We start from the raw sequence: 69,157 nt of genomic DNA on the forward strand, positions 1-69,157 counted from the left end.
AAGGAGGTCTCCGTGACTGCTACAGGTGTCAATGGCAGAAGCTACATGTCACCCACTGTTCCCATTAGCAGCCACCAGCAGCCCCCCAAATCCAAAACCTGCCAGCCCAGCAGGTGTGGGGAAGTCAACGAAGGAGTTTCGTTGATGCAATGGAAGAGAACAAGTTTGGACAGCTAGCTCCTTTTACCTGAATCTACCCTGGATTAGGCTGACATTTGAAATGATTTTGGCTCCCATCCACATGGCGTAAAACCTCTACCAAGATTTCTTTCCTCCTGAAACATGAAAGCACAAACTTTTCTCAACTACAGACTTCCTTAATCATTTATGAAAATGTGTCAGCTGTCCCTGCCTCCTTGTTCTAGTGCCTCGTGCCCTCTGATCAGGGTGCTGGGAGCTGCCTGCCCTGAAGGAGTTGAAGAGAAAGGAGAGGCTTTGGCTTCCCTTATAATTAATTCATCACTTCCAAAGCCATCTGCTTTCCCTTCACACACATCCATCATCTCTATAAAAATATAAATACATATATTTAAAATTCAATTAAAAGGAGACTTGGTGTCACCAGCTCAATTAACAGAAAGAACAGAAAAAACAAATCCCATCAACGTCTAGCCCATAGACCCAGCTCTTAGCACCAGCATCGTCCCTGGAAAAAAAGTTATGTGACCTCTTTTTGAAGTTTTATAGCAGTAGCTTTTGTGATAAACCCCCATAAATAGAAAGGGAACCCAGAAGCACGTTAGTGACTGGGATATTTCTAGGAGTATATTAACCACCCGGGGAAGTATTGACCGGGAAGTCGGCAGGAATGTTATTGTAAAACTCAACCGAGTGCCCAAATTCTGTGCACACTGTCAATAGTCCGCAGAGCTGAACTGAAGAGGAAAGCATTTTATTGGATTGTTTGGGGTCCAGGGTTGTTGGTGCACATTGAATGGACTCAACAGGAAATCAGAGATGCAGGAATGTTAATTCAAGTATCAGGTGTAACACACAAGAAGCTCAGCAAATTGGAAATTAACTCTGGACATACCGTCTCTGAGTTTGGGTTTCCCTTTCCACTCACACTATTGCTATACGAGGGGGGTCTTGGTGTATGGGGTCTGCTGTGTATCATTTCTCAACAAATCATTTGTGACTTCTGAAAAAAAGACCCTGAGCCATAGAAGGAAAAGAATAAAAATACCCCACAGGTCACCAAAGCCTATGTCCCAGGGACCAGGGCACTGTTGTTGCCTAAAATACATCTTTCAGTGTTTGCTTGCCCTAGTTTTATTTTTTTAAAAAAGATTTTATTTATTTGAGAGAGAGAGAGCACAAGTGGGGGTGGGGGAAGAGTAGAGGGAGAGGGAGAAGCAGACTCCCCGCTGAGTCCCGCTGAGTAGGGAGCTCAATCCCAGGACTCCGGAATCAGGACCTGAGCCGAAGGCAGATGCCTAACCGACTGAGCCACCCAGGGGTCCCTGCTTACCTTAGTTTTAAATGTCATCACCATCAACTAGTATTTGTGCTCATGAGCCCAGTCACACACCTCTAGCTCCAGGAGGGCCACCTGGGAGGGGGAGCCACGGCTACCCCCAAGCCCCCGCTCCTGCACTTGAGACACTGCATTCTTTGCCTCTCCTTGGCCTTTGTTCAATGTCAGCAATGCACATTTAATTCTTACCAGCATTCTGGGCAAGCCAGTCTTTCGGAACCTTTCATTTTTCATTTTTATGCCTTAAGCTTTGGCACTCTCAGCAATCTCAGGGTGATTTTGACTCCTCTGAACTCAGTCTTCCCCTAGCCACCGTCCTCTGCCTCTTTGAGGGAGCCATCTGGAAAACAGGGCAATGTGTGCGCCGCCATGCTTCCCGCCCCCCCTCCCCAGGTCACCCCAGTTGTAGCTTTCCTTCTTTGCTGGCCTCTCCTCGCCATCCACATCCTCATCTCGTGTCCTCGGGGCCTTGATGACATATGTCCAGCAGCTCACCTGGCCTTTTCCAGCCTGTAGTCCTAACCTCCCAACGTCTTCTTGTATTAGGGCTCTGTCCTCTCTGATGTTTGCTACATCTCCCAATTTAGTATCATCTGCAAATTTAATTAAAATGCCGTTGCCTCCCTGTTCCAGGCCATTAATGAAGATGTTATGCAGTACCCAGCAAACAATACTTTCAAGGTCATGAGGAGAGGAGAGCTGAACTGCTAATACTTCTGCCCAACATGGGGGAAAGAGGCAATCAAGTGCCCACATGTGGTTTGAGTCGTTTCCTCTGAGTTTTGTGAACTTCCTTTCCCAGACATGGGTTAGGTTTTTGCCTCTCCTCTGCTCCAGCCACTGCACATCCGAGGCGATCCCCGTTCGGAAAAGGAAGAACATCAGGTTATGCCTTCCTTTTATTTTTGTCCAGTTTCTAGCAGGAGAAATAGCCACTAATTGAGCATTTGTAGGGAGAGATGGTGTACATGGTAAAGACAAAGTAGTCATTATATTAGGCTTGTTATCCACCCGTCTCTCCATTTCTGAAGCACTACGCCTGATAGGGGGAAATACACCTCTGAGGACCAAGGCACCTGACAGAGAGGAGGGAGAAGACATTCTCCTGGTGAGACGCTTCCTAACGGGCTGACCCTCGCGATCCACAGCCAAGAGGGGCACGAAGGAGAGGCCCCTTCCTCCTTGCAGCTTGTCACCCCAGAGCAGAGGCCACAGCAGAGCCCCCCACTAGTCCACATTCTCCTCTGTGTTATAAGGAGTAGCTCCCTGGGGACCCCGATTTGCCTTTCTTCCAGACCAAACTGCAAATATCACATTGTGCCACTGCAAATTGCTTGGATCAGAAGTACTGAATCAGAGGAGAGCTCCAGGATAATGCTATTCACGCCCAGAAAATTGATCCCGGATTATTTACTGTTTCCAGCACCTCCCTTTTCCCCATTTCTCATCGCGGGCCTGTCTCAGGTCCCCAGGTTCCTATCATTTCTCAGACAGAGTGTCTCTGGACCAGAGCCCGGACTGGCTCAGCAGAGGCAGGGCACTGGTCTCAGAGGGCTGGTGTAGAGGGATGTTGGGGAGAGGCTTTGAATTTCCCCTTGTGCGTGGCAGACGACATGGCCCACCACCCGCAGTCCTCCCCAGGTCCAGATCTGGCCTCTCCAAACCCGAGAACACACCAGAACAACCTGTGGTTATCGCAGCTGGTCCGTTCAGACTGGGTCATGCTCAGATACCTTGCGGGGGGCTGGCTTAGGAGAAAGTGGCAGGTTTGTAGAATTTCTACAGGGCACTATTAAGGGCCTTCCCCAGCTGGAAACATCCACGTGCTCACTCATCAAATATCAAGTGGCAAAAAAGCACAGTGGACTCTGAAGCCAGGCTTTGAATCCCGGCCCTGCCGTTTTAATAGCTGTGACCTTGGGCCCATTGTTTCACCTGTTTTCCCACCTGTAAAATGGAATAACATCTGCACCAGCCTCGGAGTGTTGTGCGATTTTAAAAAGCTGGTATGTAGGATGTCTGGCTGTTATTTTTTACATATCAAGCACCTTCCATGCTCCAGATGCCGTTGAGGCCAAGGGTAAGCAAACTTTTTCTAGAAGGCCCAAATAATAAATATTTTCAGCTTTGTGGGTCTAAATGCCTCTGTCCAACTATTCGACTCTCTTGTAGCCCCAAAGCAGCCACAGACAATAAACAAATGAATTTACGGGCGCAGGAATTTGAATTTCGTATAAATTCACATGTCATCCGTATTCTTCTTCTTCTGATTTTTTAAATTATTAAAAAATGGAAAAACTACTCTTAGCTCACAAGCTGGATTTGGCCCACAGGCCATAGTTGGCCTGCCGCTGGTCTATGTGTTAGAGATGCAGGTACCGGCCTGTCCCCGCCACCCTCCCCCCAATAGGAGTCCATGGTGCAGATGGAGCCTCCTGGAGCCTGGGAAGGCGGGGGGCTCCTTCACTGCCCTCATGCAACCTTGCCCCCACCAAGGTCTGTGACCACATCTTCAAAGCCGCTCTTGCATCCTGGGGTGGGGTGGACAGTGGCATCTCAGTTCCAAGCCCCGGCATTTCAAGTTCTAATTCCTCTGGGCTAAATCTCAAAGACTGCCGAGACCCAGGACACGTGCCTAACAACAGTTGGTGATCCCGCGATCCAGCGTGCTGGGGGAGGTCTGACCTGGCGCTGGAGTGGAATGCAGAGACCCTGCCGGCAGGAAGCCTCGCTTCCCCTGATTTAGAGGTTATGTGGGTTGGGTTTGAAGCATGGCAAACACTTGTTTCTTTCTGAAGGGAAAAGCCACAGCAGACTAAAGGACTGACGGGGGAGGGGTTCCTGGACCAGAAGCAATCCCCATCTGGATGTCTGGGGCAGCCTCTCTGGAAGATGCTCCTGGCCAGCAAGGTTCACCTGGGGAAATGGCCTCTGCTGGCCCAGACCCTCTGGACCTCACACTCAGCCTGCCCCCACCTCCCAGCCTCTCCTCTTCACCCTGCCCGGGTGACTGTCCCTCACCCCTCATGACTTTCCAGTATGAGGCGTTTGTCATAAAAGCCCCTTCAGGGCACCAGGAGGGCCCCAATTTCTCCCTCCATCAAATCCAAATCCTTCTGCTTGTTTGCTAAGGACCCCCCCACTCAGACCCTGGAATGAGCCTCTCCCAACCCGCACAGGGGACCTACTGTGACTCCCCCATCTCGCACCATCCTTTGCACACCTGTGTATGCCCTGCATCCCAGCAGCCCCCACTCCCGCCCACGGCCACATCTGGCCACGTCCAGCCTTGACCCTGGTATAAAGAGACCTTGGGGGCGCCTGGCTGGCTCAGTCAGTAGAGCATGTAACTCTTGATCTCAGAGTAGTGAGTTTGAGCCCCACGCTGGGGGTAGAGCTTGCTTAAGAAAAAAGAGAGAGAGACCTTGCAGTGGGTCACAGAGGAGCTATTTAATTGTGCCTTAGTTTCCTTATATGTAAAATGGGCGACATAAGAGCACCAACGTCATGGCATTGCCAAGGCTTAATTAGAACCTGCGCATCAAGCATTTCCCTGAGTGGTGTCAGAGGTGCCACTGTGTTTTCCAGAAATGGGAGCAGCAAACCCTGTCTGACTCCAGATTACATTCCCCTCTTCCCTCTTTAAATCTTTCAACTTACCATTTGAATGACACAATACCATGAACTGTTCCTGGGTAAGGCGTCTCATCACCCCATTTAGGCTACAAACCTATAAACCTTCTGTACCACATGCCTTACACAGTTCCTTGGCTCCCACGGAACCCCTGGTGCTCCACAGCCCGGGTCTGGACGCCAGTTTCTTTTCAGTAATCGATTGAAACTGCCACACACTGCTGAGCCCTTTCTTTCTTTTGTGAGGGGCTTCGGGGGGAAGGTTGAAGACAAGTTATCTTTCCAATACAGCGCTCTCTTTGGCGGGCCAGCAAGAATCTGATCGCTAAAGAGCTGGCCTGGAGACGCTCAACAACATCATATATTTAAGTACCAAAGAAGAAAGGGCTTTGGTTAAAATGAATCTCTGAGCGGCAGCTGAGTTCTTTTGTTTTGTTTTGTTTTGTTTTTAAGATTTTATTTATTTATTTGTCAGAGAGTGAGCACAAGCAGGGGTAGTGGGAGAGGGAGAGGGAGAAGCAGACTCCCCCATGAGCAGGGAGCCCAATGCGGGGCTCGATCCCAGGATCCCGGGATCATGACCCGAGCCGAAGGCAGACGCTTAACAACTGAGCCACCCAGACGTCCCCGGCAGCTGAGTTGTAAGTGGACCGGAGAGTGCCATCTGGGTGGGAGTTGGCCTCCACCAAATCCTGACTGTCGCCCGAGGCAAAGGCCTTCCAGGAAGGCCCCAGAAGTCCACACGTGGCAGGCCCTGCCAGCTGTTTCCATGAGCTTCAAGAATCCAGGCTCCCCACCCAGAGCCCCCAAGGTGTGGCCAAAGGTTAATGGGCTTCCAAGGGAGGGCCGGAGGGCCCATCAGACCAGCCGGATACCAGATATAAAGACCGGTCCGATCAGCCAGATACCAGAGGACAAGGAGAGACTGACTCCGTCCCACTCAGACCGTGCTGCTGTGAGTAGCCATAGAAGGGGGGGGGGGTGTTCCACATGAGCCCCAGGGCAGAACAATGGTGTGAGCAGAGCCAGCCCAGTCCAGAGATCTCGCCTGTGTCCCCCCTGCCACCTTCTAATATTTCGCTAGGCTTCGGACTGAAAGCACTGAGCCGATTTCCAGAGTAGCGGGTTAAAGCCACACACAGTGTGAGCAAAAGCAGGACTGCCCCGAGGTACGGGAGCTGGAGGGAGGAGAGGGTGGGTACGATTCCTGGCAAAAGAGAGGCTGTCTGGGGTGCGTGGTGCCCTTGACTGCAGGCCAGAAACCCAAGCCAGAGCTCAGCGTGGACACAGGACCCCACGTGGCACGGAGGCTTCGCTCTGGAAAGTTAACGGTAAAGCTGGTCCCTAGGGAGATTGCGTGACGAGGCCAGACTCACCAGGGCCGGGGCTACTGTGGGAGGGGAGGGAGGAGATAGGCACCCCCTCATCCAGAGCTGATGGCTTGAAGGCTGGAGCCCCATCCCTGGAGATGGAAAAGGCAAGTCAGTATCTCATCACACAGTGAAAAGCTCTCCCACTCCGAGCTCCCAGGAACACAAATGAATGTAGGTGACATGCCAACTGCCAGTTGGATCAAGAAAATGAGCAGCAATTGGATTTTGCCTTTTTTTATTTAAAGTTTTTATTGATTCTTACGGAGGGAATTAAATGAGAACACCAGAATGAAAAGGGCTCTGTAGCATCTCCGTGAAGGAAATGGGACGCCATAAATGTGACACATCCTCTCCACTGGGAGGAAAGTTGGGGCCCCACAGACTCCATAGGGAAAGGATAGGAACAGAGAGGGAAAATAGTGATTGGGAGCCCTCCATCCCCACCCATCCTCTGGTCTGCTCCAGATGCTCCCGCGGTCCCGGACAGGGACTCGGCTTCCCCAGAGGTGGCCTTCAGTGGGTGGGCGGTCTTCTGACCCTACTAGGAATTTGCTGGCATGTAGCTGGCATGGGAGGCTTTGGCTGTGTGGGCTCTCACATTCTTTCTCATAGAGTGTTAGCCAGATGGAGAGAGAAAGTAGGATGGGGACAGGAGGATCAAAAGAAGGCAGAGGGAGTGTCCAGCTTAGTAGAGGTGGCTTCAGATGACTGAGGAGAAGGGTCCTGGAGGAGAGGCAGGATGCAAGCCCACAGCCTTGAACAACTCTCTCCAGAGGGGTAATTGGGGTAGGACCTGCAGAGAAGCTTGGAGGCCAGTCCAGGGCAGGACCCTCTCCTGCCAACAGAATCCAGGCTGCCCTAGGGCTGTGGGAGTCCCGAGCTGACTCCCCGAAGCTCTTTATCTACAATCCTATAATCACCCCCACACCCCCTGCCCCAGAGGCTGCCCCTGATCTCCTCTCCTTGCTCTGGGGCCTGGCCCCTGCTCTCAGCAGTCCACTCAACACAGGAATGTTGGGGCCCAGATAGCATTCTGCAGGCTGCCCCCTGCCATGCCCTTCTCCACCTTCTGTGGGCACGGGGCCAAGCAGCAGGTCTCAGAAGCCAGCCTTCCAGCCTCCACCACCTTTGAATGAGTCTCCTCACCTGTCTAGGTCTCCTCCCCTCCCCAGATTGCACCTGCTCCCAGGTGAGTGTGCAGATCGTGTGGGAGAGGGCTTGGAAGGGGGCACCGTGCACCAGGGTAAGGAATCAACTGAGGCTGGCGCCCTCCCCCAACCCCTGCCACAGGACCACGCGGACCCAGCCCAGAGTCTGCCCAACTGAGCCCATTTCTTAAGCCTTCGCTCTCCTGGGGGCACCACGCCCACCTGTTTCCTGGCAGGTGTCTGCGGCCCCCCTTCCTGCCACCAATCCAGACACACCCACTTCCTGGGACCCAGGAGGCACCACGCATGCAAGCAGGCACCCCCAGCATTCACGGCATTCTGCGGGGAGGGGGGGGTTGCAGGGAACGGATGTGCTCCCTGTTGTTTCTAGACGACCAACAGGCAGCTAACTGGAGCTCAGGAGAGTCTCGTTCCAGAGTTCTAGAGCCAGTGCTGGCCCCCAGAGGGGTGGAAACCCCACTCCCGGCTCTTGGATGCTGTTCCCTGCTGAAATTCTCCATTTAGCTCTGCCTCCTTCTGGGCAGAGAGTTCCAGCCCCTTCCTCTCCAGACCCAGGGTCTTTGCCTGGTGCTCTCAGGGAGAGCCGGGGTCATCTGGGCCTTGGCCCATCCCTTTTGTCATCCTCATCAGCTCAGGGAGGAGGGAGGGCTCAACGGGGGCGCAATTCTGTTGATAATCTAGTCTTTCTTCTGAGACATGGGGTCTTCCCCACTTCATAAGCCCCGCTGGCCCTGGAAGACCTCAGCTGTAACAAAGAGGGGGGCTCACATGTGGAATGCTTCTCCCCCAGCGTGTGGCAGGGGCTGGGCCGCCTCTCCCAACTGCTCGCTCACCACCCCCCACCCCTGGCCCTGCGACAGAGAAGGGGCTCTGAGCTCCTCTGGTCAAGCCCCCACCCGGCCCATGTCAGGAGAGGCTAAGCGGCTTGCTCAAGGTCATAGCTACAGGCAGGGTGTGCACCCTAAACCTGACGACGAGAGCTTCTTGTCGCTGTCCAGCTCCAGGATGGTGTCCCGGAAGGCTGTGGCGGTTCTGCTGGTGGTGCACGTGGCTGCCATGCTGGCCTCCCAGACAGAAGCCTTCGTTCCCATCTTCACCCACAGCGAGCTCCAGAAGATTCGGGTAGGAACCCCCCCCGGCTGCCCGCCTCGCCCGTGTGGCCCAACTGACGCAGAGCCCTGCTCAGCACTCAGGTGGCCCTCGTCTCTCTAAGGCACAAGTGTCCCTTTGGTGAGCCCACGTTTAATCAGCTATGCCAGCCCCACTGAGGGCAGCACGAAGGACCGGGACCCAAGCTAACCCCAGACTCCAGGTGTCTCCCTGCCACCTTCACTCCTCCCTAGCACCACTCAAAAGTCCCTTTTCCCGCCCCTGCCTGTCCTTCAGAGGAGATTTTCAATTAACAAGCCAATAAATATTTGCTGAGCATCTCTGCAGTACAAAGGGCCACCCTGGGTGAGAGGCCAGGCATATAAGGAGATCTAAGAACCTCCACCTTTAAGGAGCTGGCTCAGGAGCCAAGATACAAACACATGAAAAATTCACTAACAATAGAAAACAAGGGCGCTCTCAGAGGCAGGACATGATTAATTGCCCAGCAAGTGATGCTGATGGTAAGTGCTAAGTTCAGAGGAGGGAGAGGTCTCCGCGGGCTGGTGCATGTCGGCAGCCAACAGGGAAAGGGTGAGAGCAGAGCTGGGGGTCTTCAGAGAGAAGGAGGGGAACTCGGTGGGCCCAGAGTGGGAAAGAAGATGCTGCCCCATGGAGTGCTGGCCAGAGCCTCCTCCTCTTGAGAACCCAGAAGAAAACCAGTCAGTCTTTTTTTTTTTTTAAATCTTTTTTTTTTTTAACGATTTTTTATTTATTTGACAGAGAAAGACACAGCGAGAGAGGGAACACAAGCAGGGGGAGAGGGAGAAGCAGGCTCCCTGCAGAGCAGGGAGCCCGATGTGGGGCTTGATCCCAGGACCCTGGGATCATGACCTGAGCCAAAGGCAGACGCTTAACAACTGAGCCACCCAGGTGCCCCGAAAACCAGTCAGTCTTAACAGAACTCAGGCGGCGGGGCCTCCAGAAAAGTGGACTGCCAGACCTGGTTCCCCTGCCTTCTACTTTAGATGTCAAGGGGTTCTGAGTATCTTGTGCAGATAGTTGATTCTCTCTAACCTGAGGTGATGAAGAGACGGGACTTTAGCGTCCCACCTGTCTGAGACCAAGGCTCCACTAGGGACAAATCCACGAATCAGTTCTCTGGGAGGTTGCGTGGCCCCTGGACCTACATGCTCTCCGGGGCAGGCTGCCACAGACCCAGTGAGCAGAGGCAAGTCTGGCCCCAGCCCCCCTTCATGGAAATGTGGAGGGGATGAGGCAGGCTCCCTAAACACACTTCCTCCACCACCAGCTTCCTCCCCAGAGGAGACAGCCCATTGTTCTAGAATCACCACGTCTCAGGCAAGGCCCAGAGCTGAATCCCAACGGTGCCATTAGAGAAACCAAAGGAATGAGGTGCGTCTGATCTCAGTGCCCTGGGACCCGGCAAACAGGACACCACGTAAGATTTGGGGCAGAAAGAGTCAAACTCAGTAGAACATAAACTAGCAAAATGGCAACCAAAGGACACTTTGCATTAATCCACTCAGTGGTTTTGCTCCTCATAATTGCCAGGCACCAGGATTTTTATGAAGAAGCTGCAATCTCCTTCCTCCATAATTCATCTCCTTGTCTCGCCTCTTATAAATCATCTCCCAGGGACTCCTGTTTCTGGGCCACCCTATGGTGCCCTCGCAGGCTAGGCTGTCTTGCCACCCTTTTTATGGGCTCTCTGCTAAGAAAAACACATTTTCACACTTAATATGCATGAAGGGCAGCCATTATTTTCAGCATTTTAACTTAATTAACAGTAACAACCTGGGTGCGGTGTTGGAACGACAAAGGAATGGATTCTTCTGCAAGTTAACCTGTTGGTGGACAACTCGGAAGCCTTTCGTGGCCATCGCATTTCCGGGACTCCTTGTTGTAGAGGGACCAGGGGAGAAGGAATTCTTTTGGCCTGTGGGAAGCTCAGGCCACTTAGCACCCTGGACAGAGACAGGCAAGTGGCATCTGGCCAGTTGAGAAACCGGGGTTTTGTTCGATTTTGTGCTCTGCCCTTAGGAAAAGGAGCGCAATAGAGGTCAAAAGAAGTCCCTGGTTTTACAGAAGAGGTCTGAGGAAGTGGGGCCTCTGGACCCTTTGGAGCCCACAGAGGAAGAAGAAAACCAAGTTATCAAGGTGAGCAGACAGGGTGACAATACAGAGAAACCTAGTCGGGGGGCGGCGAGAGGCTCCCCCAGCCACAGATTGTGCTAGGATACAGCAGCGAACCAGATATTCAGGCAACAAGCCCCATCCCAGGAGAAAGGGAGACAGACACCAACAATGAGACAATAAACCATTTCAGGCACCAAATAAGGAGGGAGGATAGAGAATGATGGGGGCACTGCTTTGGCTGGAGGAGGGCTCAGGGAAGGCCTCTCAGAGGAGGCAACATTTATTTGATTTGAAACCAGAATGATGAGAAGGAGCCTCTCATGCGAAGAGCTAGAGCGAGAACATTCCAGAAGGAAAAGTAAGTGCAAAGGCCTTGCTCAGGAAGCACATGGTAGGTGTGAGGCCCTCAAGGCCAGGGCGCACCGGGAGAGGACAAGAGGTTGGCAGGGCCTGGTGGTCCAGGCAAGATGTCTAGAAGGTCACTGGGGGTTCAAAGCAGGGAAGTGACCTGATCCGACTTAGGAAGATCTGAGCAGCACAAGTGGAGGCAGGAGACCAGTCCGGAGGCAGCTGCAGTCTCAGGGGGCAGGTGATGAGGGTGCCGGTTCCTCCCCCAGCAAGGACAACCACAGTGTCAAAACCCCCAGGTCAATGCTGGGTGAGGATGTGCAGACGTCGTGGCGGGAGCCAGCCTTGAGCTTATCCAGGGCAGCTCTTTAATTTCACAGACTCATTTATCCAGGCAGTAAGTACTTACTGAGCCCTAAGTGTGGAGCACGGTTCTGGGCCCTGGGGATAGAGTGGTGAACAAAACAGATAAATCCTCTGAGCTCATGGAGCTCACACTCCAGCGGGGAGCCAGTAATGAGATACCAGAAGGACCAGCAACAGACTACAAATAGGATGAATAAACAACCTTCATAGTGTGGCCAGTAGTGACAGGTGCCATGGAGGAAAATAAGACAGAGAGTGGAGATGGATGAGTTGCAATTTAAATAGAGTGGTCAGAGCAGGCTTCATGAGTACATGGTATTAGCACAGAGACCTGGAGACAGTGAGGCACTGAACCACAAAGATGTCTGGGGAAAGAGCATTCCAAACAGCAGGAGACGTCAGTGCAAAGGCCCTGAGGCGGGAGTAGACCTGGTGCATTCTGGGAACAGTGAGGAGGCTGGAGTGGTTGGGGCAGAGGGAGTCAGAGAGAAAGTGGGAGGTGAGCCCAGACCGTGGACTCTGTAGGCTATTGTTTGGACTCTGCTTCCACTCTGCTGAGATGGGAGCCACTGGGGGCTTTGGAGCAGAGGAGGGACATGATCAGATTTACATTTTAAAAGAGTCTCCCCAGGGGCGCCTGGGTGGCTCAGTCCGTTAAGCATCTGACTCTTGATCTCAGCTCAGGTCTTGATCTCAGGGTCATGAGTTCAAGCCCCATGTTCAGGCCAGAGGACCTAGAAGGATAGGTTCGCCACTCATGGAGATGCTGAAGCCTCTGGTTGGCTGTAGGATGGCAGGAGGAAGGTCAGGAGGTCAGACAGGACCTGTGAACCGTAAGATGCCTGGTGGGCGATCAGATGGAGGTGTTGCCCAGGCGGGCAGATATAGATGACTGGCCTTCAGGAGAGCTTAGGGCTGGAGGCATCCATGTGGGAAGCATCAGCGATTAGCTGGAATTTCAAGCCAGGACCGGGTGAGATCCTGGACGGGGTGCGTGTGGATGGAGAAGAAAGGGGGTCCCGGGACCGAGCGGGGGACACTCCCCTGGGAAGGGGAGTGGGGGGGAGGAGACTGATAGGTAGAGAGGGTGAGGGCCTTGCCAGGGTGATACAGCAGTCTGAGCAACACTGAGCTGGACTCCAGGCCTCCCGCCTCCGCTGGACACCTGCCACGGTTCCTCCCACCCCCTCGGGTGGCCGCAGCACGCTGTCCAGAGACAGGGAGCTCAGTCATGGCCCAGAGAGGGACCTCGGGGTTAGGGGAGTGTGCCTTCCCTTCCCACTCCTTGGGCTCCCCAGGAGGAGCTGGGAGTGACTGGTTCAGCTGGCAAAGGGGAGCTTGCCCGGAACTGCCCACTACCTGCACCCCGGGCAGTGTAAGGCACGTGTTGCAGCCTGTGGAACATCTCAGGGAGGCTGTTCCTTCTCCCTAGAACAGGCTATACGGGTCAGGAGGTCCTTTCCAGATCATTCCCTCCAGCCTCTTCATTTTAAGGCGAGGACACTGATGCGTAGAGAAAGGCATAGCACAAGCAAGGGGATGGCGAGGGCGGGGCTGGAGGCCGGAACCCACAGCAACCAGACCCGACCGGGGCCCTTCAGGCAGCCCCAGTCCATTTCCCAGCCAGGGAGCCCCTGGGACTCCTCCATCACAGCTCTCCAGACAGGCAGGGAGTCTCGGCTGGCATGTGAACCAAGACCACTGAACCAGGGAGCTCTGGGGGTGACGGCAAGATCAGTCAGTACCTCCACCCCACCCCCCCGCCGGCTCAGCCACAACAACCTCTCTTGGTGACGAACCTCCAGATGGCTCCTCTGGGGTCTTGCCTGTGTTCCCACAGTACCAGAGAAAGTCTCGTCTGGTGGCACAGACCTTGGGAGTCAGGCCCCCTGGGTGTCACACCTTCTCCCTCTACTACTTAGTACCTGTGTGGCTTTGAGCAAGTTACTCTACCTCCTTGTCCTCAGGTTCCTCATCTGCAAAATGGGCACACCACTAGTCTCTACCTCATAGGGTTATTAAGAGGCTTCATACACATAAAGCGTTTGGAATGATGCCCCGCTCTAAGGCTCCAGGTGCCAGCTAGCCTTATTCAGGAGGAGGGGGAGGGAGAGTTTCCTGCCACAGGAAAAGCCGGGGGTTTCCTGCTGACCCCTCCCCTCCTGTCGCAGCTTCCCCACCAGGGGAGGTTTGTTGATTCTCCTCCCAGCAAGTCTTGGGTGATTTCCAGGATCCAGCCCCCTGGCTTGAGTTGGGGGGGGGAGCTGCCAGAATTCCCTGGCCGGCCCTGGAAGGCCAGAGGCTCCCGGAGGACTGATCGGGAAGACTGGGGCCGCCGCAGAGCTGTGTGGCTCCTGGCAGTCCCTCCTGCCACCTATAAGGCACCCAGGGGTTAATGGCGCTCTCCGTGTCTTTTCCTTCTTGTTAACTCTGCCTTATTTCATAGCTGACTGCTCCTGTGGAAATTGGAATGAAGATGAACTCCAGGCAGCTGGAAAAGTACCAGGCCGCCCTGGAAGGGCTGCTGAGTGAGGCGCTGCTGTCCACCCAGAACGGTAAGGGGAGGCGGGCGCCTCTGCGGCTGGGGCCTGGCCTCATCCACCCCGTGTTCATATTACAGGAGCGCATCTGAGAGCCGTTTGCGGACGGCGATTTGTTTTGCCGCTTTGCACTTGAGAACATGAAGCTGTCTTCTCGGGAAAGGGTGCCCCTGTCTCTGAGGGGAGCCTCATCACAGAGGCTCTGACAGCTACTGGGGACCACAGAGGCCCAATTCCCCAGCCAGGGGCATCTCAAGGCCCTGCCCCGATGGCTCAGGCCCCTGTCCCGAACACCCTCCTGGCAGAAGAGGCCACAGCAACACACCCACCCCTCCCCCTGCTCCAGATACATTCATTCCCTCCCCAAACACCACCAGGCTGGGCGGTTCCTCTGAAGGGAACTCTGGAACCTTCTGGCCCCAAAAGTCTGCATTTTCTTCATCTGTTCTACAAATCCAAGTGCTGAGCTCCACTTGGCCTTGCCCGGTTCAAGGTCTGCCCAAGTAACTTGTGCAAAGCTAGGACTTGTCTGACAAACAGCCACTAATTACTTCTCATAGTCCCCAGGAGGAGAAGAGAGAGGCGGGGAGGAAGTGTTCGGGTTGGAAGAACCAGAGGTTAAATGACTCGCCCCAGGCTACAGAGAAAGCTAGAGGCAGAGCTTCCAGATGCCTGGCCAACCCTCCCCCTGGGGGTGCCCCCTCCTCCCTGCATCCACAGGCAGGTTTAGAAGTCCGTTTCATAAGTGGACCTGCTGATGTTCCTGAGCTGCAAAGTCCCTCTGCTTTTCCCCAGCAGATGAGTGACAGCCCGCTCCAGGTAGAAGGTGGACGAAAACCGGGAGCCCCCCTCCCACCCGAGGAAGGCCCTGAAATCTGCATGCCCCACAGCCGGGCTCTGAAGGAAAATGCTCTCTCCCAGGCAAGCCCCCCCTCCAGCAAATAAAGCAGGAAATCTACAGAAACGACTCTTTTATTTAATATTTTAATTTTTAAAGGTCAAACTCAGGTCATTCCATAAAGGGGGAAAAGAAATAAAGCTCAGAGGGAATTGGCCATAAATGGTGGTATGTACAGGAGCAAAACGTGTGCCTTTGATAAATTCCACGTTCAAATATGAAGTCAGACCCACGGAACTGGAAGATTTGTGCCACTGAGGAAAGATGGCACTTTCTGGCCACACACCAGTCAGTGGCAGAGCAAGGACTAGAATTCCGGTCTCCTGAAGCCCGGTCTACTTTCTGTTTATTGGCAAGCTCGAGGTCTAATGGGCCAGAGAGTTGTAAGACTTCCGCACTCACCCCCTTGCTGAGTAACTTCCAGCTAGCCCTTTCACCTCAATGAGCCTTTGCAAACACAAGGTGGTAATATGTACCTTGAGTTCGGGGGGGACAGGCACCAGCAAATCACTATTATTATTATCATCTTGTGACCACACGCTCCAGCATCTGCAGCAAAATTCCACAGCCAACCCACTTATTTCTGCCTTCTAACCAAAACTCGTTGGGAAATTTCATTCTAATTTAATTTTGCATTAATGAATGTTCATTTATTTATCAACCAGGGCCTTATAGGAACCACAGCTCCCTCTAGCCATAGGTTACCAGCAATTTGACATGCTGCCTCTTCGGCATTTCCACCCACCCCAACCATTGCGGGAGCTTAGCCACGGATTGTAGTTAGCGGAACAAGACGAGCCCAACCCTTAGAAAGGACGTTCCTTTGGGGTGCTCCGAGTGCTCCTGAGGGACACCCGAACCTTCCAAGGGACCCAGACCCTTCATGCCGCACAGTCACACAATTTCCCATGCACGTATTGATCAGCCCAAGCGCAGCTGCAGGTTCCCGGGAAATGCTGCCAAGACACCCTGTAATGAATGGAGAGAGGGCTGCACAGCAGGGGTGGAAAAGGAGGAAGAACAGCGGGAAAGTCTACAAAGCATGCGGTTGGGAAGAACTGGATCCAAGACCCCTCCTCGCCCTTTGGAGCTCCGCCATGCCATTCACGCCATTCCCCAGAACCCACTCCAAAAAGCAGACAAGCAAAATGCTCACTGTCTCTTTCTGGGCGGAAAACACAGCTTTTGTGTCTTTTCCTCACTCTCTGCTCAGATCTGTGGATACAGTGAGACTACCTTCCCCCATCACCAGAGGGGGGCGCTCACCTTACCCCCCCAAGGTCCCAGACTCCCCGCACCCCACCCCATGCCCACCACCCGGCTGGAGAATTTTCCTTAAGATCCTGGGGTTAGAGAGCAGCGTTGAAATAGGTACGAAGAAGGAAATGAGACCCCTAGGTGATTGTGCCCCAGGCAGTCTGCATTTCTGAAAATGGGAATTGGTTCCACAGCCACAGCACCTAGGTGGCAGGAGGGTGCTGGTCGTTCTGCAGAACAGCCCTGTTCAAAGCTCAGTGCTGCGCCCGGTTGTCCCTGACCCTCACCCAGTGGCCTCTGATGTGCTTCTCAGTAATGAGCCGCAACAGGGACCCAGCCGCCACCTGCATGTGTATGCACAGTGCCCCAGCCGCCTGGTTAGATGTGTCGGCTCCTTTCTTCTCTCCTTTTCCTCCTGCCGCTGTTCAATTTCTCACAATCGGCTCAAATAATTCTTTTTCTCCAACGAGTTCCTCCAGTTTCCAGGACAGCAGACTCGATTGCTTCTTACAAGACATGCAGAGCCCTGGAAGAAATTAAAACTGGGGGCGGGGGGCGGGGGGCGGATAGTGTGAGCTGAGCTGAGACAAAAATGACCATATTTTCACAAAAGAGAAGGAAAGAGAGATCCACTCTTGGTTAAAGGTATCCACGGCCAGGACCGGGACCCAGCCAGGATCGGAGAGGGAAAGTGCCCAGAGGAACCAGTCAGGTGAGGACAGCGAATCTTCCTCACATCTTACTGAGGTTTATCCAGCGAAATCGGCAAGAATCTGTCCAGAAAACTGGCAATTAGAGAGTTACAGATTACCCCTCTTCGTTTGGAATGTACTTTATACTTAACAGGACCGCGGGTAATTATTGGGCAACCTGAACCTTGCTTCACAAGATGGAGATGATGAGGTATTTTCTCGGTAACCACATCGGTATGATTTTATAATTACTGAGCTACGTGGATTTGCCATGAAATTGAATAGTTAAAAGCAAAGAGTAATTGCCTGATATCTGTACTCTGTAATTTAGTATAATCTAATCATGGACAAAGCCCAAAAGAAAATGTTCTGAAAGCATTACATTTTTCTTCATACACAATTCGTTATTGACATCAGGGAATGTATTCCGTGCCTCTAAAGGAACTCTTACCCACAGATATCAAAGTGTGGCCGAAAGAATGAGAGTTTTGTTACATTTTCAGCCGATTGTGAAAAGCAGACAACCTAACTGCCCATTATACCTGTTCTGGCATTTCTCTGTGACTCTATTTGTCCCCTCATTGACCTGGAGGGATGAAAGGTAGCTCTCCTGTTCCCCGGGGCACTGAGATAAGCCAGCCAGAAGCTGGGCCGTGCTAGGACCGTTCTAGTCAAAACCTGAGCCTAGATGGCAACCACTTTGTCCCCCACTTTTCAACCACACTCTCCCAGGGCCCCACCATCCCACAGCGTGACACCACCCACGATGTGGTTCCAAGGAAGCCCAGAGAGATGCACGAGGCTGGCGAGGGGGTGGATCAAGGACGAGGCCACAGTCCCCCAGCATCTCTAACGACCTGATAAATGTGTGCAGGGCTTTGTGCAGGAGGAGAAGGAGAATGGAACCCACTAAAAGATTTATGGTTGTTGTTATTATAAGGCTCTGCTGAGACAGAGGTCAGCAGGACGGCAGGCAGCGTGGCGGCCCTCTGGGAATCCAGAGCCTCCTTCTAGAGGCCCCTCACCTCTGCTAAATGTGTGGATGTGGTTACTAAGTAGATTTGGACACTGGAGCTTGTTTTTCCTCTTCTACCTTTAATAAATCAGCAAGACCACCCGCAGTCTAAGCTGCTCACCTTAAAAAAAAAAAACCTACAAGAAAGTGAGGAGAAAGCGGGCGGGGGGGGGGGGGAGGCACGCAGGGCAGCCACTGACTTTGCAATATTGCCCTTTGCTTTAAAATATGCGTTCCCATACTCGACACAGGAGGCAAACTCGGAGAATGCGAGGAGCCTCAGGGGCAGCTCCCAGCGTGAGGCAGTGTCACAGAGGGGCCCCATGGCTGAGCCCGCGGTGGGGAAGACACGAGGGGCAGGGAAAGTGGAGGGGTGCTCATGCGGAGGAACAGGAGCAGCAACAGGCAAGTAAAGGTGTCTTGGCAGACAGTGTGGATGGAGGGCCTTGGAGGAGTTATCAATCCACCGAAGGGGCACGACTGGAACAGACTGGAACAGGGAGCTCCGGAGGAAAATGCAAAGGCCCCAGACCTGAGAGGGACGATTGACTTGTGAGGGTTTTTCTGATTGACTTTTCTCAATCCGATGGGGAGGCTTCTTCCCAGGGGGAGCAGGCGTCACGGGGGAGCACTGACTGGCAAACACGCTTCAAGGGGTGGCGCATGAGCCCAAAGGCCCGCTGGACCCAGCGAGACGAATCCAACCACTGCTAGAAGCCCGTGGAGGCAGAGGGTGGACCACAGGGGGGCAGAAAGCCACAGCTGCCAGCACGATGGGTTCCAGGCTAGAGGGAAGACAACAGGCTTGGCGGGTGGGGCTCACTGGGCCCTAGGTAGATGTAACAGCACCAGCGGCCCCAAACACAGGCAGGCTGACAAAGCCCACGCTGGGGACCACTGCGGGGGGCGGCTCCAGTTCAGGACATATTTTTAAATCGCCCTGGGATCCATTGTGGTGAAACAGACCGTAACTCTGCGAAATGCCAGAACGTTCACTTTGTTTAAGCGTCAGATTCAAGCCCTCTTAGAATACACGGGGCCAGTATTGATGCCGAAAGGCTCATTCCTTATATATTGAACTGCACAGCTGCAAGGAGTTGCACAAATGTTACCAACTCATTTGTCATGCAAACAGTGCTTCAGAAAGAAATAAAATACTATTATGTGGTATATGTGTTAGGCAATCACTATATCAAATTCATGGCATTCCGCGCAAACACAGGCAGAGAAAAGGAAAACAACACTTGGTGAGAAAAATTGCACCACATGGGAACAGCTAAGCTGGGGGATATGGGGAGGCTAACAATGGAAGCCTGACTGAGCCGAGGCTCTCATTTTCCCAGCAATTGCGGCCAGGGTAGGAATACTCCGGTGGTACAGCCAGTGGCAAGGATGCAAACCACGGGCAGAGGGGCCTTGCCCACGACCCAGGGAAGGAATAGGGGCAGGCGAGGTGAGGGCTGGGCGATGGGCAGGGACGGGGAGAACTGAGTTAGAGGAGCAGAAGTGACAGAACCTAAGAGGCCCAGGGCAGCCGTAAGTGTTTGGGACAGGGAGTTGAAGAAGGATGTGGAAGGCTTACAAAGACGGGAGGAAGGCGGAAGGGAGACTGTGAGCCATTTGCCACCACTCCCCATGCTTCCCTCAGGGGCTTCTCAGCTAAGAGCCTTCCTATAACCAAATAGGGTGCCCTATGGGAGGTTCTACCTGCCGCTGTGCAGAGAGGGGTTAAGTATAAACACTTAGGAACGTATACCAGGCACTGTTTTGATCCCCTTATACAAATTACCTGTTCTAATCCTCATAGCAACCCTACCAACCGTACTGGCCAGCAGGCTAGAAACGATAATTGGATATGATCACACATCTGAGAGTGGCGCCGTTGGGATTTGGGAGTCGCCAACCTAAATCCGCAAGTGACACAAGACTGTGTCTCGGGGGTCTTCCCCTACCCATCTCCCGTGAAAAATCCCACCATCCAGACCTTTGGGCTCCTCCCAGAAGCCTGTACTGCCCACTCAAGCCCAAGGGCACTTGGCTCTTCTGCCCCCTCGATGCAAGTGGCATCAGCCTGGGGCACGGCCTACATCCCCTCCGAGCCCCACCTCAGAGTGAACTCCTAGGAAAACACAGAGGCCTGCCGCCCTCGACCCGAAGTCGGACGGGGTCTCAGAACATGCCCGGCGTCTAGCCCACGACCCAGAGCCCCTCCCCAAGCACAGACGGAGGCACAGGATCCCATCGCCCCATTCTCCGAAACGGCTTGTCTTTCACCGTTAAGCAATTCATCCACTAAATCAACACTTTACTGAATGCCTACCACGTGCCAGCGACCGCGCATGGGGCGGAATATTCGGAAAGAAACACGGGTGGTCTTACGGACGAGACGGACTGAGCACAGAGGGCAAAGGAAAAAGGAAGAAGGGAAAAAAAAAAAAAAAAAATCCTCGGACCTCCCCAACATGGCGGCCTAAGGGCCGAGTCTGACCCCCTCATCATGGCCGCCAATCAGGCAGGCGCTGACCTTCTCAACATGGCGGCACAGACAGACCTTCCCATCATGGCGCGGGGCCCCGCCCGCTCCGCCGCGGCCGCCGGCGGGAGCAGTTCCGGGTGCGGTGCGCGCCGGGGGCGGGCGGGGGGCGGCGTCCTGGCCATGGCCGGCCTGTCGGACCTGGAGCTGCGGCGGGAGCTGCAGGCCCTGGGCTTCCAGCCAGGACCCATCACCGACACCACCCGGGACGTCTACCGCAACAAGCTGCGCCGCCTGCGGGGCGAGGCCCGGCTGCGCGGCGAGGAGCGGCTGCGGGAGGAGGCCCGGCTGCGGGGCGAGGAGCGGCTGCGGGAGGAGGCCCGGCTGCGCGAGGAGGCGCCGCTGCGAGCCCGGCCCGCCGCGGCCTCCCTGCGAGCGGAGCCCTGGCTCTCCCCGTCGGGCTCGGGCTCGGCCTTCGCGACCTCTGGGGCCTTCGGCGATGTCGGGGCCTCCGCGGCTTCCTGGTCCGGGAGCCGCGGCCTCGCCTACCCCGCCCGCCCTGCGCCGCTCAGGCGCCGCGCCTCGGTCCGGGGCAGCTCCGAGGAGGACGAGGACGCCCGGCCGCTCGACAGGGCCGCGCCGGGCCACGGAGTCCGTCGCTGGTGGGCCTCGACCCCGGCCCCGGCCCCGGCACGGCCGCCCTCCGCCCTCCTCGGCGCCGACCCGCGCCCAGGCCTGCGGGCGACGCGAACTGGCCCGGCCGGCGCGGCGCGGGCCCGGCCCGAGGCGGGGCGGCGGCTGGAGCGCTACCTGTCCCGGCTCCTGTTCTGGGCCAGCCTGGGGCTGCTGCTCGTCTTCCTGGGCATCCTCTGGGTGAAGATGGGCAAGCCCTCGGCGCCGCAGGAGGCGGAGGACAACAGTACGTCCCGGGCCGGCGCAGGGGAGGGCCCCGGGCGCGCGAGTTTCCACCAGGACGGCCACCCGTTCCTCTCAGCGCACATCCCGGGCCTTGTCGGATGTCTCTGGCTGTCTTCTTACCTCCAGACCCCGACTCTCCTTCCTCCCGCTGTGGGAGGAGAGGGCTGGAGTTCCTGCAGTAATTTCTGTCTTCACTTTCTCCTGTTCTCATTTTCTGCCCTAGCCCTCCCTACCAATCTCCCTTTCAACCACGTGCTGGAAGCAGTCTTCGTTCCTAGTCACTTCCACCCCAACCTCTGGTTTTCCCTCTCTAGAGAAAACCACACCCCTCTCCAACAGACAGGTCCACCCCCATTCCTTTTCAGTTCTTTCTTAACTTGGATCTCTTGCTCATTCACACATTAGTGCCCATTTGAAGGCACCCCAGGTTTCACTGCCCACAGATCTGATCTGGTTGGGTTCCCAGCTTTGCAGCACCAGAAGAGTTTAAACTGATATAAATGGAGGCGTTTATCCTTGCTTGCATTATCCTCCTGGCGTGTGTGCTGAGAGGGTTCTGTGAGTCAAGGACATTCCCAGCCATTCTTCTGTCCACACTTTAGTGATCTGACATGCCAGTAAGAGGTCTGCAGGAAACAGTATGCTTCCTGAATAGTTGAGGATTGGTATGTTTCTTAGAAGGGAAATCTGCCTCTTGGGTAACTCTGAGCTTTATAATCTAACAGAAAACAACATAAAAATCATTTCTTTATAAATTTAAAGGGTAAAGTGTTTAAATTTATAAGTATAAAGTGACATTGTGAGTTCACCAACTTTTGATACTCTTTGCAAAGCATTTTGATTAGTACTGCTCCCAGCCTCAAGCCACGGCCACATCTTTCCATGCCTAGCAGGAACAGCCAAGATGCAGGGAGAAGCTAAATTGTGTCTTAGCTGTCGCAGCAGATGGGTGTTTGGGTATATGAACAAGTCTGTGGGCATGGGGATCCCAGACTCATGCACACACCCAAATAACTTCTTGGCTATGAGAGCAGTTTATCCACCTGCTAAAGAAATTAAACAGACCCGGAGTGTCGTGGGACTGTACTGGTTCCACAATAGTCAAACGGTATACTGCCATACTCACTGCTGAGATGCTTTAAGACCACAGCTCTTGGATACATACTGGGATTTACCTGGAGCGCCCCTCCCATGATGGTACTAATCCCTGTTCAACATATCACTGTTTGCAATTTACAAAACCATCACGTATGTTTGGCTTGTTGGAGGTTAACTCCCTGAGTTAAGCAGGGGAAGCTTTATCGATCCCATTTTACAATGAGGAAACGGAGGTTCAGAGTGGTTGAGTTACCCAAGAGCCTGTGGCTAATCATTTCCAGCTAGGACTTGGACCCAGCTGTCCTCGCCCTAGTTCCTAATCCAGGATTGGGAAACCTGTACATGTTACTGTCTGCATTTTAAAAGTGCCCCCATTTAGATGACATCTTCCTGATCCCCACCCTTATGTTGGTAATGTTGTACTTCCCCTGAATTTTGAGAGTGGTCCCTTTTTGCAATCTTTTCCTCAACCCACACTTTTAATTTCCTGTGTTTCTTTTCTTGGTCTCAGTGAAGTTATTGCCAGTGGACTGTGCGAGCAAAACAGATAAGGTGAGTCCGAGTTTCTCTAGCTTTTGTTTTTCATTTTGTATAACATCCCGAGGATGTTAGCCTCCGTCAGGAGGTAAACTGGCCCAGAAAAAGATCATAATAGGATCATTTTCAGGAGTGCTTCCTGTAATGTACCAGAATCACATCGTGTTCTGTGATGTTTGTGTCAGACTCAATTGTGGTAGGCGAAGGAGTACTTGAAACAGAGAGAATTGAACTCCCAAGATCCAACCCTGGGCTTGTTATGGAAGGTCTCCCCATCAATCACAGCTCTGGGGACTTTGATCTTCTGCCTAAGTCAATCTAGGGGGATGCAGTAAGTTGGAGCAGAAGGACCTCTCAAGCTCCCTGGCTTCCAGAGGAAGGGCTGACTGTTTTTAAGCACCCAGAGGCCGGGTTCTCAGGTCCGTGTTCCCTCTGGTAGTACGTCTGTGGCTGGCAGTGCTGTTCAGATTTGAAACATCATGGGGGGGGGGAGGTTGTTTTAAATATATCTGAAGTAGAATTAGCCCTCTTAGTCTATAGATTTGTTTTATGAAGCTTTAATGTTCCCTACAAATAATATTTGGGGAAGGCGAGCAGCCCCATCCATTTATGAGTCATGCCCGCAGCATTAGCCGGGAGCTGGGATGCTGGCACAGGTAATAGTCTGGGGAAGATAGGAGGCAGTAAATTTTCAGGTCATAAATCCTACCAGGAGGAGCCTTTTGCTGCCAGAGGGCATGACTTAGTAGTCTAATTATTAATTGTGCAATGCCAGGCCTCTCCCGAGGCCTCAGGCTCCATATCTGGCAGCCCGGGGGCTGGGAAAGAAACACATGGTCTCACATTCACTTTCTTACCCATGTTACCAAAGGGGTGGCCTGGTGCAAATAATAGGTTTTATCTTCTCTTTGGCTTCTGCTATATTATTTGGGGGTGTTTTATTACACTCATTTATTGCGTTCATCCAAGTATCTTTGCCTCTCAATTGTTTTGTGAAAACAGATTCATATTAAGTTTAAACTGCCTTGTGCCGTGAAAACCAGAGTTGATGATTATAGGAAGTAGCCCAGGAAAATAGGTAGTGGTCAGAGGGAAAACTAGAATTTTGAATCCTGAAAGCAAAAAACAGGAAACAAGTCTGTAAGACTTCTCTGGTTTCTATCTCTTGGTTCTTCGCCCCAGCTGAGTGAGCCCCAACAGGCACAATCCGGGGCCTTGCTAAAAATGTGCTCAATGAGCAGACTGGGGACTTGCAACCTCCGAGCATCAAAAGGCAGAGTCTGGGCATTGTTGGCAGGCTCCACTGAGCTGAGATTTCACAGGATGCTCTTGGCCTTCGTGAAGTGGCCTTCGTGAAGGGTGGACACGGGAACAGGCAGATTGGGAGATGCTTCTTGGCTTTGGTGAGGCTCTTGTGGAAAGTCTCATTCTTTGTGTGGCTCAGGCTCCCCCAGAACCCAGATGGGCATTGGAGTTTTAGATATACGTGTTCTTTCCCTTCTCAGCCAACTATGACACTTAGCGTTTTTCTTTCTGCCTTTGTGTTGCTGCAAACGTGTGGACAGGCTGGGAGTGGGTGTGCTGTCTCAGGCAGGCCGTCTCGTGGTCTGGTGCCTTCTATCCTTCTGTTCCCTTTAGGTGGTATCACCCTAAATGTCGTTGAGTTTGGAACAGCGTTCATTGTGACCACTTTTGTTGTTGTTGTTCTCTGGTTGTGACAGTAAGCGAATGTTTAGTGTAGCAAATTTGAAAAATGTGATAAAATCAGCCATGATTCTGCCACCAAGAGATAATCGCCATTGACATTTTGGGGGGGTTTCCTTCCCCTCCCATCTGTGTACGTATGTTTATAGAATTGGAATCTCCGTGTACATTCAGTTACATTTCTTACCATCAACATTTCCCATCTCATTCATCTTTAAAAGGTAGTTTGGGTACCCGATTCTACTTACAGACTTGGGAGTCGTTTCTGAACGTTAATGGTCATACGTGTAAATCTTGGTTATGCCATTTTTGTACCTTGTAAAGGCTTTTGGGTCTTTAGGCAACACGAGGGGACCTATCTTGGCCTCTGAGACTATGACAAACAAGTCCCACATGTTGCAGGTGAGGGCAACAAGCGAGCCCAAGAAGGAAGGGGACCGTGGTTCCTTCTGCAGTTGTCGCGAGCTAGGCCCCGAGCCCGGGCCCTCGGCGTCAGTCGGGTGTCCTGCGCAGTGACAGCCCAGAGCAGGTCTGAAGGGGGCGGGAGGCTTGGATTCGACCGGCTCCAGCGCTTGTTAGTTGTGGGATCTTGGGGTCTAGCAGGTCTCTAAACCATGAGCTCCTCATCTGAGAAGTTGGGGTGCGGTCAGGATTGTGGTGAGGATTCAGTGCAGACTCATGACAACCCACGGCCTGCCGTTCACTGTCGAGGAGAGCAGCCTTTCGTCCAGATGTTCTAAAGCTAGCGGCCTGGCGGCGTCAGTCCTGCTGCAGGTGCAGGAGAGCGAGGTGTGCCTCTATCCCTGTGCCTGCGTTCTCGTACAGATGACTTTCGCCCCCTGTCGTTTCCGGATGTCTAGAATCTGGATGTCTAAGGTGAAGCCTTTGCTGCAGCTCATCGACAGAGCAAACGATTTATGGGCAGAATGTAGACACCTGACTCTCCAAAAACAGACGGGAGTGGCCCGAGGGGAGACGAGACTGCAGTAGTACGGCATTTGCCTGGCCCGCCTCGGAGGCCCGACTGCATCTCCCTGCAGCCCCACCTCATGGCCTCTATTCCAGTGAGAGCCGCGGGACAGAGGCTGGGAGCCTCCAGGATGACTGACCCTTAGTGGCCGGGGCGGCTTTTAGCTCTGCCTCAGCTTTTCTGGTTAACCCGATACTTATCCATCCTGTCCCTGCGCCCACCTCTTTGCAGAATGTGGCTTCTGAAGGGCTCCTCGCTGCTTAGCACTTGACAGTGCAGCCGAGGAGTTCAAGCCAGATAGACGGAGCCCCCTGTCTCCCTTGCTGACTGCTTGTCCTGTGCCCTTCCAGTTCTGTCAGGCCAGGCAGAAGGCGGCCTTGCTGGAGCTGCTGCATGAGCTGTACAACTTCCTGGCCATCCAAGCCGGTGAGTGCATAGCTCGGGGCCTGAGATTCGAGGGTTGTGGGCTCTTACCCTTAGCGGCCAGGCGGGGGCTGGCTGGCAGGTGGCCGAGATGCTCTGTGGTGATGTCCCAGAGGACATACTCCGAAACCAAGTCTTGCCTTCCCCGCTTCTCCACTCAGACACATCTTTTTTAAGCCTACAGTTGGTTCTCACATCCCCTTGAAGGCTCCCAGGGGTCCTGGCCCATGCACAAGCCTTTCTGCTTTCTCTGGATGCCCACCACCTGATGCTCTAGGGGGTTCATGTTGCATTGGGAGGGGCCAGGCCCCAAGTCTCCTCAGTCTGGGTCTTCTCACCTGGAGGGCCTCCCCGTACCAGATGGTCGGCCAGGCCAGGAGGAGAGGCCTATGCAGGTGGCAGGGGTCTGAGTAGTGGGCTAGTCCCACAGGTCCATCCAGCTTGCCAGGGCCCCGGTGTCACCTCTGGTCCTGATCTCCCCATCTGGCTGCAGGACCTTGGACAAGTCCCTTATCCTCTCAGAAACTGTCTCCCTATCTAACCAAGTGGTCTTGGGTCGTTTTTTTTTCTTTTTTTACAAAGTGAAAAGCACTGTACTCTAGAGGAGGGCATTTTCAGCAGCGCCATGAAATACGCCCCTAAAAAGTCATCCATCCGGAAGGTTTCCCTACTGTTTTATTTAGAAAATTGTTCTTTGAGGCCAGAGATATCACCTCCCCACTTCTCTCAGAATCACTTGCTAAAGGCATAGCTGAATAACCAGAGCTCGTGCCCCAAGTTAAATATATCGGCCACCAGAACCAGACAGAGCTATTTAGTCTTATGAGATATTCAAGAGGTACCTCTGATCTGTGGGGCCTTGTCTGAAGTTGTTGCTAGGGAATCAAGGCTGGATGGGCCTGTACTGGGCCCTCAGCCCTCAGGGCCAGTCTTGTGGGCCTCAGCTCTCCCACTGCCTCCTGACTGGTGGGAGACTGGTGATGGTCAGGGAGGGGTCTGTGAGCTCGGAGGAGCAGTAGGAGTGGGGGCTCACAGCATCACAGGACTCCAGGGCCTTTCTCCCTGGCCCAGGAGCTCGGAATATAAATTCTGGCCTAAGAGGGTGTTCCAGACCTTAGTGACTCAGCTGTGGTCCAGGGACCAGCAGCATTAGGATCACCCGGGAGCTTATTGGAAATGCAGAATCTGAGGACCCATCCCAAACCTATGAATCAAAGTCTGCATTTTCAAAAGAGCCCTAGGGTATAAAGTAGAGAAGCTCTGTCTTAAACAGTGGATGCTGGTAGACATTTCTCCTCCATCCCGCCCTCCATATGTGGTCCCGGCTTATGCCATCAAGGAGCCTAGTGCCTCCTGTCCTCTGAGGCACTTAGTGAGGGTCTCACTGCAGGGGAATGAGGGCTCTACCAGGCCATACTCCCCCCCCAGCCCCCCCACCCCTGGAAGTCACCTGTAGGCAGAGCATTGTGCTGGCCTTTGCAGCCCACAGGCTGCTTCTGGTCTAGTAGAAGAGACAGGCCACCTATCTCCCTGACCACTGGCTGTTACGAGGTGTGATTGGATGAGAACCGAGAGGCCAGAAGTTCTAGGAGGCATGCTACCTTTTCACTGGAGCAGTCAGGAGAGCGGCACAGGGGAGGGTATCTGTGCCAGGCCCTGACGCCCAAGAGGGATTGATTCTGTGTATGTGGGGGGCAGGGCGGAGCCAGAGAGGCAGGAAATTACAGGGGCAGGGACGGAAGCAGTTGGCCTCACGGGGGAAGGAGAAACAGAAGGAATGGAGTTTGGAAAGGTCGCTTGGGCCCCACCGTGGATGGCTGTAGATGCCAGGCCACGGGGGCTTGATCACCGCAAGCAGTGAGCACCAGGGAGGCTTCTGAGCAGGGGAGCAATGTGCTGAGAGCCAGGAGCCAGGAGGACAAAGGTGATAGCAGCTTGAGTGTAGCAGTGCCATTTAAGCAGAATCATTTTAAACTTTTGTTGATCAAACATGGATGGGAGAGGGGAGAGGAGGAAACCAATCAGGAGACCATGGCCGTGGTCCAGACAAGCTTAAGCAGGCCAGGGCGATTGGGGCAGGGCAGGAGAAGCCAACTTGATCTCAGGGGTCCCATAAGGTCAAGATCAACTTCGACATAGGAGGGATAAGCTTTAGTTCATTCTCAAGATTTTTAAAGTTCATTCTCAGCCACTCCCTCCCCAGCACACAGACTGGCCATCGGTAGCCCCTAGGCTGTGCCAGGTTAAGAGCAGTCAGGCTCTGTGTGGGTTCAGGATCTGGTGCAGGCCCACCCCATGCTGTCCCTGCTCTCAGGAGTCTGGTGACCCACAGGAAGCAGCATGTGGTGGGTGGACCATAGCGGGCTGTCGAGAGCCAATGGTGTTGGCAGGCCCCCAAGTCCAGAGTGATTTGGTCCAACAAGACTCCCCTACAGGCCGGGGATTTTTCAGAGGAGGTGGCCCTGGGTAGGCTTCATCCTAGGTGGGAGCTGGTCACCCAGGGTGCTCAGGAGGGAACAGCCCCTTGGAGCACCACACTGAGGCCCCACTGCCCAGCACAGAGACGCCCTCTTTCTTTGTGGGGCATTTTGGACATCCCTCCCCAGAACCCCTCAAAACAGTGGGCCTGGAGTTCCAGGTCGCCTGCCTATGTCACGGTCAGATTCCCTGCAGTGCCTACGGCCTCCTTGCTTTTCTTTTTTCCCAGGTTGCGTTTATTTATAGTGCCATTCTGGTTCCTTCCAAAGCTATCTGTCTGATCCTTTTAGGGATCAATTGCAAACAGACCTTAGGATTGGGCAGCTTTTTAGTCATTTAATGCAAATCACCACACTGCTTTGCAGGTCAGGTTTTAATGATCTGGAATCGATCCAAGCTAAGTGGCTTTTGATCTTGCTGCAGAGTGAAGATACCCCACAGAAGCCGGAGCCGTGGGGCCACATGCTCCCCATCAGAGCGGATGGCTTGATTCGCACTGCATTTTTTTAGTCTGTTTCAGAGTAATTTTTTTCCACCTCTCCTTTGTGTTTGAATGTGTGTTTTTTCCTCCTAGGTAATTTTGAATGTGGAAATCCAGAGAAGCTAAAAAGCAAATGCATTCCTGTAATGGAAGCCCAGGAATACCTAGCAGTAAGTAGGCTGCGATGCTTACCCGTTCCCCAGAGGTCCTGGTGCTTTTGTACTGATCTTGTGAGCACTGCTTTTTTTTCCCCTTTTCGTTGTGTGTTTGCTTTTTGGCTTTTTTGTTTTCCCTTTTTTTTTTTTAAACTTAGTTGAGTGTTAGGCTACTTTCAGTTTTAGCCAGCAGTAGGGGCGACTGGTCCAAGGTGGGCTGTGAGCCAGAGCCTGGCCTGCCGCATGCGGGCTGGGGGGGGGGGGGGGCCTGCTGAGCAGCTGGTGTGGCCACTGCGGGCCGCCCCTTCTTTCAATGGCCCTGTTACTTGCTCCCCACTTTTCTCCTCTTCCCAGCAGCTTTACGGATCTACACTTTACCTGTCTGTTCTCTCCTTTATGTTCACTGTGCAGATTGCTCAGGGTCTATTTGACTATTGGCCTGGCCCCAGTTTGATAGAATTCTGGAACTTCAGAACTGGCAGAAACCTTAGGGGTCACCTAGCTCATTGTCATTTCCCAGATGAGGATACTGAGGCCCGGAGAGGGGCAGGGACTGGCCACCGGGCACCCACCTCCCTGCCCCTCCGCCCCCGCCATCCCCACGCTTTTTTTCATTTTCCCCAAGATGAGCTGCCAGCTCTCTGGCCTCACACTTTGGTCCTTGAGAAAGGTTTTGGTTTTGGTTTTGGCTACCTCAGACCTGCGTTGCTTTCTTGTGTGCTTCTGCATCGACTCTTCCCAATAGAGCTCTTTCTTGGCTCTCATCAGCCCAGATTTTCACCTGCCACTTTGTTGTGCATTTAGCAGAATGGGGCTTTGGGGCCTGCGGAGGACAGGGGAGAGGGCCTCCTTAATCCAGCAGGAGAATAATGTTCCAGCTGGTCCGCCCAGACACAGCACTAATTTCCCGCCCCCTCCCACAGAATGTGACCGGCAACTCCTCCACCAAGTTTGAAGCCGCACTGACCTGGATACTGAGCAGTAACAAGGACGTGGGCATCTGGTGAGTGTGGGCGAGGCCTCACAGGGTGGCAGCACCGCCATGGGCACCCGCGGCCGTGGTCCTCACCCATCGGCCCGCTGCCGTGCGCTCACAGATGTGTCTTGGGGCTGAAGTTAGAGGCAGGTGTCCCAGCTGAGTCCTTGCGGGCTAAGCCTGCAGCGGGCATTGGAAGGAAGAAGCATTCAGTGGGGCAGCGTAAGGAGCCATTTCAAGATAAGACACAAAATCCAGGTGTCAGGACGTGAGCCTAGTGTTCCAGCTAAGCATTTCAAGTAACTCACTCTGCGCCCTTTGAATTCACTGGTCCCACATGGGTTGCAGGGAAGGCATTTTTCTGAACTTCCTTTCATCCGGTGCTAGTTTTCATTACTAGATGAAATGTTTCTGTCTGTTGGTTTCACTCAGCATGGATGTTGCAAAAGGAAATACTGAATTTTATTCTCACTGGGCAGTTCGACCTCATTTCTATCGCTGGGGAGCACTGTTAGCAGAGATAGCAAGCCCCCTCACCCTCCTGAGAAGCCCCATCTGGCTGCTCAGCCCGTGGGGGAGGGGCACCCCAGCGTTGCTGCCCCCACCAGACCCCCCATCCCCCAGAGCTCTTCACGCTGGCACTCCCTCCCCTTTCCCAGGGTTTGTCGGGGACTCTGTTCAGGCCACAGCTCCTGATATTCAAATACACTCTAGGGTTTTGTTTCCTTCGTCTCTAATCCACCCAGACGACTAATTCCATCAGCCACGCCTCTACCAGAAGCCCCTCAGGCAGCTCAACCTAAAGCTTGATAACCAGATGCAGGGCACGATTAAAATTCATTGACTTAAAAAAAATAAAGCTTCCCTGAGTGGCTGAGCGATTTTCCTGTGTGTTAGGAACGGGGGAGGAGAATATGGATTTTAGCCTCGGCAGCACTCACCAAAGCTGCTAGCACAGAAGGATGGCATGCACCTTTTCACACTGGGGGAAGGCCGTCGGGAGGGTGGCCAAGCCCAGCTCAGAGGACCAGTACTCAAAGTGGGTTCGTGAGATATCGGGACACTTCAGATACTGGGCATTCCCGTGTGCTGTCCAGAGCCCAAGATGGTCACCTAGCCGGAAGAAGGTGCAAGCGTGGGCATCCTCACGAGTCCTGACACCGCCTCTCAGGGACCAGGGTGGAAGCGATGGGGCTGGGGCCTGGCCTCAGAGAGCCTGGTGGTTGTCCTTCCCCGAGCCTCATGGCACCCCGATCTTTACACTTAAACAGCTTATGTGCCTCCTTGTCACCGTCACCAAGGAAAAGCACACCCTCCCAGACTCTCTTAGTTCCTGTCATGCAGTGCAAAGCCAGCGATTCAGTAAACATTTCCATTTCTCTATGCTGGGAGGTGGGAATCCAATTTACAGTTTAATCTTCCACACGCTGAGAGGGGCTGTCAAAAGACCCGACAGAGGGGGATGTCACTTTAGCGGTAGGGGTTCAAGCCTGCTGCCGTCTTTAAAGCTTTATTCTTTCTAAGTAACCAACGTGGGAAATTTCTGGAAAGCATGCAACCAGGATACCAAGTCTATTTCATAAGCAAGTAGAGGCCTCGAAGCTCCTCCTTTTCTCTGTTTCTGCTTTAAAGTGGGGCTGATTCCGCGGCTCCTGGGAGCTTTTGAACGCCATTGCAGCCCTGTGTCCTGTTTCAGGTTGAAGGGGGAAGACCCATCGGAATTGGTGACGACTGTGGACAAAGTGGTCTGCCTGGAATCTGCCCGCCCCCGCATGGGTGTGGGCTGCCGCCTGAGCCGTGCCCTGTTCACCGCGGTCACCAACGTGCTCATCTTCTTCTGGTGTAAGTCCTTGGCTGCCCTTCTCCCCCCGACCCCGTCCTTGCCGTGGGGACTGCTAATACAGCACCTCCCGGGAGCCCAGCTCAGTGACACTCTCGGGCATGAGTGATACAGAAACCCAAGCCCAGAGAGTTCATTTCTGTCTAGTGAACCTGAGGTCTGTCTAATAAAACAGAGGAGATGAACAAGTCAGCCTCTGCCCTGGGTCATCTTACCTTTAGAGATTGGTGGCAGGAGCATGAGAGTAACTGGAAAATATCCTTGATCAGGGTCGGGGACGATCAGTGTCCCCGAGGGGGGAGCTTGGCCCTGGCTGGAGCCCAGCATCATTACCCCCCAGGGCCCCAGAGGGCAAGCCTCTCAAAGGAGGAGAAGGCGCAGCAGGACCTTGGCCTAATTTTACTTCCTGAACAATGTAAACATCTCCTCGGGAGATCTAGGTACCCGATGAAAGCAGGATGGACGCAGGGGGCTGAGCTGCAAAGCAGAGCATGGGTCTTGTCGCCTGACATCAGAGGCTGCCTTTGAGCAGAGAACTTGGGGTGTCTCTGAAGGTGAAAGGCCGAGTCATAGAAACTGCCCGCTCTGTAGACATGGCGGAGTTACAAATCACAGGCCATCTGGGCGTGCACACGGCTCCCTCACCCACGCCATCAGGCACACACATCATTATCGGCAGCAGCATCTCGGAATACAAAGGGCCCCGCATGTATATATGTATGAAACGCCGTGTTCCGGTGCGCGAGGGAGGAGATGAAAGGCCCGGAATGAGGTTGGGAGGAGCCGCAATCTGGACAGCTGGGGAGGTCTCTGTGGTGACAGCCAGCAGGAGGAAGATGATCACTTCACAGCCTGCCTCCCCTCTGCATCTTCACGTCCTGTGTCAGCGGCAGCCGGCCTGGGCCTGACACGTAGTAGGTAGTCAGGACACTCGTGCGGCCAGAAGCGATGTGGCGGATTCACGGGGCCTGTGTTCCCTCATAGGTTTGGCCTTTCTGTGGGGGCTCCTGATCCTCCTGAAATACCGGTGGCGGAAGCTGGAAGAAGAAGAACAAGCCATGTACGAGATGGTGAAGAAGATTATAGGTGTGTGGCCCCTGGGGAAAGGACCACTGGCACCCGCCAGAAGGTCCTTGCCCTAAACGGTGCCCTCTGTCCTACCCTGCAGACGTGGTCCAGGACCATTACGTGGACTGGGAGCAGGACATGGAGCGCTACCCGTACGTGGGCATCCTGCACGTGCGCGACACCCTGATCCCTCCGCAGAGCCGGTGAGTCCTGGGCTGAGCCCGCCAAGTGCCACGGAAGGCGGCCCAGAGCATCAGTTATGGGGGGGAGGGGGGCAGCTCAGCCCCGAGGAGCATGGGTGAGGGGGCCGTGCATGCCTCCTGCCACTGCTACAGTGCTCGGCTCTTGGGAGCGGAACGCACAGACAACGTAGGGCAGCAGGAGCCCACTCCTCTGTTAGCGTCCTTGCTGACCGGGGAGCTCTGGGTGGCAGGCGCTAGTGCCCTCCTCCCCGCAGTGGCTCAGGCTGCGTTGCTGTGAGTGCAAGTCCAGAGTCCTGTGGGCTCCAGGCACAGAATAGTCGGGTCTCTGGTTCCAGTTCTCTGTGATGCTTGTTGTCCCGGCCCCCGTGGATGTTGTGGGCTGGTTGGAGTTCCTCCTGGTCACAAGGTGGTAGCCCGCAGGAGTGGGGTCAGCGTCTGCCTTGTCACCGCCAGCAGGGGAGAGATGGGTCGCCCTCACGGGCAGGAGAAAACATTCCCAGAAGCTGCCACTGACCCACTCCTCGAGGCCCTGCTGGCCAGAACGGGTTACTTGTCTATTCTTGAATCAGTCACTAGCGAGGAGGAGATTGTTTTTCAAACATTTTTAACCATGACCCACGACACGTTACCTAAAATATCAGGGTTCGCTTCCCACGCGCTTAGGCCCATGTACACGTGTGTGCCTGTAGCTGAAGCAGAGATCCTCGGCAGTGGCTGGGGTCAGCTTCCAGGGCGCCCAGCTGCACAGGAAGGGGCAGCAGGCCGTGGGCATGCCTGGGCCGCGGATGCTGGATGGACCCCGACAAGACCCAGTGTGGGGTAGCTTTGGAGGATGGGGTCCCAGGGACCAGCCAGCAGGGCATGCCGTGGTGTCGGCCCAGACCGTGGGCCCCGCTCAGCAGCTCGCTGCGGTCTCGGGCCGGATGCCATCCTCTCAGAGGGTGCCGAGCGCTCGCTGTGAGCTGGCACTGCTCTGGGCCCTCCACGGACACAGCCCCACTCGCTCGGTCCTCACTGCGGCCCCAGGAGGTGAGAGAGCGAGTAGCCCATCTTACCGATAAGGGAACCAAGGCACGCGGAGGCCAAGGAACTTGCTCGAGGCCCACTGCTGGTGGTACTTCTGTGCAACCCAAGAGGAATTGGAAGAGTAAAACATTTAAGGCCCCTTTTAAAGGTGAAGATGCTTAAGAACTTCCACGCCCACCCTACTCCTTGGGAAGGTGCAGGCAGGAAGCTTAGGGAGAGCAGACGGATCACAGCATTGGCTGGTGCTGCTGTTGGTGCCCAGCGTGAGGCAGCCGCATGGCCCTCCAGGGGGAGGACACGGTGCATTCATGCTGCCACCGAATTCCTGGCTTGCCCGGAGTCGTTAATGGCCTCTCTGAGCCAGTTTCCTCATCCAAAACACAGAGGTAACACCACCGCCTTGCAGAGGGCTGCAGTGAAGCCCTCATTTACTCAACAAATGCTTACTGAGCACCTGCTGCGGGCCACACACTCCTGGGTCACCCGGGGAGACGGTGGGGAGCGGAAGAAGCCCAAATCCCCGTCCTGCTGGAGCATTGGTACTCAGGAGGAAGAGAAGTGAGAAAGGCAGAAGGAAACTGTGCTGTTGGGTAGCGACAAGTCCCAGGAAGAGGGGAGTGGGGCTGTCGAGAGATGGCCTCGCAGGTCTTAAGTCAGAGCCTAGCACTAGGGCGCTCATCCCAGGGCAGCCCTTACTGCTCGGCCTTCCGTTAGCACAGCCCACACATCGACCAAAGTACCAGCAAGAGCGCCATTGCCGCCTGTCTCTGGCCTGAGCCACCCGGCCTCCGCGCCCACGCGGCGGCCCACAGGGACTGAGCCCTGGCAGTGAACCCCAGGAGACTCACCCCCTGTTGGCTCTCAGCCTCTCAATTTATCTCCCAGGCCCCCCGGTCCGTGCAGCCAAGCCCTCAAGGCGTGAGGACACATTGCTGCTGTCGGCCCTGCGTGGGGCCCCCTCAGGTCTGCCCTGCAGAGGAGGGTCTGCCCGTGAGACTGAGGGAGGGCTGGGGAGCCTGGCTCGCGTGGGCTTGTTCAGTGCCTGTTCATGGGCACCTGGGAGGGAGGGCTGGGGCTGGACCAGCCAAGTGGGGACTGCTAAACAGGCTGAGGGGCCGTTGGCGACAGGACCTGACCTCTGAGGTGGAAAGCCCCGGCACCCCCACTCTGACTCCCAACCCACAGGCCACCTCAGGAGCTTCACTCCTTTGTCCTCCCACAGGCTGAACCTTTCCTGCTCCCACACGTTCACACCCACAGTCCCTCTCCACGTGAGGGGTCATGGGGAGGTAGTCTGCAGAGCTGACAAAAGACAGGAACTCATCAAAGAGAAGACGTCAAAGCAACCCTCTCTGACTGCCTTGGAATCTTCCTGTCTAGTCTGGAGGGGGAAGAGGTTATAGGGGGGTGTCCAAGGGGATGCAAGGCCCCGGGGACCCAGCAGAGAAGGGGTCCTGCCTGGTAGCTCTAGTTCCAGGAGCAGCTCCAGCTTCTTGGCCTCCCCAGTTGGATGCTGAGCTCATTCCCACGCTCCAAAGTACTGTCGAGTTTGGACTCAACAGCCCAGTGGCCACTCTGATTGGCCCACATGGGGCATTAAAATGCAGCCAGCACTGGTGGGAGGCCACCTGGCCAGGGCTGCTACAGGAACAGGCCCTTGGACACCGGGGGGTGCTCTGGACAGCTTCGGCTCCCTTCAGCTCCCTTTAATTGAATGCTTTTAGAGCAGAGAAGGTTGAGGAATCATTTCTCTGTGGCTCAAGAAATTTCTCTCCCCTGCAGGAGTTCTTTTTTTTTTTTTTTTTTTAAAGATTTTATTTATTTATTTGAGAGAGAGAGAGCACAAGAGGGAGGAGCGGGAGAGGGAGAAGCAGACTCCCTGCTGAGCAGGTAGCCCGATCCGGGACTCGATCCCGGGACTCCAGGATCATGACCTGAGCCAAAGGCAGTCGCTTAACCAACTGAACCACCCAGGCGCCCCTCCCCTGCAGGAGTTCTTAGTACCTGATGCCTTTTCCTCCCACAGATAAATTCTGCGTGGGCTCCCAGAGTTTTGTCCCCAGTTTGTACAAAGGGTGTGCACAGGCCAGCTCGCTTCTCTGGGCCGTGCCAGAAGAGCTTCTGGGGGCGCTGCTGGCCTGCTCAGCCTGGCCCCTCTCGTTGCAGGAGGCGCATGAAGCGGGTCTGGGACCGGGCTGTGGAGTTCCTGGCGTCCAACGAATCCCGGATCCAGACAGAGTCCCATCGTGTGGCTGGAGAAGATATGCTGGTGTGGAGATGGACTAAGCCCTCTTCCTTCTCCGACTCAGAGCGATAAATCCCGGGCGGGAGGGGCCTGTTCCCAGTTGGCCTGTCCCAGGCCAGTCCCCTCCAGGGGCGCGAGAAGGCCAACAGACCTGCCAGTGCTGAATTCACACTTGCCTTGACTTTCACCTTCCTCCCGACTCTGGTTCCAAAGGTCTCTCTGTAAGACTCTTCAGAGATTAGCTTGTAGGAAAGCATGGGCTTCCTTGAAGGGCCGGGGAGGGAGAGAGCCAGAGGCCAGGTGGGTAGCTTGTCCTTTGCATTGGTCCAATCCTCTCTGCCCCGATTGCTGGCAGAAAAGGGGAGAAGGGTTTGGTTTTGATGCATAGAAAAGATGAAAGAGCAGCAGCGGTGAGACCCTGCCGAGCAAGTGTGCAGTTAGGTGGGCTGGAGCTCTCCCACCGCTGGTGAGCACTGAGCAGGGTGGGCATCGTGCCTGTGGGAGGTGGGTCGGGACGGCAGGCTGGGGCGGCAGGGGTTGGGGAGCAGTTTGGTCCATGTGCCTTCAGAGGGTGTTACCTGGGAGCTCAAGGGTGAGGGGAGAAAGCCTGTCCTCTAGCTGGGTTGAGCCTCTTTTATCCTGAAGGGGGAAGGTGCTAGAAAGTAGAACAAGTACTGTAGAAGAACTGTCTAGAAATGCAGGTCCCGGCACGCGGGACCCGCAGGTCAGGGGAGTGAGCTGCCGGCGTGGCCTCCTGAGAGGAACCTGGAGCAGGCACAGGGGCCCGGGAGCAGACAGGAGGGTAGGGCTGCCCGCAGGCAGGGCCGGGCTCTTCAGTGGTGCTTCTCACCGAGTCGCGGGTCTACAGCAGACCCGCAGCCACGGCACTGCAGCGGGCGACGATGCGGATTCCGGGACCTTGGGAGTGCCGCGCCTCAGCTGTGCGACGGTCACCTTGACTTAGGGCGACCACAGCGGGCCCCACTGCGGGGCCGCGGAGCCAGAACATGCGGCACGGACCCGGTCGGCGCGGGGGCCGCACGGCTGCCCCCTGCTGGCCGCCCGCGAGCGTGCCTGCGCCGCCGCAGACCCTCCAGGCCCCTCGCCAGCCCGTGGGCCCGCCGCGCGGGAGCCCCGCTCCAGAAACGGCCTGGCGGGGGGCCTCTCCAACACAGCCTCGTTCCCGTATGTTCTCAACCGCGGCAGGCGGGAGAGGGGCGCGCGGAGAAGCCTGAACAGCTGCCTCCAGAGGCATCAACCACCCCCTTTCGGTCTTCCTGGTATTTTTTGTTTCCTTAATAAAGCTCCAGTCTCCCTCATTTGAGCAATACTCTCTCATTTCCTCTGATGTCTGGATGATCGGCGGGGCTGGAATCCGAGTGCCGGCCCCGTGGCAAAGAAATGGTCTCGTAATCAGGCTCCAGCCAGAAGAATAAGTAACACTGCAACAGGCTTCAATATCAGGGTTGAAACTGTTGGATAAATAAACTATTTATTAAAAATGGATGTGTTTCTCGTCCGTGGTTCTCTCCCTTTACCCCCCAGAGCAACGTTGTAAGGAATGGCAGCCTGCAGACAGGTCAGCCGGAAGAGGAGGCTGCGGGGGGGCTGAGCGGGGGCCTTACCCCGCTATCGGCCCCAACCTTTCCACCACCGGGCTCTCTGGCAAGCCACAAAACCTCCTAGAGTCTTACTTTCCCCATTACCACTCTGCGTGGCTACCATACCCGGCAGGGTGGACTCAAAGCATGCCCACCTGGTCCCAGGGAGTGGGTGGCAAGGGGTGGGGGGCAGCAGAACCTTTTTTCCTTGGCCCCATTTCTGCCTCCCCTCAGGGCCCCAGAGGCTCCCGGGGGTCCTGAGCCCCTCTCAGCCCTGGGAGGGGGAGGAAGGAAGAGCAGAGTGAGGTTGGATGGGGCTTCTTGGCAGCTGATGGTGTCTCTGAGGAGGCGGAGATTGCTGTCCGCCCGCAGACTAGTGTCTGGGCCCCCACCACTGCGGAGGCCCAGGCACAGTCTGGGAGGGCGCAGGGCCGGCACGAGTGTGCAGGGCAAGGGTCCGCTGAGCTTCCGGGGTCCCACCGCTCTCCGCCAGGGCAGCCCCGACCCTGAGGGCACGGTGGGGTGTGGGGAAGAGCTGCAGGCATGGGGGCAGCCCTTCCTTCTCAGTCAGCCCTGCTGCGCCCTCCCCACGGTCCCACCTGTAGGTGGTGGCTGGCACGGGAGCACCATCTGCGGGAAATTTGGTGGAGAAACTGATCGTCAGAGCACCCAGAAACACAACCCAGACAAAAATGAGCCCACCTTTCCCATTTCTGTTTTTCGGGGAAAGATTTTTCCCTCTGCCCTGTTTTGTCTTAAGCTGAGAAGGGAGCTAATGCACAGCTCTATTTCTGTGAGGCTGTTTGGAGAGCGGGAGCGAGATCAAAATAAGCGAAATAACAAAAGGCCCCTGCCAGCCAGCCCCTGCCTTTCTGGAGCACGGAGCGAAGGCACAAAGGCCCGGAGGTGCGTCCTCTGCCGCACAGCCTCAGATCTGGCCCGGCAGCCCTCCTCTGCTTTGAAGGGCCAAGTCTCTCTTTCAAGCAGCTCTGACTGCACAAGGGACAGGGCAGGGCGGTGGGATCTGCCTGAGGAGGGGGTCCGGGGGCCTCTTTTTTTAGTGGGAGCCATTGTTGAGAAGTTTCTGTTGCTCTGCCCGGTCCCTTCCGAGGCTCCCCAGGCCGCAGACCAGTCTTTCCTCAGTGACAAACAGCCCTCTTGGGCTTGGTGGCACGGATAAAGAAGCTTGGGGGGGGGTGGAGGGAGAGGCTGTACCCCACAAATCTCGGCCGTGGAACCCCACAAATCTCGGCCATGGACATCCACCCAGGAGCTCCAGGCCATCTTCCGGAGCCTCTGCTCAGAAGAAAGGTAAACACAGCCATTTGTCACTGACTTATCATAAGAGCTGCGGTAGCAGCTGTTCCCCTTAATTAATACACCATTGACTTTGAGCCTCACACACAAATCCCTTCGTTGAGGCAGGTGTGCAGACTTCAAATCCATTATCCTGTCGGCCTCCACCAAGGGAAGGGGCAGGGGAGTGGTCAGACAGTAACTCGGCCCAAGTGCTCCGAACAGCCCTCCTCGAGCCGCCAGGCCAGCTTCTCCACCCCTGTCCCCAGAGAAAGCTCTAGAGATAAGGAGAGAATCTGGACAGAGGGACCCATGGTGCACCAGGGAAAAGAGGCAGAGGGGATAAGTGGGCGGGGCAGCATGCCACCTGGTGCTGTACCCGAGCAAGCGGTGGGGGGCAGGCGGGCACTCAGCATCCTCAGGCCCGGCTCTGTCCTTTATTGGCTGGGACCTTGGGCTGACCAATCACTTTATCCCTGTAGCAAGGGACGTTACTGAGAGAGAAATGGTAAAATTAACCAACACATGATAGCATTACGACATGCTCCTAGTGAGCTGTAGCCCACTGAACGGCCACCACACCCCCATGCGGTAGGTGCTACTGTTACCCCTTTACGGGGGCGGGGGAAACTGAGGCACGGGTTGGTCAGTCAAGTAGCGGAGCTGCAGTTTGAACCCAGACATTCCAGCTCCAGAGCCTGTCTTCTCAAGCCCCACTCTCTTCCCTTCTCCAAAGAAAGTAAGGGGAGCTACTCACGATTTGTTGAGCTGCGCTGGGTTCGCCAGAACAGTAAAACTACCTCGTCCCAGGAAAGAGCCAGGACCTCACAGAGGCTCTAGGAGGCTCCTCTGACCCTCCCGCATGCCTGCCCCCACTCTGCTCAGGCCACACAGCTTGCGCCCTCGCCCTGACCTGCCCACTGCTGCCGCCAAGCCTCTGCATTTGCTGTTCCACCGGGTCAGCTCTTCTCCCAGGGCGCCACATGGCTTCCTCCTTACTCTCCTGGAGTCGGGGCCAGTGGAGGGCTGAGGCCCCCGGGACCTCAAGGGCGAACCCCTCCACACGGCAGCAGCGGTGTGCCGAGACTGCCGGCCACCGTGGAGGGGCCGCCTCCCGCAGCAGGTTCCAGGCTGCAGGTGGGGACAGTCCGGAGCAGGGGCTCGGGAGCAGGGGGCTCAACAAACTCTGAGAAGCAAGAGGAGCAGAGGTATCACTGGTGATTACAGCCCAATTTCTGAGCCGCTTCTGTTTAGGAAGGAGACAAGGGAAAGTACAGCAATTTTCTTCAATGAAAACAGGCACCAGAATTCCCTTTGCCTCCTTCCCCTTGCAATTAAGCCCTTCTCTGCAAATGAAATGATTTGGTTTTCATGGGGACTAATTTCAGCACACTGGAAGGGCCGCTGAACTTTCTGATTGCAAACACCAGCGTGTGCAAAACAGACTCCCCGACAGCCAGCGGTGCCAGGCTGGTGAGGTGGGCCCCGCCACCCAGCCCAGGCTTCAGGAGGTGAGGCGGGCTGAGCCCTGGGGGGGGGGGGGGGCGGTGTCCAGCTCTGCCCCCGAATCGGTGACGCTCTCTGCTCTCCGCGTGGCCCACGCTGTTCCTTTCTCCAGCCTCCACCCCCAACGGCCCAGGTGAGGGAGTTGGACTGGAGCCAGGGTGGCAGATCGAGAAGCCTCAGACACAGCTGGTGATGGCAATGAACTGAAGACGCTGCCCCTCCCGTCAGGAGGTGGCATCTACTCTTCTCCTTTGAATCTGCGCGGGCTCTGCGACCGCCTTGACAGTGGAAGCCCGAGGCCTGACCATTTCCACTTTCACCCCTTGGGCCCAGAGCCACCACGTAAAGTGGCCCAGCTGCCCTGCTGGACAGACCTTGGGGGGGACAGCTGCCTGCCTGTCTCCAGCAACCCTGGCTGGCACACCAGACGCATGAGTAAGCCACTTCCACCAGTCCCACGGGGGCAGGGATGAGCTGTTCCCCCCCAGCTCCACCCCCATGGCAGTCATGGGTAAATGCACCGTTGCTGTGTTAAGCCACTAAGCCTGTATTATTACCGTTACGCTTTTTAATTTGAAATAGTTGAAGACCTACAAGAAGATACAAAGAGAGTACAGAGATTTCTCATGTACCCTTCACCCAGCTCCCCCCAGTGATAATATCCCACATAATTGTGGCACATTGTCAAAACCAGGAAATTGATCTTGATCCAATATACTAACTCAGGCACAGACCTTATTTAGGCACTGTGTGTGTGTGCGTGTGTGTGTGTTTCTATGAAATTTTGTCACACGGAACCACTAAGTTTTGGGGTGGTCTGTGACTCGTGATGGATAACTGACCCAGGCGTGGACAAAATCCCCCAGGAGTGTGTATTACACAGCCCCTTGGGTGGGCAGTGAAGAGCATTGCACACTAGACTCAGAATGAGCATCCAAGCAGTGTGATGGGAACTCAGGATGGCTCCGTGGGACGGGAGCCACCAGCATGCACAGTGGTCACTAAAGCCACTGGCCAGAATTCCTGGCACTAGAAACGATCAGACTGCCTCATTCCCTTTGAAATTAGGCATGGCCACATGACTCGCTTTGGCCAGTGAAATGTTGAATGGAAGTGACAAATGGCACAGGGAGCAGAAACGCTAAGAGCTAGTACGCCATCCGTGATCTCTTTCCTTCTGTGGTGCTGCAACCGGGGCCACCCCCTCAGCCTGGGTCCCAGAGCCACGATGGCCTGGACTGAATCCCCAGCTGACCTGCAGTGTAGTGGTGTAAGCAAGAAATCAATGTATGTTGGTAGAAGCGACTCCCAAGAACCTGGGGTGGTTTATTACCAAGCTCAGCTCCCTGATGCAGGTAACCAGCTCTTGCCACCTTCCCTGTGGGGAGAACAAACAGCTCCCATTGCAGGAGCGGAGCTATAGGAATAGGCCTGAGTCCTCTGTACTCTAACATGCAGTGCCTGGAGCCTGGGGAATGGCCTAGAAGATTCTGGAAGATCTGTCTAGGCCTTGGGATCTTTTTCACTCTGTTAAGGCAGTGTCTGGCAGGCTCTGCCATGAGGGTCTGGATCTTTCCAAGCTGGCTATCCCTGCTATGTGCAATTACCTCAGAGAGAAGGCCTGGGGTCCCCTGAAGAGAAGGATCAGAGAAACAGCACGCGGCAGGTACACTGGCAAGAAGGAGCTCTCACCCCATGCAGTCGTGCTGACTCCACCGTCAGCAGCCACAGTCAAGAGGAGGACGAGCTACACATTGGGGTGCTGCATCTTGTGTGTCTAGCAGCAGAGGGGGGGCCGCACAGCTGGCTGGCCAGCCTTGAGCTCAGTGGAAGCGGCCAGTGGGGCATTGCCAGGGCAGAGGCTCTTTAAACAGCAGCGAATGGAGGCGAGGCCATGTGGACGTACCCAGAGCATCCCGTCCCCCACGGGGACACGTGCACGGCAAGTGGCTGCTGAGTGCCAAACCCTCTGTGGGACACAGGTGCCCAGGATCCCCACCAGGATCCAAGTGCCTGGACAGGGCTGACAAGCCTCAGCCAGAAAAGAAAGGGGAAAGCGCACGTGTGTGTGTGTGTGTGTGTGTGTGTGTGTGTGTGTGTGTGTGTGAACACATGCGTGCCTGCACACACCTGTGCTCCAGCCACCCAGTGGGGGGAGGGGGCTTCCTCTGAGACGAACATGCTCCCTGTACTTTAGCGAATTTGCAGATGCCACACAGCTGGGGGGGATGATGGCAAATACACCAGATGACAGAGCTGGGATCTAAAGAGAAGTTGACAGGCCAGAGCGATGGGGCGGATCTAATGAGATGAAACTTAACAGGGACGAACGTGTTTATTTCGTTTTATCTATTTGTGCTCTGCCTCCATGCGCAGAGGAATGGGGGAGGAACAGTGGCTCATGGGAAAAAGGAAGTAAAGCTACTGGGCGCAGGGCCACAGACCTCACTGCTAAGACCTGGGGGCCCAGGGGAGGGGGGGACTGAACTCCAGTGTGGGCGTGGGGTCGAGGGATGATGGTCAGTTCTACAGGCAGCAATGGAGGGGTTGGTCTGTGGCTGCATTAATAAAGGTACAGCATCCATGTTGAGGAGGGTAGTGGGGACTGGGGAGCCAGGGCACCTGAGTCTGAAGTCCGGGATGGTCAGGCTGTCCTGTTGGGCAGGGACCTTTCAGGCCGCTCAAGCCCAGCCTCCTTCCATGCCATCCACTTGGGGATCAGGCCCCCACATCCATCTCTCCTTTCCTTTTTGTTTTTTTAAGATTTTATTTATTTATTTGAGAGAGAGACTACAAGCTGGCAAGAGGGGCAGAGGAAGAAGGAGAAGCAGGGAGCCCGAGGCGGGGCTCGATCCCAAGACCCGGGGATCATGACCTGAGCTGAAGGCAGGCGCTCAACAGACTGGGCCACCTACGCGCCTCTATCTTTCCTTTCCTATGGCCAGGACACCCCGAGGGCAGCCGCTCCCTTCAAATATGTGCCACCAAGAGTCAGGCCTGGACCTCAGACCCCCCAAAGTTGGGGGGCACATGTGGGTTCTGCCAAGAACTCTCTCCACTCTCCACCCAAAGCTAGCAGGGCTGGGCTTGGAGTTGCAGCAGCTCAGCTGAGGGTTGGGTGTGAGATGCCCCTCCCCTCTGGCAGCCACCTCCCCATTTCTCAGAGGGGTCTCTTAATGGTCTCTTCACTTTGGGGAGAACATTCAGCAATAAGATAGTCACTCGCTCCAAACATCATCAGGGGAAGGGTTAGGGGGATTTTGAGGCTTTGTGAGTGGAAGCCTCAGGGAGACAAACCTCAGCTCTGTAGGAGAAAGAAGGTCCTCACTATTTTGAGCCTTGGGCTGCCTCAAAAGGTAGTGAGCCTCATGTCACTGGAGGTATGTAAGCAGAGGCTGCCTTAGCACTCAGAGGAAATGCTAGCATGGCATGAATGGATGGAACTAGAGGAGTTTGAAAGTGTTGCCCTACATTGAGATGGTTTTGGTTAAAGCTTGACAGAGTTTTTCACCCATGGGAATCCTTCTGAATGCAGTGCTGCTCCCTGGGGTCTCAACAGTTAGACTGAAAAATGGAAGGAGCTTAAGGTGGCAGCCAGGGATGAGGGTGCATGAGCATGACCAAGGGCACTGAGGCCATGGAAGGTGGCCAGAGGTCATCAAAGGAAGGGGGAGACTCCAGACCCCTGGTAACCAGATTGTCCTGTGTCCCACCCCCACACCCACACAGCTTCTCGCCCTGAAGGAGCTGGCCCAACTCAGGAAGCCTCTCCGTGCCCCCTCCCAGCTCCTTGTCTTTTGAGGGGCACGGATGTCTGTACCCCCAGCCCTGCCCTCAAGCACTGCTGGTACCCCAACAGAAGCTGGTGTACCAGGCAGGGTAGGGCTACAGGCCTGCACGAAGATGCCACCCCACCGCCACAGACCCTGCCGTCCTGCCAAGGATCAGTATGAGACCAGGCCCGGGCAAGCCTCCCAAATGCTGACTCCCAGGGTCCTGCCAGGCACCAAGTAGGTCCTTGACCAAATCTGGTCTGGAGGGGAGAGAAGCAGTAGGAACAGACCCCCCTCCTCACTGTATCACCACAGACTCACCCACATCACAGACATGGGCTCCCTGTCTCCCTCCCTCCCCTCCTCTCACTATGAGAACACACCTGGGGAAGAAGCCTCTTTCCTTATCCCTTAGCTGTCCAGGAGGGCTTCCTGGAGGAGGAGTGAATCCACAGCAGGTTCTCGGGGAAAGGTGGGAGCTTATGTGGGACAGCAGGACTTGGTGGAAAAGTAACAAGATGGAGCCAAGCGGGAGGTGAGGGTGAGATGGAGATATCTCTGGCTGGCAAGGGCATGGGCTCTGGAAATTGAAACCCAGGTTCTGTAACTGCTTGGCTTTGTGACACACTTAGGCGACACGCTTCCTCTGGATCTCAGGTTTCCCATCTATATAATGGGGATGACACAGGCACCAAACTCACAGTGTTGAAAGGATTAAATGACATGTTGCACTGGGCCTGGTACATAGATAGTACATGATGATGAAAATCTACTCCAGAGGGTGTAACTATAAATAAACAGATGGCATTCACCAGTATTCAGACTTCAGCTAATACAAAGAACTTTCCTAAGAAGCAGAGCACCTCTGCCTGGAACAGGCTCCTGCATGAGGTGATGAGCCCCCTGTCTCTGGAAGCATTCAAGCACCAGGGCTCTGTGGAAGGATGCCTGGGCAAGGAGGAGTATGTGTGGAAATGGCCAGCAGGGGTCAGCAACACAGCAGGACAGAAGGGAGGTGTGGCCAGTCAATTCCCCTACCCCCCAGCTCTGGGGACAGTAGTGACAACTGGATCAGGCTGCCTTGCTTCCTGGCAGACAGGATCCACAGGACCTGGCCCAGGCTGTGGCGTGTCCTGCAGGGTCAGACCAGAGTCCTGACAGCCAGCGGGCTGGGCTGGGGTGATGGGAAAGGCGAGCTCTGAGACTTCCAGGGAGGAGCCCTGCAACTGAGGGGGTCTGGGCCGACTGGGGAGGTCAGGACAGGGTGCTGGCACCTCAGGATCTGAAGCTCTAGGTACAGGCCTTCAGAAGGGTCACTAGGGTGGCCAGAGCTGGGGCCTGCTCATCAAGCCGTCTGTACCCGAGGCTCCTTAGCACTCCGTCTGAGGGGCGAGGCCTTCTTCCCTTCTGATCTCCACAGCAGGGCCTGACAGCCCACCCTCAGTGCTCAGCCCTCCCTCAGCTCCACTGGGGGCCTCCCAGAGCCAGGAGACAGAGGGCAGGGCCAGGGACTCAGCCATGTCCCCAGGCCTTGTCCCAGCTGGTACAGCCAGAGATCCCTACAGATGGTGCTGCTTGGGGCGCCTGGGTGGCTCGGTCGGTTAAGCGTCCGAATTCTGGATTTCGGCTCAGGTCATGATCTTCGGGTCGTGAGATGGAGCCCTGGCTCACGCTCAGCAGGGAGTCTGCTTGGCATTCTCTCTCTTCCTCTCCCTCCACCCCTCCTCCCCAAAATAAATAAATAAACAAATAAATAAATAAATCTTAAAAAAAAAAAAAAAAAGATGGCGCTTCTCCCTCTTTCTCACTCCAGGACTGAAGAGTGGGGTCTGTGATAAGGCTGCTCTGGGAGAAAAGGGGTAGAGTAGGGTGAGGGGTGGGCAAGAGGGGGAGAGCCTGATAGGTCCCCTGCAGCCTGCCCTGGTACATAAAGCACCCTCCCCCATCCTGGTTGGCTGTTGGGGGCACCCACCTGGGGCAGAGGGAGCGTGAGGGGTTCATTCCTTCGCTTGCCAGCTGAGGCCTCCCACTCAGGGAGAGAAGCTGCAGCCCCTGTCTGAGGCCAGGAGAGCTAGGTCCAGCTAAGAGCTGACATTGCATAATAGCTGTCAGCTAGACTCGGATGCGGCTGGGGTCCTCTGCCCAGTCCTAGCCCCACAGGAGGGGGTGCAGGTCACTCCTGGCTCCCAGAGTGCCCCCCACCTCCCTCTGGGGAGGGTGTGCCAGGGCAGGAGGGAAAGGGACAGGCTGAATGCAGGAGTGGAGAGTGGATTTTCCCTGGCTGGGGGTCCGTTTCAGAGCCAGAGGAAGCTGCTGATCTCCACCCCACCCCCCAAATGCTCTGGCAAGTGATGGAGAAAGTGATTTGACCAATGGCGGAGTCCAGGAGGGAGCCTGAGGCAGCAAGGTGGCTCCGGGGAACACAGGGAAGCTTCCCTGACAAAACCAAACCAAAGCCAAAACAAATAAAACTTCTCCTAAGAGGAGGAGGTCTGAAATTCCACCATTAAAGATTCATTCTTTTAGCTTAACACTTTGCCCTTTTTAAAAATGCAAACCGACCAAAGCCTCCCCTACAAGTAGGTTTGTCAAAGTAAAGAAAAGAGAGAATGCATAGCATCCCCTGTGAAGAAATATCGTGAGGAGGCCAACGGAGAGAGCAGCAATGGTGGCAGGTCTCCCAGGATTTACTTCGCCTGCTAGTTTTGGCTAAGGGCCAGCTCTAAAGACACCTGCAGGAGAAGGAAGCTGAGTCTCCCGGTGCTGTTCCTGTGTTCAGGGAGTGAGACTGGACGGAACAGACTCATACCCCTCCAACCAAAGACACCATTCACACATGCACACGCCCCCACGTACGTGGGAACATGTGTACCTGGGCACATCTGAGAGACTCCACGTGCAAACATGCCCCACCCCCCATCACTGCTCCTACCCTCCAGGTCCTGTGCCTGACCTGGAATCCAGGAAACAAGACGACTCTGGGCCCAGAACCCCCCGTTGGGGGAGGGGAGGGGCGGGGTCTCCACTGTTCCCTCCCAACACCTCTCCAGGGTGGTTGCCTGAGCTGCATCCCCGCCAGGAGTTGCTTTCTGGTGTAGGGTCAAAGCTTGCAGCCAGTGAATATTTATGGAGGGTTTACAGGAAGCTGCTAAAGTACCCTTGCGACATCTGAGAGGTGCAGCGATTAACCCATTTGAGGAACCCATTATCGAGGGTGAGTTTTTGAGTTTTTCACAGTCTCAGGAGCCTCAGACCTCTCGCGGCACCCCTCCCACCCCAGAGCTCAGCTGGGTCCCCCTGCACGGACCCTCCTGCATCACAGCTATTTCTTTGTGGGCTTCAGCAGGGCAAGGGGGGGGGGTCCACTTTGATGCACTGGGCCAATATACTGGACTCCTCTTCCTTTCCTTCTTCTTTGTTTTTTAATTGTGGTAAAATACCCTCCCCTTCTTTTGAAGTAAGTTTAATTTTTACAAGAATGACACAGGGGTATCATTTTTAAAATCAAATAGTGTTTCACGGCTGGTACATAGCAGATGTCCCATAGGTGGATGAATGAACGAACGAATGAGTGAATGAAAGAGGAGCCCCTCCTGATGTCTCTCCAGCTCCTCACAATGGGGTCCCCCAGTGAGGAGTGGCAGGGAATATTCACATCGTGCTTCACAGGGAAGAAAACTGAGGCCAGGAGCTGCATTGAGTGTTGTTGGATAAAATGCAGCAGCCCAGGGACTTGCCTGAGGTCACCTGCAGTTTGGGTCTAGACCCAACCCCACCCCTGCTCCGGCTGCCAGTCAGCCGGGGCTGCCTTCCCGGCATTGCCCTAGGGCCACTGTGGCTGGCCCAGCCGGGGAAGGTGAACTGGCTTCTCACATTGCAGGCCTAATTTTATCTGCTTCTTCAGAAGGGCTGGACAGGGTGCCAGAGGACGCAAGGCTCTCTGGGGGCTCAGCTGGGCCAGGGCTGCAAGGGCCTCCTTCAGCCCCAGAACTTGGGGGCCAGGCTTCTAACCCAGTCTTCCCTAGGGGGGCAGGCGGTGGGTGGCCAGCTGGGCTGAAAAAGAGGTGAGAGAGAACGCCTCTGGGGTCCTGTGGGATCCATCTGGCCAGGTCCTCACTGCATCTCACCTGGATCATTGCTGTACCTCCAGAATCTCAGCACCTCTCAGGGGCTCAAGGAGAAGTGCACTGAGTCGGGAGCCAGTGCCTCAGTCCCCTCATCCCAGAAATGGGAATAATAATGGTGCTTCCATCTCAGCGTGACTGGAGGGTTAACTAAGTCGAGAGAATTCGTGTCTAGAACAGTGCCTGGCACATAACAAGGGCTCCATATGTACCTGCTGATGTTGCCGTGCCAAACCTCATGATTTGAGCCCCTTCTCTCACCCCCAGGCCGCAAGCCTCCCCCGGAGCTCCCAGGTACTCCCAGCCCCTCACTGTCTGCACCAGCCTCCAGGGCCTTCTCCTAGGGCAGAGACGGAGGCTCGAGGAGTGGCCCTGCCCAGAGAACAAAATCCCTGGCCACCAACGTCCCAGGGCCCTGCCTGCGTGGGGACGTGGGGACGGCTGCCAGGGGACGGGGTGGGGGCAGACCAAGGACGCATGGCCGTTCCAGCCCTGCTGGCCCAAGTCAGCAGAAACCAGGGCCGGTGGTAATGGGCTGGCGGCCCCCAGCTGCAACCAACTTCATTTGCTGTCACAATTAAATGATCGCTCCAGTTTGCTCACGCTCACTTATTCAATTACCTTCTTGGCCCTGAAGGACTCACAGAGAAACAGCCATAAATAACCCGCATCAGCCGCCCCCCAGGCTGTCATCCCTGCGCATCACTCACTGGCCCAGGCCGGACTTGCCTGTGAGCGCGGGACCATCGCCATGCGCGTCCCTCTCCCCCAGGTCAATCCTCCTCAGCTCCCACCACCCACATCTGAAAGCCGATCTCTGGCCCAGCTGGCAGATCTGGGCCCCTCCTGGCTCTAGCTGCCCAGCCGTGTATTGCTGGGGGGCCGCTTCCTCCGGCAGGCCTCTGGTTCCTCATCTGTGAGATGACAGAACATTCTGTGTGAGTTGTGAAGTGCTGCCCTTCTAAGAAGCTGTGGTCCTGGCTTCATGGTCAGAATGTGGGCAGTCAAAGGTGAGACAAGGTGTCTTCTCTACCTGCTTGCACCCCCACCTCCACTCTGGGCACCTCCACTCCAGGCTTCCAGAAATGCCCTGCCCTTCTAGCCTGCATGCCTTTGTGGATGCTATTCCCCTTGTTGTTCCCTTCATTCACTTCTCAGCCTGGGGACTCTAGGCACCCTTTAAGGCCCGGCTTGGACGCCACCTCCCCTGGGAGGCCTGGAGTCTGCCCCCCACGGCACACATATTAACGTCTCCCTCCTCAGGCTCCCACAGCACGCTGTGTGCCTCTGTGGTACCTTCAGGTTCTGCCTTTGGGACAGTCCCAGGATCGAATATTCTGGGGCCACTGTCCTCTTAACCACGTCAGGGCATGAATCTCAATTCAGGGTTGGGAAGGGTAGCGACCGCGGTGCCCCTCCCTGACAGTCCCGTCTGAGCGAGGCCTTGCCAGCCAATCAGAATCACACTAATAGCCAGTATCTTGGAGGCCTGGGGTCACACACTGTGCTAAATGGTTTTCAGTGGCATTATCATTACATTACATTCACCCTAAGAAAATCATCCCGGCTTTGCAGATGAGGAAGCTGAGGCTCGGTAAGGTTAAGATGCTGGTCCAAAGTCACATCACCGGGAAACAGCAGGGCGGGGACTCAAACCCGGTGCGTCCACACCCACAGGCCAGGCTCTGTGCCTGCCCTCTCCCCGGTGTGGTGGGGGTGGGGGTGAAAAGAGCTAGCAGTCTCAGGACTTGGGTTCAAGTGTGGCTCTTCCACTGGCCTCCGTGCGCCTCCGGGCATCCCTCCCTCTGCGGCTTCTCTTTGTCTCCCCCCTGCTGTAAAACGAAAAGACTGTAACAGGTGGCCTCTGAGGGGCCCTCCAGCTCTGATGTGCTGGGATTCTGTTTCTTCTGTAAAGCACTGCTCTGAGCAGCAGAACCAACAAAGCTGGCGGGGGTGCTCATCTCCTGGGGAATGCTCTGGAACAGGGCCCTGCCAGTGCCCCTCCCCGTGGGCCCGGAAGGCAGGTGGCAGCCTGTTTTCTCAAGGAGGGCAGCTCCTGAGTCTAGCAGTGGTGGCAAAGTTCTCTGGGCATTCGCGGGCAGGGCAGGGTCCTTCCTCCAGTGGCCTTTGCTGTGGCCGCTAAAGGTTACCATGAACGTGTGAGGGCAGAAGAGCCAAGCACTGAGGTACTGACAGCGCTAACTGGGCTCTCGGTGCCACACGTCGGCTGCTTCTCCCGAGAGCTGCCTGGGGAAGGCGCCCTGTCTGTGCCTTGGCCAGATGTGAGCTGGGGGACACGGCCAGCAAGCCTGCACCGCAGGGACAACCAGCCCCGGGCCGAGGTCCCCTGCTGGGTCCACACGCGCGCACGGTAGAGCCAACACCTCCCTGCTGCCCCTCCCCTGCCCAGGGCTGGCCCGTGGGCTTGACTACGCAGGTGGAGGGATCACCCTGCGCTTTCCCCCTTGGCGTGGGGCTGCGTCCTTGCATCAGTGTGTGTCTGTGGGGCGGCCCGGCGACTAAAACAGTCGTTAGGAACGGGGACCCTCGGTTCAAATCCCAGCTCTGCCACTGAAGAGCTGTGTGACCTGAAGCCTCTCTGAGCCTCCGTTTCTCAAGCTGTAAAAGGAGAGTAATAAAGGCCCCTCCCTCGCAGGGCTCTTGTGAGAATCAGATGAGGTAGAGAGAGAGAGAGTGTGTGTGTGTGTGTAAAGAACGGGGGCCACCAACTATGTGAATGTTAGCTGCCCCTGTGGAATTATAACCCTGCGGGTGGCTGTGGGGGTGCCCCCACGACACTGAGCCAGCGCCCTGACCCCCCAGCACCTGGCTGGCATCTTGGGGGCTCCTGACGCCCCTCCCAGGGCTGGTTGAGGACACTCCCGCAGCTTCCTAGTCAAGGGAGTCCATCGGACCTACAGAGGGTGTCCTGCCTGCCCACCTATGTACAGTCTCCTCAGCTTCCGGGCCTCCAGGAGGCAGGAGGACGTCAGTAAGGGGGAAGTGGCCTGCTCCCCTCCGCCCCGAGGGGTCTTTGTGCATCAGCCATTTGGGAGTCCAACACGGGTCCAGGCGGGCTCTGGGACGGGATCCCAATGCCCAGGCTAGAAGTTCCCAGGTGGGGCCAGGAGCTGGGCGCCGGGTCAGGCCGGCATGCACGCAACCCTCAGCGAGTGGCCAGACACCAGCCTTCAGCCCTCCTCCGACTGCGAGAGGCTGGATGGTGACCTCGCTCTGTGTGCACTCTATCCTGGGCTTTCCAGGCAATGGGGTGGCAGCTGATGTAGGAGGGCCCAGGTCACCGCCATCTGGGGAGGCTCTGGATGACTGGGGCCAGGTGAGATCAATGTGTCAACCATGAAGGAAGCCACGGGGCTCCATCCCTGCCACCTTGCTCTGGGATTCCCTTCGAGGCTTCCAGGGCCTGGTGAGGTCCCCCGGTGCCCAAGTCTCTGGGCAGAATCTCATAGCCCTGCCCTCCCCAGAGCACCCATTCCCAAAAGCCCACTAATGAGGACATACTTGTTCAGCCCAATGTGCTCTACCACCTCGAGGTGCTCACACACCCACACATGGCCCGAACACAGCGGAGTGAGAACAGGAAGTACCAGCAGAAACAGAAAAGGTGACAAGAGAATGTGAGAGAAAAAAGAAAAACCAGAGACAGAAAAAGCCAGGACAGCACAGGAAATAACCCACAAGCAGGAAAAGGAGGAAGAAAGAAGACTGTGGAGGGAATCGAAAGATTGAGGTGCTTCCCCTCTCTGAGCCTCAACGTGCCGGCCTGTAAAATGGGGCTCCTCACACAGAGTGGACGTGGGGAAGGGCCGTGGAGGGGGCTGTGGGCACACTGGGCTTGGAGGGCCCCACATGGCCAGGCAGCTGAAGAGGGGGAGGGAGGGGAGGGCAGCATGCCAAGCTGGGGTGCAGCAAGAGGGGCCCAGCATGGGGCACTAGGGGCTTTTGCGGGAGCCCGGGTGGGTCAGCAGAGGCCATGGCAGCCGCGATGTTTATGCCAGGAGAAGGGGGTGATGACATGTCCTGGAACATGTTGTTGTCGTCTGTAGAGCGGGAAAACTGGGTCATAGGGGCAGTAGAGGGGGAGGCAGAGGGGGAGGGTGTCACAGGCCACAGTGACCAGGCAGGGCCTCCACACCAGAGGCCAGGAAGAGAAAAGGACCCCCTGAAACCAGCTCATGACCCCACACACGCCCAGCTGTGAAAGCCAGGGCATCAAGAGGCTGGAAAGGGGAGTCATAGACCCAGAATGAGTTCATACGTTTATTCCTTCATTCATTCACCAAACGGGTACCAGGAGGCTGGCGCTATGCTACATGCTGGGGACCCAGTGTTAAACACAATGATCCAGGTCACTGCCCTCATGGAAGGAAACCACGCAGGGAGCAAATAATCACACAAGGAAAAGTGCAACTATATCTGGATCAGAGCTTCTAAAGAAAGGTCTTGGGTAGCAGACCATGTCAGAGAGGTTAGGGAGGGCCTCTTGGAGGAGGTGACACTTGAGTTAGGATTTGAAGTGTGAAGAGGAGTTAGCCAGGCAGAGAGGTGAGGGAAGGGCATCCTAGGTAGAAGGGACAGCAGGTGCAAAGGCCCTGCACAAGGTATGGCTAGACCACAGAAGGTGAGGGGGCACCCCCAGAGATAGGGCTGGGAAGGTGGGCAGGGCTGGGCTCCAGGGAGGGCTTTGGACTTTATTCTAAGGTCAGGGAGCCATTGAAGAGTATTAGGCAGGTAAGTGACATGACCTGAATTATCTCAAAGCAGCACTCTGGGGAGGATGGATTATAGGAGCAGGGGTATGGTGAGAAGGGAGGACACCATGAGGAGCCACTGAAGCCATCCATGTGGGAGATGGCAGGGTGGTGGGCCAGGGTGGTGGAGATGGAGAAAAGGAGTCCAGTTTGGGATTTGAACTTCACAGGATGTGGTGATGGGTAAAATGCCAGGGAATGCAGCAATGAAGGAGGGTGGGGGGTCCTAAAAGGTCAGTTGGGTGGGGAGGGCTGAAGGGGGAACACCCCTTTGCCTTGAGCCAGCAGGGTGACCCCCAAATAGGTGGCTGTGTGCTTATGAGCCCCAGGCATTTTCTGCCTCCAAATGGTGGCATCCAAGAACTGGCCTGAAATGCTGTGTCCACAGACAAGCCTCATGGGTCAGGGCTGATTTCCTGGAGGAGAGGCAGGATCAGGCCCAGAGTGTGGGCAGGGAGTTGTCGTGGGGCAGAGGTGGTCCCAGACATAGCTGTAGAAGAAGGCTTAGCTTCAGGTATCTTGCAGGTAAAGCTGAGCTTTGGAAAAATGACCATGAAGAGAACTTGGCCATAGTAGGGAAACAAATAAAGTGGCTCATTTGATTGCATCATGGAAAGCACCAGATCACTGGCTCTGTGACCACAGAGCCCTATGCATTTTGTTTACTGCCGTGTGTCTCAGATCACATAGTAGGGGCTCAAAAATGATGTTAAATAAATGGATGCATGGGAAGTCAGTATGGAACTTTGCTCTTTACAACAACAACAAAACAAAACCAGAAAGCAAGTACTGGAATGTGGTCCCACCCTCCTGAGGCCCTGGGTTCAGCCACTCACTGGCCAAATGGCTCCGGTGGGAGGTCCCTTCTCCTCCACCCTTAAAGACCGGCGGCTCAGCCCTGTGTTGATTCAAGGTTTCCCAGAACGGGCTTTGAGTCCAGCAGGTGGGGATGGGGAGGTGGGGGAGGGCTGGGGGCAAAGGAGGTCACACCCTCTCTTCCAGGGCTAGGTAACCGGAGCCCAGCACATAGGCGGCCAGCGTGAGAGACCAAGTACACAGGAGGCTCGCAGAGCAGCCTGACCATCTGCCTGCCCCAGTGAAATGTGATCCGCTGCTCTGGGGAGCCAGCAGAGGCGTGGGATCCTCAGTCCATTAAACCCAGCCTCAGGGTGCCTAGGAATCCCTGGCATGCCTGCAGGCCTCTGCCCTGTCTGGGTGCGGGGAGGACTCAGGGTGGGGACGGGAAAGGAGGCTGGCCACAGGCAGGGCAGCTGCCAGCAGCCCCCAAGCCTGCCGCCGTGGCCTCCCCGGGACACTGTTCTCTGCCTCTAACACATCTGTCCGGCAGCTGGTGATACGCCAGGCCCCAGAGTGGACGCAGAGCACACTGCACAGACAGTGACGGCGGGACCTCTGGGACAAGGGCCTGGAGACCTGCGTTCCAGTCCTGTCTCACCTCCCATTTTGGCCCCTATCAAAGCCTGGGGCTCATCTGCATGCATGAGCAGTGAGGGTGGACAGGCTGTCGGTGTGGAATAAAGTTCTCCACAGACACGTAGAAACGGGGGTTGAGGGGATGGAAAAGCCATCATGGCTCAGTGCTGCAGCAGTAAATCTGGGGGAGCCCTGATAGAACTAGGAGACAGGTGAGGGCACCCTGAGGGAGGCAAGGACCTGGGGGAGGTGGCCCAGAGTCAGAGAGAGGCTGGACCAGACCAAGGAGCCTGGGCAGAGCCTGTGGCCAGACAGGAGGCTGAGGCCCATGGCTGCTGCTGAGCCTCAGGGGCCAAATGCCCACACTCAGAGAAGCCCGGGAAGGGGCAGGCTGGGGCCCCAGGCTAGCGGGGCACCCAGGGCCTAAGGGAACTATAGCCAGAAGTCTGGAGTAGCTTGAGTTGCCTGAAAGGCAGACTTCAGACCTAATACTTGGTCCAGAGTCGCTGAGACCCGAAGCCTGTCCCTTGACAAGCCTCTGTCCTTTGCCCACACCCCATCTCTCCCCCTCTACATGTCACCAGACCTTGTCGAGCCTGTCTCCTCAACATCTCAGGAACTCACCCACTCCCTCCCACCCCACTGCCTCTTCTCCCCACCAGGCTGGGCTCACCTGGAGGACAGGACCCAGCAGCTTCCTAACCTGCCTGCCCATCTTTGATCCACTCCTCCCCGATCCACTCTCCTCAAAGCAGAGTGGATGTGCTCAAAATGCCAACCTGGGCCTGGCCCTTCCTGATATAAAGCCCTTCAGTTACTTCTGAGAAGCCAAGGTTAGGGACCTGTGAGGACTGCCTCCCCTACCCCAGCCTCATCTGTCATCACTCCCCACCTCCTGCATGCTCGGGGCTCTGAATGCCTCTACCTCCCTGACCACCTGCTTCCCTGCTACCTCTGGGCCTTTGCACGTGCTCTTCCCTTAGCTAGCATGCTCTTCCCACCACCCTCTCCCCACCCTAACCTGGATGACCCTGTTTGTCCTTCAGTTCTCTGATGGCTGTTTCCTCCAGGATGCCTTCCATGCTCCCCCCCAGGCTGGGCAAGGGGTATCCCTTAAGCTCCATGTTCGCCCACCAAATACACTGGGATTGCCCTTCAACTTGCTGAACACCCCTTCCTCCACCCCCACTGTAATGCCCTGACAACAGTCACTGGTCTGGCAGGTTCCTGGGTCAGCCCTGCTGAGCAAGGAGCAAGTCCTGAACACACAAGGGCCTCAAAAACGACTTGACTGTCTTCAAGCTGATTGAGCGCTGACTGGCTGACTGGCTGACTGGCTTCCTGCATGACTTTCTCTCTCTCCGGGTGGCCATGGCTTGGGGCAAACTGGCAGTAAAGTTGTGGGGGAACCGGGTGGGGGAAGGGAGAACAAGACCCCCTAGCCTAGCCTTACCTCAAGGCATCAAAAACCCATCAGGGGCCTGACATCCCTCTGGGCAGTGGAGCAGACCGCTTCTCCCCCTCAGACCTCCCCTCCTCTGCCTCCTCTTCACTCCCCCTCCCTCCTCAGCCCTCGGGCCCTGCTCACAGCAGCCACACACCAGCTGACAGCTGCACGCGCCAGCCCCTGCCAGCCCTGCCTGAGGGTCAGGTGACCTCTGTTCCCCAGGCCCGCCGGGCAGACCTCTCCACGGGCGCTGTCGTGGACAGTGAGTCCTCGGGGCTGGGACACCGGGAAGGGCCTGCAGTCGGCAGGCACTGAAAGAGGAGTCTACGTTCCCCTGGACCTCCCCTTCCACACGCTCCCTGCTGTCCCTCCAGGAAGGAGCCCCTGGTGAGTGCCGCCTTGGGGGACAGGGCCCGGAGGGTCCATCCAGGACGGGACGACCCCCACCCCCAACAAGGGGTCCACCTGAGGAGGGGCCAGTCTGTCTGGGTGTGTATCTGTACATCTGTGTGCACCTGTGTGTACGGGGTGCTGGGGGTCGGCTCAGGGACATAGAAATTCTGTCGTTCGCTCGTCTCCCATCTCTGCCCCCTGCCCCTAGAATAATTCCAACCCTTCCTAGGGTGTCTGGGAGTCTCTAACCTCGGCTCCTGCATGGAGGCAGGGCGGGTTTTGGGGGAGCAGGGACGGCAGAGGAAGCTGTGTGGCAGGTGCAGGGGTTGGAGCCAATGATTCCCACTGTTTAACCCTTCACAGAGGCAGCTGCCCCAGGAGACGTGGGCAGCAAGCCCTGGGCTCCAGGAACGGCGTGTCCTGTCCCAGCAGTCTCACCCTTCCGGCGGGTGGGGGGGGGTGGCTAGGCTGGGATGATGTCAGGGCCTGTGGGCATCAGCCCGTGGCCCGGGTACGGTGCGCCCCCACGGAGTGCTGGTAGACCACGGGCACTATCAAGGGCCCCTGCCCTGGGCAGCGGCAGAGTTTTGGGGGCCCCCTCTCCATGGGCTCTTCTTGACCCTCAGTAAACCTGAGAGCCGAACCTGTCTGAGCCTGGCATGGTCCTCGGGACCTCTGGGGATCTAAAACCCCCCCATGCCAGGTTCCTTCTCCAGAGATTCAGATCCCGTGGGGCAGGGCCCAGGCTGCCACAGGTTTTAAAAGCTACCAGTTTATATCTGAACTTTTTTTACTATGAAAAACTTGAAGCCTACAGGAAAAAGTAGAGGGAATGATATCATGAACTCTTGCATATCCTCCCCCGGGATTTACACGGTTGTCTGACCTTCGCCATACTTGCTTCACTGAGTGCTCCAAGGCTAAACTTTGAAGTAAGTTTTGGACATCACAGCATTCCCCCAAAGTACCTCAGGAGGTTCTTACATAACCCCAATGCCATTATCCCACTAAGAAAACTAACAACTCCCGAAGAATAGCCACATGGAGTTCATATTCAAATTTCCCCAAAGGCCCGCTAGATGTTCTTTATTGCTTTGTTTAGACCAGGATCCAATCAAGGTATATGGGTCAGTATGTCTTTTAAGTCCCTTCAATCTGAAAGTGTCTCTTCCAGCCGCCTCTCCCCACCTTCCCCCCAACCCACCACCACATTGACTTGCTGAATTAAAGGCCCAGTTGTCCCACAGGAGAGGGAGACTAGGGCTGAATCAGACAGCTCTCAGTACAGAAAGAGAAACTGAGGCCCGGAGAGAAAGGGACAGGGAATCTGGGGCAGAACCAGGTCTCCCAGTCCCCTCCTGTGCTGTGCTCCCCCAGAGCCAGCTCCTTACCAGGGATCTGAGAAGCTCCTCCACTGCAAAAGGCCTATGGCCCCTGAGACCCTCCCGGTGTGCTCTATCCCAGGGCATCCTGGGGGTGGCAGGCCAGGCTGAGCCATCCTGTGGCTCCCCCTGTTCATCTGCTCTGAGCAGGGCACCTGAATAAATCCTTTCCGTATGGTTGGTATCTTGTTCACCAGCAGCCACAGGGAATAGCAATCAGCAATCAACTTTACGAGCACTGGGTTGTTCCGGGAAGTGAGATGAGAGGCCGGGAGGAGTCCAGGAATGGGGGATGCAAGGGCTCACCGAGAGCCGTTACTCTTATTCATCCAGCAGGGCTGGGACTGTGGGGTCCCGCTGCCCCCGGCGGTGGGGGGAGTGGGTGAGTCGGGTTGCCGAGGACCACGTTCCCCTCAGCTCGGATGTGCCCTCCAGCTCGTACGCCCTGTCCCCTCTTCGACAAGCCCTGTCCCTGGCTTTGGGGTCCCTCATCCTCTGTACAGAGCCAGGCACCGCACTCCTCAGAACATGCCTCACCATGGGCAGGAAGCTCCCCCCAGCCAGGCACCCCTTAGAAAAAGTAGGGCGTGGTGAGAGGAGAAGGGAACATGGAGGGACATCGACCTTGATGGAAACTTCTGAGCTCTTGAAAAACTGCCCCTGGGAAAGGTAGGGGCCCCCAACCGCCGTTCTGGGCTCTCTGAGGGCAGGCGTGGCAAAGCCAGGTCAGGGATGTGTTCCCTGGTGGGGGCCAGGGGTGGCTGGCTGTGGGGTTTGGGCCAGGGACTCCTGCTCGGGGCGGCTCTCGCATGGTTGCTGCTGCCCCCTGCTGGGCAAAGGCCCGCTCGCCTTCTCCCTGAACAGGCTGGCTCATGGGAGTTGGTCTGAAGGACCACGACCACATGCTCACACACACGCACTCACACACTCATCTGCACGCTCACACGTTTGCTCCACCCATGACTGCATTTTGACCTTAAAAGGTCGTTTCTTCCTGCAGCCACAAAGTTGCCATGCTAACCACTGCCAAACCCTCTGTCTCTGGCTCAAAGGCCTCTTACGTAAGGCAGGTGACTGCTGATCACAGTACTGAGAAGAAGGTGGGGAGGTGTGGGGAAGGGTGTCAGAGGTTGGGAAACGTGCACGTCTGGGTGGTTAGCGGTATCCAAGATCCTGGACGCAGCTTCAAGGGCGTGAGGCCCTGAGGGAGTTGGGGGGTGCTGCTGGAGCCATTACTAGCCATGCCCAAGGCACCCGAGGACCTGCGGTGCTGTCATGAGGTCAAGACACGGTAGGAGTCAGGGAGGGAGAAGCCTTCAGCCTCTGCCTCCCCCCAGAGCAGCCCTTCCAGTGGCACTGGGATCTGCAGTCATCTTTGCCCCATGCGTCTCCCGCCCCGACAGCAAGCTCAGAACATTGCTTCTTCTGCTGAGGACATTTGTCAGTGGCTGAAGGGCTTCTAAACTAATGATCACTGTATTAAAATCGCATTTGGTCCTCAAACTGGAGGAACATTGGGAGATTTTAAATGTTAAGAGAAAAGGAGAGAGGAAAAAAATCTCTCAAAGGATAAAATCAGCCCCAAAATAAAGTTTGTGTGATGGAGGAATATGAAGCATTGCTCCGTGGTTCTGGGTATCAAGCCTTCCCTGGGGAACAGACGCTCTGCAAAGCCGCATGTTTCAGCCACGGCTGAGAAGGTGAGGGTGAAGTCCCGCAGTGTTCGGTATTGAGCCCACTGGGCGGGGGGGGAGGGGGGTGGGGGGAGGGCACGCAGACGGAGGGCGCACGATCCTGTGGCCCTTGAGTCATTTTTAGAATGGATTTTAAAACATGGCTTTTTTCCCCCCAGAAAATAATCTTGTGGTTTCCCAGCCTGGATGGCCCAGATGATGCACAACCCTCTGCCACATGAGAAACTCCAAAATCCTCCTGCCCATTACAACCTAAGCAGTTTTAAATGGTTTTCGGGTCCTCTCCTCTCTAATAGATTAAAAAATGCTCCCTCGGGCATCGCAAAGACATTGAATGGTACTTGTACCAAACCTCTGGCTCCAACAGGCCTGCAAAATGTACGGTAGAGCTTCAGAGGCGAGCAGGCAGGCCATAAACCACGCTGCTTTTGCATCTGCAGCCGACACATCCTATACTGCGGTCTTCCTTTGATCTTAATTATCTCCTCCCCAGAACGCTTCCCAGCCCCCCACCCCACCAGATTTACTGGGATGTGATCCTGAAGGCTTCCACACCTCACCCTCTCAGGCAACCCCCTCCTCCCTGGCCTGAGCAGGAGCCAGACAGGCACCCCCGGTCTGTGTGGCCGGGCCCCCTCCAGGCCAGCGAGGGAAGCAGGTCAGGCTTACCGCCACTCACAGCCCTCCCTCTGGTCTCCTGGCCGGTGCTGGCCACTTCCCTATTGCTCCCTTTGCCCCCCCCCACCGAGACAGGCCCTCCTCAGCCTCCCCCAGACCCAGGCCCAGCTGGTATCTCTCCCCCCTCAGACTCCATCCGGGACCCATGACACTGCACCCGCCTTAGGAGACAGCAGTACCTCTCCTAAACTTTTCAACTAGGACCCAATTTCAACATAATTTGTTCCCTATGAGTCCCCCCTGCGATACTCATTATACTTTTAGTATCTGCTGATTGAGAAAATAAATGATGATAAAAACTACTAGGAACTCAATAATGCCTTTAAATGAATTTGTATTTTAGTAATCACAGAAGTGTTCATATACGCTTGAGAGGTTATCATGCTCCGAGGGTATTACTGTTCTGGTCTGAAGATGACGCTGTGGTGGTGTGGCTTCAGGAAGGTCTACATGGGCCCGAAGGTGGGAGCCCTTCACCCTTGGCCCTGCGAATCCACACTGCTGAGTGCCCCTTTGGACCCTGTCCACCAGCAGCACGCTGCCCAGCTGGGTGCGAACTCCTGGAAGGTTCCCGTTTCTGATGCAGGCCATGGAGGCACACACAGGGGAGAGGGCCTTGGACAGGACCCTGGCCCTGAGGCCTTCAGAGTAGACAGGCTCACTGTGGCTGAACCCCAGCTAGAGTGTTCACCAGCTCCCAACTGTGTGAACGGTCTTCAACATCTCAGACCCTCGGTGTTTCCATCTGAGCGTGATTCGCTTCGGAAACGGAAATGGTGATTGTACAGCCAGTGATCCACAGGAGATTCATAGGAGTGGTTCCTGTTACATAGAATATATTTGTGCATGAAGTATTTGAGTGCCTGGTTCCAGGGAAGTCCCTTTCAACTTCCGGGCTCCGTGCTGGGGATCTGGCTGTGAGCTGGCGCATTGGTGAGGATGCACGAGGCCATGCTACATAACAAACCATCCCCAAATCGCAGGGGCCTCCTAGAGCAGAGACGTATTTCTCTGTCGGGCCACATATCCAACATGTACAGTTGCTCAGGGAGTGGCTGTGCTTCCAAGATGGGCCTGGGAGAGAGGACATGGGCAATGGCTTGCCCTTAAAGCTCCCACCGGAAGTGACACAGGTCACTCCCATCCACATTATATTGGCGGAAGCAAATCATGTGGCTTCACTTACCTTCAAAGGGCAAGGAAAGTGCAATCATACCACATTCCCACAGGAAAAACCAGACTATGTGCGAACAGTGCCGACAATGACCAGTCAGCCAGCTTGTTTCCAGATATAAGGAGCTGACAGGCTTTCGTAAGACACAGTTCATGACTAATTTAGTCTAAGTTTGAGCTGGTACAAGTCTGATTTGTGGTCTCACCTGCCATCCCTAAAATGGGAGCGGCAAGCTTGAACAGGGGCGTATCTTCTGTAATTTCTAATGAACTCGGGTTCAGCATGTGGGTAGAGATTATATAAACACAGACTCTCGGTAAATAAAATGTGCCAACTGCTAGTGACGAGCCACGAGGCCCCCATCCACCTCAGCCTGATGGTGGCCTCGGTCCTGTGTCTGGCATCACTGGTATTGTCATCTGTCTCCACTCTGAAAGCCAAATACAATTGCAGGCCCTGCTGTCCATGACCCTCCTTTCAGACCAGTGGCAGGCTGGCTGTCACTCGGGCCCCATGGGGCCTCATTTAACAACCAGCTGCATAGTAGGGCCCTTCAGAGATTTCTTGAATCTCCTGGAGTGAGCCCAGAGTTATTTCATTCAGGATACAACCCAGTGACAGGATAGGAGGACATGGGGATGGGGTCATTTGTCCACGACTCCTGAGGAAGGGGGCTTCCAGCTGAGCTCTTCGGGCTGGGGGCATCTCACCCTCTTCCTTCCCTCCCCCCCCTTCTTCTCCCTCCAAGGGCAGGGCAGGATGCTGGGTGACGGGCCAGCTGTGGGGCCATAGAGGGAAGTGTGGGCTGGAGAGAGGACATTTGTCTCCCTTTGACGCACTAAAGGGAGCCCAGTGTACTTAGCAAGTGTGTCAGAGGGGGCGTAAGGTCCTGTCTCAGGCAGGCGCCTCACCTGCCTTCCCAGCACCGGAGCTGAGTCAGTCCTGAGAATAACCCACGCAGTGACAAGCCTTGAGTGGTGGAGACGCTTGGGAAGAGGACTGCACAAAGGAATGCTGTGCATTCTGTCATCTGAGCATCGTGACAAGGCTATAGCAGTGGGTGGGAAACCAAGACTCAGACGAACATTACGAGTTCATCCCAGGGGCCTCAGCAAGCTAGTGGGAATGCCTGGAACAGATCTGGGCTCCTGACTCCCTGCCCAGTGCTCTGAGGAAACAGGGCATTGATCAAAGGCCAAGGCCCACGCCAATGACAGATGTACCTGCATGTGGCAAAAGGAAGGTCTGGGTTGAGAAAGATCTGTCAGCTTGAATTATTGATTTGGGACTTCTGAGGGAGGACTGGGAAGAACAGAGGTCTTCCCTAGCTCATTCCCACAGAGCAGGAGGCTGTACACAGTGACAGAGAGACAACCTCAAGCTTCCTTGGGCACGGAAGGTCAGCTTCAGTGCCAAGGGGAAGCCACAGAGTGCCTCCCTGAGCGGAAGCAGAGCCCACCTGCCTAGCTTAGGGGCTAATGCCCCTGCCCTCCATCCTCCCTCTGCCCCTTCCCGCCAACCTGTGTCAGAACCACAGACCATACAAGTCAGGAGCAGGACGGCCCTCAGAGAGCACCTCTTCTATACCCTAAGGTGACCCTTGAGAGGAAGAGCCTCAGCTTCCCCACCTGTTGAGTCTAGATTTTTTTTTAAACTTTTTTTTAAAGTAAGCTCTATGCCTAACATGGGACTCAAGCTCACGACCCCAAGATCAAGAGTCCCATGCTCTACTGACTGAGCCAGCCAGGCGCCCCAAATGTAGATTTTTCTAGAAGTATAGGCTGACTACCCAGCAGACACCCCATCACTACCAACCCACCCTAAGTTTGCACTGTTGTGCCTTGGAGGCCCAGGATCTTCCTGGCTCGCTCTGTGCTGAGGTTCAGCCGGGGGCTCCTGAGAATATCTGGGAATGACAGTGCCTCTTGGGTCTTGCTGACATCCCCAGCCAGAAAGTCCCAAGAAGGTCAATACCAAGCCCTGGCTCTAGGTTGGCCTGCCCCGACACCTCATGATGGTGTCTGCAAGAGGTGCGGACCCCCCCCCACCACCACCACCACTGGGACATGCACTCACTTCACCAGGTTGGAGGAGGGCAGGCCAGGGGTAGTCAGGAAGGGAGAGACCAGGCCTGGAGCACAAGAAAACCTGGGTCCTGTCCCAGCACAGCCAGTGACTTGCAGGTGACTTTGGCCAAGTCCCAGCCTCCTTGGGGCTCAATTTCCTGACTTTCAAAGTGGGTACACAGCAGCCCTCAGCCTCCCCGCTGCATGGCGGGGAAGTGCGCGATGGGGCGAAGGTGTCTGCTCCCTCCTTACTAGCGGGGTGCACACAGGCAAGTTACTTAACCTCTCATTTTCCCCATCTGTGAAACAGGCTGATAACACTACCTCGTCGGGTAGTTGTGAAGCTTGCGCGGGTTGATCTATACAACACACCTGGAACACTGCCTGCCTGGCCCTCAGCAAGCTCTCTGGCTTTACTACCACTTACTTTATTTCCTCCTCATGCCACCACTGCGAGGCGACGCTGATGTCCTCAGAGCCCCTCTTAGAGTGTGGGGAAGAAGAGTGGTGGGCTGCCCCTCGTGCCAGCACGAGGGCTCGCCTGGGACGCCCCCTGGATGCATCCGCACGGCTGGGCTGGCTCGGCAAGGCCACACCTGATTGGTTGGTGCTGGGCCCCCTTGGTTTTTCTCTTCTTCCTTCCTTCTTGCCTTCACCAAACTGGCAAGTAGGACTGGGTTTGCCAAGCAGTTGTGCTATCTTGTCCCGTATCAACTTATCGCTGTGCCGATTTTGGATCTGCCCCTGCATCTAGATGCCTCCTACCAGCTTCTCAGCTCGTGGAGCAGGCTCCAAGTGGGGCTCCCTCCGTGCAGTCTGAGAGCAGGCCCGAAGGAAGGCCTAGGCTGTTGCGTCAGCACAGCCCCTTGCCATTAGGCCTCAGGTTCCCCCCGCCCCTGCCGCCTGGCCCGGCAACCCTAACCTCCCCGTTCGTGCTCCAGCCACACAGGCAGCTCTCAGAAGCCTCGTCCTGCGCCCGGCAAAGCAAATGCACATACCAGGCAAAACACCTCCCCCTTCCTAAAGGGCCACTCTGTGTTCTGAAAGACAGTAGACAACGTGAGAGACCCCTGGGGGGCTGGGGGGTGGGGGTGGGGATAAATGGGTTGGGCTGAGGCTTTCAGCGCCACCTGGTGCCAGAGGTCCAGGTGGGTGGCGGAGGGTCTCTCTGAGCTGGGGTCGTGAACAAATTGATAGGCATTCCCTGCATGGAGCCAGCTGGCCATGCCCATGCCATGGTCTGGACTGAGGTCGTTTAGAGCATTAATCATGTCCAGTGCTGCCTAGCTTGCAGGCATCCTTGGCCAGGAGTCCAGCAGAGGAGAGAGTATTAATAACTCGGTGGTGATCGGCACCCCTGTGGGAATGTCCTCTCAGATGGGATAGGACGAATGTGGCCAGAAGAGCCTCCCCTCAGTGTCTCCATGGGCACTCCCCTGAGACAAAGTCAGGATGTCTTTCGGGGCTGTATTTGCAGCCCAGAGTTCCAGCAAGCCTGCCCTTAGGGAGGAAAAGGGAGCGGCAGGTCGTAAAGAATGAGGCCCCCCTTTCCTCCTGCCTCGCCCCTGGCCCGCACCAGAGCCCGGTCTGGTCCCCACTTCCCTCATGTCCAAAGCAGCGGTGAGAAACACTGCCTTCCTTACAACCCAGAGCTGTTGGGAAGATATGACCACCCCGGCAATAACGCTAGAAATAATTATGATAAATCACATTTATTGAGTACTTAGCTCTGGGCCCTTGGCTAACCTTTTCACGGGCTGTATCTCAATTTTGTCCTACGTGCATGAGGTAAGTATCCTTACTATTTCATTTTATAGATGCAGAAACTGAGGCCCAGAGAGGTTTGGTAACTTCTCAGAGTCACATGGCAATTATGTCGTGGAGCCATAATGCAGACCCATGTGCACAGCTGTGCTGTACCAAAGTGAAGCTTTCCTGTCCCCCCTGAGCTCCTGCAAGAGGCCAAGTGCCCCGACAGCAGGGACTCTGCTCTCCTCTTGGGCCTGTGACAAATGTTCCCAGAGGCAGGCAGGAAACATGGTATGAGGAGTTAAGACACAGTCTCTGCGCTCTGGAAGCCTATGGTTGTATTATTTGATTTTTTTAAAAAATGTTTTAATATTTAAATTCAAAAGCACAGGACAGTATTTAGAAAAGTCTACCTCTCATCCTGGCTCCCTGGAGCAACCACCATTTCTAGTTTCTTATAACAGATTATTCTAGAAGTGACTGATGCCTCTTTACAGTCTTGTTCAACTACCGGTGGGTCGTGGCTAGGAACTGCGGGTCCTTCCGCTCCTCCCAGCACCCCATCTCCCTCACACCATTTCCACCTTCCTCCTGTGCTTTCCAGGGGCCCCCTCCCAGGCCGACAGACAGAGGGACAGCTGTGCTCTGACGGTGATAGAGGCCAAGAAAGCGAGAGCTGAGGACCACTGACAGCCCCGCCTCCTATCCAGGAGCTGCCACTTCTACCCCAGGCCTTCCCCCCGCGGACACATGGTCGTGCAGGACAGCACGGATGCTGGGGACGCCAGAGTGGGTGTGCGTCTAGAGCCCTTCCTGCACCAGGTCGGGGGGCACCTGAGCGTGATGAAGTACGACGAGCACACCGTGTGCAAGCCCCTCATCTTCCAGGAGCAGAGGTTCTACGAATCGCTGCCTCTGGCCATGAAGCGGTTCACTCCGCAGTACAAGGGTGAGTGTCCAGGCGGCAAGCCGCGGCTCTGTGCCCACCATACCGGGCCGGGCTCGTGTGCGCGCCCCCCGTCGCCTCCCCGGGCACTGTGCTGCGGGTGAGGGTTGACATGGAGACAAGCCCCTCTCCCACAGCCCGACTGGCCTTCGCTGTCCTAGTTACTCTGAACTCTTCGAGCCTCTGGGCCTGGAGTCTAATGCCATTTGACATCCCTACAAATTAGCTCAAGCCACTAGGCTTCGAGGAACTGAGAATGGAATAAAATGATACCCCGGGCCCACGCTGCCCTGCTAGGGTATCTGCTCCGTGCTTCAGGAGCGCCATGGCTGGGTCCTGTGACCAGGGCTGGGACAGACAGGGCAGGCCGAGGCCTCCTTCCCCTCCCGCCGGAGACCCAGGCGGGTGTCAGGAGCCTCAGGCCTGGGTCAGGGCGGGAAGGAGCTGGGACCTGACACGGTTAGGAAACCAGAATTCCTCATCCTCTTCTGGTGGCCAAACCAGGGCCACGGGCTGCCTTCCCGGTAGAGGTGGGGGAGTGGGGCACAGAGCGTGTGTGTTCTGATCCGAGTCCAGGGTGGGTTCTGGGGAGTGAAGTCTGGGTGGGCAGGGCCACCATTTGGGGGCCTGCAGGCAGGGGCACTCTGGGCAGCAGGCCAGCATCCAGGGGGCAGGCTTTTTGTCCACACCCGGCCTTCAGTAAATGCGGCTCACAGGGCTCAGGGCATGACTGCCAGCCGCCAGCCCCTCAATGGGATGAGTGCCCAGAGAAAAGACCTCTTTTAAAGGTCTTTGAATGTTGTGACTACAAGCTTTTGCCCTCGAATAAGCATCTGTAGTAAAAGTGATTATAGCATCCAAATCAGTCAAAAACTCACTTGCATTTCAAAGATCAAATAACTGGGAAGGATGGGGCCTAGCTCTATGGGTATTTCTCAGAGTGGGCTCTGGGATTGATCAAGGCTGGGGTAGGGGTTCACATGCAGATTCCCAGGCTCCCTTCCACACCTGTGAACCAGAACCCCTGGGGTCAGGGCTCAGGAATCTGTATTCAGCATGTCCCAGCTTGAGACTCACTGATAGGGGGCCAAGGCATTGAGCCCCAAGCACCACTTCAGTCCCGCCTTGCCAAGACCTTCCGAGAGTCTGAGACGAGACCCATGAGCATCACATGCTGTGAGAGAGGGCCGGGTGGCCGGTGTGCAGCCTGTGCAGGCCTTCCCTGGGGCCTCTGGGGCCACAGGCCAGGGTTGCCCATCAGTTGTGGGTCACTGCCCAGCTCGTCAGAGCGCCCACTGGAATGAATGAATGTCCTTTCGCAACTGAACTCAACCTAGCAAAGGGGTGGCAGGGTCTTGTGTGGGGTGGCCTCCCGCCCGCAGCATCTCATGCTTGTTGGACACAGCTCTGGGGCTGAGACAGACTGCCAAGGCAGCCACAGGCAGAGCAGGAAAGTGAAAGAGGCTGCGTGGTCTCCAGGACCCCATCCCGGTGCCTTTCCTCTGTCCTGTCTACACGTGCCCATTCCTCTGGGCGGGGGAGAATGGTACCCTTCTCGGGCACCCTCAGGCACCGGTCTACTGTCCAGACCCCTACTCTACCCTGCCCCGCAGGCCCGATCGGGCCCATCCCTGGTACCGCCTGCCTTAGGGCTCTGCTAACTTGATAGATTAACTTAAGCCAAGGCACCCCAGCTACACGTACCAATGGGGTCTGGATTCCACTGACAGGCTGCTGCAGTAAAGAGCTGGCAACTGGAGACCGTTTGCAGGGTGGCTATCTGCTATGGGTCTCGGGCTTCGGAGCAAGGTCTGGGCTGCGCTGGAGAGGGATGTGGGAGAGAAGACGGATAGGTGGAGACACAGAGCCAGAGGCGTGCAGGAAGATGGAGCAGGGACACGAAGTCTGGCTGGGTACCTCTGACAATATGAGAAATAGAAATGATTTTTGGATCTTATTGGTTTTGGGTTATTTTGCACCCCTGCTTGCCTCCATTTATTTAGACACTCAAATCTGATGAGATCAGACAAGAGTTGGAGCCCAGAGAAGCAGGGGAAGGTCACATTTCTTGTCCTTCCAGGGAGGCCTCGTGGGGCTGGGGCTCCCAGAGACAGTGGTTTCTGGCGAGTGAGTCACCACAGTCCCACAGCGGGAAAGGTCAGATGGTGAGCTGAACTTTACAAAAGACCCAAAAGGGCTTTGCCCTTGGCTGGCACACCGTCCTGGGCTCCCCAGCAGCCACGTGGCTCCAAGCTCCCCAAGGACAAGCAAGGAGGCCAGCGCGCTCTCCTTTCCCCATGGCAGGGGGTGGGCTCTGGGGCCTGGTGCTGGCTTCCAGGTGGGCCCTCCTCCCCAGAACAAGCACACCAGCCCTCCTGCCTGAGGAAATAGGAACAGAAAGGTAGACACCACGTCCTTGGGCTTCTTGGCACTCTCGACCCTTTGTACTGATTACCCTCCCAAAACAGGTTTCTCTGTTCGCTCCCACGGAACACAATGGCCAAAGCAAA

The 69,157-nt window shown here is 55.7% G+C and overlaps 3 protein-coding genes across 3 annotated transcripts in view; all 3 read left to right on the plus strand.

Moving 5' to 3' along the window:
* The first annotated feature begins 8,656 nt into the window (after nucleotides 1-8,656).
* On the plus strand, nucleotides 8,657-15,116 carry MLN (motilin). Its single transcript, XM_032410225.1, has 4 exons — nucleotides 8,657-8,774; nucleotides 10,806-10,922; nucleotides 14,062-14,170; nucleotides 14,954-15,116. Exons 1-4 carry the CDS (start codon nucleotides 8,658-8,660, stop codon nucleotides 14,959-14,961), a joined length of 351 nt encoding a protein of 116 aa, XP_032266116.1. The 5' UTR covers nucleotide 8,657; the 3' UTR covers nucleotides 14,962-15,116.
* Nucleotides 15,117-20,659: 5,543 nt separating this feature from the next.
* On the plus strand, nucleotides 20,660-38,114 carry LEMD2 (LEM domain nuclear envelope protein 2). Its single transcript, XM_032410006.1, has 9 exons — nucleotides 20,660-21,409; nucleotides 23,018-23,058; nucleotides 26,068-26,143; nucleotides 29,193-29,269; nucleotides 30,178-30,257; nucleotides 31,927-32,072; nucleotides 33,055-33,156; nucleotides 33,239-33,341; nucleotides 36,534-38,114. Exons 1-9 carry the CDS (start codon nucleotides 20,674-20,676, stop codon nucleotides 36,682-36,684), a joined length of 1,512 nt encoding a protein of 503 aa, XP_032265897.1. The 5' UTR covers nucleotides 20,660-20,673; the 3' UTR covers nucleotides 36,685-38,114.
* A 28,337-nt stretch (nucleotides 38,115-66,451) lies between these two features.
* The window catches only part of IP6K3 (inositol hexakisphosphate kinase 3), a 10,237-nt gene continuing 7,531 nt past the window's right edge, over nucleotides 66,452-69,157 (plus strand). The window contains exon 1 of the mRNA XM_032410007.1: nucleotides 66,452-66,650. Within this exon, the coding sequence (XP_032265898.1) occupies nucleotides 66,452-66,650 (199 nt within the window). The remainder of the gene's footprint in view (nucleotides 66,651-69,157) is intronic.

The sequence above is a fragment of the Phoca vitulina genome, unplaced genomic scaffold (assembly GCF_004348235.1).
Source record: "Phoca vitulina isolate PV1807 unplaced genomic scaffold, GSC_HSeal_1.0 scaffold11, whole genome shotgun sequence".
Lineage (NCBI taxonomy): Eukaryota > Metazoa > Chordata > Mammalia > Carnivora > Phocidae > Phoca > Phoca vitulina.

Coding starts and splice junctions, on each gene's coding strand:
- LEMD2 (XM_032410006.1), top strand. CDS start 20,674: ATGGCCGGCCTGTCGGACCTGGAGCTGCGGCGGGAGCTGCAGGCCCTG. Junction 21,410..23,017: donor GCAGGAGGCGGAGGACAACA/GTACGTCCCGGG, acceptor TCTTGGTCTCAG/TGAAGTTATTGCCAGTGGAC. Junction 29,270..30,177: donor AAGCCCAGGAATACCTAGCA/GTAAGTAGGCTG, acceptor CCCCTCCCACAG/AATGTGACCGGCAACTCCTC.
- MLN (XM_032410225.1), top strand. CDS start 8,658: ATGGTGTCCCGGAAGGCTGTGGCGGTTCTGCTGGTGGTGCACGTGGCT. Junction 8,775..10,805: donor GCGAGCTCCAGAAGATTCGG/GTAGGAACCCCC, acceptor CTCTGCCCTTAG/GAAAAGGAGCGCAATAGAGG. Junction 10,923..14,061: donor AAGAAAACCAAGTTATCAAG/GTGAGCAGACAG, acceptor CTTATTTCATAG/CTGACTGCTCCTGTGGAAAT.